The sequence below is a fragment of the Cavia porcellus genome, unplaced genomic scaffold (genome assembly GCF_034190915.1).
Source record: "Cavia porcellus strain 051 isolate PalLab524CR breed Dunkin Hartley unplaced genomic scaffold, mCavPor4.1 scaffold_17, whole genome shotgun sequence".
Classification (NCBI taxonomy): Eukaryota; Metazoa; Chordata; class Mammalia; order Rodentia; family Caviidae; genus Cavia; species Cavia porcellus.
In genome coordinates this window covers 49778969-49851057 of record NW_026947500.1, presented here as the reverse complement: position 1 = coordinate 49851057, position 72089 = coordinate 49778969, and the positions used below count along the sequence as shown (strand labels likewise).

The following is a 72089-nucleotide window of genomic DNA, read 5'->3' as shown; positions in this document are numbered from 1 at the left end:
CAATCATCCTGCTTGGAGTAATGTAAATATCTATTCTGGATGTTATACTATCATCTCATGTATTTGCTCATCTTTCCTAGATACAGATTTTAAAATATCAGACAGACTACTTTGCTCAAAGTAATTTTTTTAGTTAAAATGAATTTATTATTTGACTCTTTTAAAATTATTTTATGCTTATTTCTTTTATTCTTCTAAAAATAAAATATCAAGATCATAAAAAAGAAATACGGACAATCAGCAAAAAAGAAAAAAAAATTAAAAGTCTATAATCTTAGTTTTCTTCCTTGAGACAAATTTTGTTAATAAGGCCCAGATGTTTCTCTATTTAAATTTTAAATTTTGTCACTATTTATTACTTCACATTTAGCTTTTTTCCTATTTTTTTTCATAAAGGCAGTAGAAGTAGTTTTAACGAAAATTAAAAATGAAAAACTAAAATAATGAAAAACAACACAAAACACTTGCAAATTCAGAAATCATTGTTGAAAAAAATAGGAGAAAATTAAAATGCAAATAATTTACAGCCCATTTTCTGTTTAGCTGTTTTTGTTTAAAAATGTGAGCAACAACAATACAATGAGTAAAGTTTAATGATGTTTTTACCACTTTTCTGTCCTGTTGAAAGTGATAAATTCAAGAGCCATTACAAGTTTCAAAGTTGGGAAGTGCCTGTAATTCATGTTTGAGAAGTGCCTCCCTGGTACAATCCAGAATCTAGAGATATTTATAACGCTGCTGGTTGAGTGTGTTCAACATACCCACCATTCAGATTTGGGGAAGGAAATACTGCTGGGTGAGAAATGAGCCAGACAGTCCTCTGTGAGCTGAGGCACCTGGAGGAGAAAGTACAGGAGGGCGTGGAATTGCTGAGGCAGCCCACACCAAGTGCAGTAAGAGGTCCTGAGAGGACCAGCGCTGTCTTGGGTAAGGCTGATGGAAGTCAGTGTCACAGTCCTTTTCCCTTCTGTGGAGGAGCTGAACCTTCCCAAAACACTTACCCAGGATGCAAGGATAGGTGATGGGGTGCCAGGGGCTCAAAGGGGCTGCTTGAGTCATGTAGAGTGCTGAAGACCAAGACCTGGGTGGTGATGGACAGACAAAGAACAGTTGTGGCTTCCTGTTTGTTTCTTCCAAGGAGCCGAACTCAGTTGTGATCCAGGTACAGAGAGAATGAAACAGAGACAAGCAGATGCTATTCAATGGGTTTCTAGTTCAGCCCAGAAGTCTCTGCCTTTGATTTATTGGATTTAATTATCTTTGAAACATTTAGTGAAAATATGGAAAGCACAATCTCAGATATGAATATGTTCCATGCTCCTAGTAAAATAAGATTTCTTTTTACAACTTCATTGATGGTTCTCCTCAAAGGAAGATCATGAAGGTTTTCTGCTGTGGCTTACAAAGGAACATCCTGTCATATGTGGTACATACACATCAGCTGGTATCCAGAGCTCTGTGTCCCTGTCATACCACCAAAAGGCTGTGCCACCACTGGGAGCCATAGCTGGGCTGTAGTTTCACAAACACCGCTTCAAATTCATGACATTATGGATTTCCAATACTTCTCCATCACAGAGTTTGAGGATTCTCCCTATTATTCATCTCCTTCAACATATTTTTATTTGAGTTGGTGTGCCTTAAATTACTTTTAATTCTATAAAATAAGAAAAGAACATAATGCACCCTATGTCCTGTACACCCAGGTTGGTGTTTACTTTTTTTTAAATTGTGAGTTTAGTTTGGAATTGCCTAAGTAGCCTAAATACTCTGGATATTGATTATTCATTATTTAGATTTCATTGTCATTGTGAGGATTATTTCTCCTGTTGGTGAGCACAGAATTGTCATGCTTTTATGAAGCATGACAGCATCAATGGTTTTGCATGTGTTAATTATATGCACGAGATTTTCCTGGATCTCTCTAAATCAGAGTCAGTGTTCTCTGCTGGGACTGCTTCATAGTGAGTCCCAGTGTCTACAGAATCATATTTTAAAAAGGGGTGCAACCCATGTTTATAGCAGCACAATTTGTAATAGCCAGATCTTGGAAACAACCTAAGTGTCCATCAACTAAGGAATGGATAAAAATTTTGTGATATTTTTATACAATGGAGTACTACTCAGCTATAAAGAATGATCACATTGAATCATGTATAAATAAATGGATGCAGTTTGAGACCATACTCATAAGCAAAATAAATCAAACTCACATATATAAATATTGAATAGTTTCACTTGCGCAAGAAATGGTAAGAATACATAAAAGTATGGGGTAATCATTATTCCCCATTACATTGCTTTGAAGCCTTATAATGTTTTCATTCATTCACTGGAATGTTTTTATTCTGGGATGTTTGATATTATTGTTTGTGATGGTATCAAAAGCTCTTTTGAAGAAAACAAGACATCGTAATAGCTAGTGCTGATTTAATATCACCTTGTTGGAAGTTCCACCAAGCTTTTGTTCTTCTGTCTCCGTCGGTTTTATCATGTTGTATCTTATTAGTATAAACAAAAATTTTTATAGACAAAAAGATTATGTAGAAACCATTGTTTGGTTTCTGCTAGGTGGTTCTAAATACCCTGTAATACCTTTATTCTCTTGAATGGTTTTACACTGTCTTGTTATGTTTGATACTGTAGTATATGAAAGTATACTCAAATATTTCAAGGAAAGAGACACTGTGGTAACTACTATTATGTTGGGTCATCTTGTTGTGAAACACTATGTTGCTTAAATTGTTCTGTTCTGACCTGTGCTGTTGTGTTGTTATGTCTTCTTTTATCTCAATCTATGTATTTATTTATTTATTTATTTTTAATTAAGGGAAAATTATATTACAAAATAGCAAGATATATTATAGTAATCTTATCTATTCCTCTAACTCTTTACACAATAACAAGAAAAATTCATTTTGCTTTCCTATTAACTTGATTTGAAGCCCTGTATTGCTTCCCCTACCTTATTTTGACTGATTTTACTCTATTCTGTTTAGTTTGATAGTATCAATTTTGAGGGTATAGGCAACTACTTTGAAGACAATAAGATTCACTATGATGCCCATTCTGGTATGACTGTAATCTTTTGAAGTTCTGTTATGTCTCCAATGTTTCTGTTTTATTGGTTTTGTTCTGTACTGTTTTCTTCAGTTTTATTATAACTGATGATATAGGCAATTCTTTGTAAGATAGGAAGAGGCATTCTGGTAACCATTGTTTTCACTTTGTATTCTATTTTTACATTGTGTACTATGTTCATCCTTTTGATTTGACTGACTCTGTTTTGTTTTATAACATTTGATTTTATTCTCTTCAAAAAAAGTAGTAATTAGTGTGGGAGTAATAAAACCCAAAATGTGTAATTATTATTGTAAGGAAGAAGAGGAAAAGAAAGTGCTCTAAAGAATGTAACAACATGGATGTTTAAGTGTGTAAGACAGATCAACATATTACTAAGTTTTTGTTGGATCATTGAACAGAACTGTTTGCAATCTCAGTGTTTGAATGTCTAATTTGTATGCGTTAATTTTGTAACCTGAACAACTATTTCTAAGACGATAATATATAATCTATGTATGTATTAACTAGTGATTTCTTACTGTTTTTTTTTTGAGATTCTGTATTACTTGGACCCTTTTTCTGTTTTGTTTTTTCACTTTAAATAAAATTAAAAAAAGAAAATCTTATATAGAGAAAATGTTAGGCAAAGATATAGGTGTATAAAAACAAAAACAAATGATTTAAATTATGCATGTGTGTATGTGTGTGTGTGTGTGTGTGTGTGTGTGTGTGTGTGTGTGTGTGTATGCGTCTGCATGACTAACAAGCTTATTAAAATACAAGGGGGCCCTGAATGTGTGATGGAATTACAGGTCACTTGAATTTTTTTCTTGTTATTGTGTAAAAAGTTAGAGGAATAGATAAGGATGATAAAAAGGTTTTTTCTTGAAGAAGAGTTAGCTCAGCAGTGGGGTACAATTTACACCATGAAAGTTTCTTGCCCAAGTATAAATTACTGTACAACTATGGCGGTGGTCTAACATGGCAGAAGGCCAAATTGGGAATGCTTATCACTTCCTGCTTCTTCTTCAGCCCTCATTGCTACTCCCCTCCCTGTTTAAGTGCAAAGAAAATTCCAGTCAGTTCTTCATACATCATCAGTATCTGCCCCATGCACCACATCTGATCAAAGGTCACATAACCCTCTTCTGCCTCTCTGTATCGAGTCAAAGGAGACAGCCCAACCACTGTGGGTTGTGTGCTCCTTTCCATGTCCTCAATAAACCTGTTCTTTTCTTATTTTTACAGTTTGCTTCTCTATTGTGCCAGAAAATTCTAACATACCAGATACAAAACTATTAGAGTGTCAGCACTAGACCTTTGCTGCACCCTTCTCCATTTCCATACATTACCTTCCAGGAATCTTTCCTCTCTGATCTCAAGGATGTAACTCTCGGGCTCTGTTCATGTTGGAGGTTCCTGATTTAGGTCTTCTCACCCTGTATTTCTCTGCTGGGCAACAGAAGGAGAGTGAATTTGAGTTTCTGTTTTGCACTCCTGAGACAGCATCACGTGGTGTGAGGGTTTTTTTTTTTTTTTTTTTTTTTTTTTTTGGTCTTTTCCGTTTTTATTGGTACCAGGGATCGAACTCAAGACTGCCTGCTTGCAAGGCAGGTGCTTATGCCGCTGAGCTAAATCCCCAGCCCCCCGTGGTGTGAGTTTTAAAACTCAAGCTTGCAGTGTTCCCAGAGGAAGTAATAAGCTAAGGAAAAAATGAGCATGGAGAATAATGGAGGCGTAAGCTCTGATAGATGAGGACCAAAGGCTGGAAAAGTATTTGTGTCTCAGGGACCCAGCCATACTAGAGGACAAGCATACTCTTAAGCTTTTCTATTTGGTCAGCTGATAAATCCTCTTTTTAAACTTAAATTTGTAAGGCAATAAATTTCATTTTTTTTTCAACTGTTCTGATTGTGTGTCACCTTCCCATCCATGGAGTCATTCCTGATAGCATACAGTAGATTTCAAAGACAAATTAAATCAAGAAGGACAGAGTTCGCTTCCAGCTCAGTGCTGTATCCCAGTTGGAAATATCATAGGCAGTCAGACAGGGTTGGGCCTTGGAGGGAACCAGTACAGAGGAGCAGATATCTTGCAACTTTGGAGGAGACAGACACCTCTGCTGAGGGCTAGATCTCAGGACAAAAGGCAAGACAAATGCAATCACACCCTGAGTGTAAACATCAGGGATTGAAATTCTAAATAGGTATGGGTCATGATAGAGTATTCAGATACAATAGAGAAGTAAAAGTACAAAACAAACAGGTTTATTGAAGTGAGGACATGGAAAGGGACCCACAATCCATGGCAGCTGGGCTGTCTCTTTCTACCAGAATAAGGGGTATTATATGGGGTATATGCAACCTTTGAGCAGGGGTGGTGCTTAGGCAAGGCACTGATGATGCGCAAGAAGCTGATTGGAATTTTCTTCCTGTGCATTGGGAAAGAAAACAGGAAGTTATAATAGAGGAAGGAGGAAGTGACCTCAGGGTAAACATCCCAGATTTGGCCTTTCACCACCATAATGTTTTGTAGTTTATTCTAGGGAAAAACTCTTTCAGGTCACCCTGAGCAAGCCAGGAGTCACCATCCCTACATGGCTCATTTTCCCATTTGTCCCCAGTTTGGTCAATTTTACCTGAGCAATGAATCTTATTGGTTATTCATAGTTCTGTCCCAACTCATGCCCAACCTGCCTTTTGTACCCATGTTTTTCTCCTGCTGGCCCCATCTCATCTTGTGGTTTTGCTCTGTGAAAGTCCCTAGAAACCCATTCAGGACACCTTCTGTCTCTCTCTCAGAGAGAAGCTTTCTTTTTCTCAATAGATATATTCTTCTCTTAAACTCTGTTGCTCCTAAAATTCATTCTTCAGTTTCAGAGAACACAGACTTCTACCAGGTAGCTAGTAGGTTGGGAGTTTCATTCCCCTGTATCAGGAGCTGAGCCTCAGAGCTCTGAGAAACAGGAGTAAGCCCCGGAGTAGGAAAGGGGACTATTTTGGTTTTGAAGCAAGACCTGCTGCAGTGAGCTGAAAGTTTTATTACCAAGTTAATGGGTTATAAATTATCCCATATGTAGCAAAAGATCTCTTAAAGTCTTTAATAAAATGTGCACCACTGAAAATCATCCTGCCAGGAAAATAAATGAGTATGAACGTCATATCTGATGAAGTTTCCTCTTCGATACCCTTTTGTATATTTCTCTTCCTCTTGCAATTTCTTCTAGGGAAATTCCCTGGCAAATACCCTGCCCTGCAGTTTTCTATACTGAGTTACCTTCCACACGTGTTTTATTAGGTTGTAAATTTTAAAAAATATATTTCACTGCAACATGCAAGGACAGGCTGTTTCTTTATGTTCACATTGCAACACTGGTGAATCTCAAAACAAATATGAAGACAGAAAGACATTAGATCAAAAAAGTCTAGTTCCACATACATAAGATTGTAGAATATAACCAAAAACACATCAGCAGTTGCCCAGGGAATGGGACAGGACCACTGTGGAGTTCCATTAGAATGTAGACATAAAGGACATTGAAGGCAACAGGACATTCACTGTCTGATTGGGGCCCATGGCTTCCGGGGTGTATTCAGATATCAAAACCCAGCGAACTGCACATTTACACTCTGCCATTGCACTGTACAATACATTGCTATACAGATATAACCCAAAAATAATGAGGGTTTTTTTCCAAGGGAAAGAAAGCATAAATAAGCATATGACTCAGCCTTAAAGCATAAACAAATAAACAAAGGACTGTACAATTAACAATTGTCAACATAGCTTGTTTGTTTTGTTTTAGTTTGGGTTTTTTTAGTTATTTGAAGTCAACAGCAATAATTGTTTCCTTGAGCATGGAATTGAACCCAGAGCCTTCACACTGAACCTCATTGCCAACATTTTTCAAAAAATATTGAGACAGTGTCTCCCTAAATCCCTAAATTGCCAAGGCTAGACTTAAGTTTATGATTCCCTGCCTCAGCCTTGCAGGGCACTGGATCAAAGCTCTTTAAAACACCTCTGTGCTTTCTTAGCCCAGCCCCTTCCAGCTCCCTTCACTGCCCCCACTCCCCTTGCTTCTAAATTCTGCAACAACTCTGCTTCGCCCTGGGGCCTCACTGTAAACCCTCTATTTTCTAGTGCTGTGAGATCCAGAACCAGACCCCAAACATTGGTGAGAATGCCACAAAACAGGCATTTCTCACCCATCCCTGGCCCTTTTGTGGGTTCAGAAGCCCAGGTCTCTGGGAGGAAAGACAGAAAGTGCTTTGTCTTTGTTCTGTGCAGGACACCTGATTCCTGTGGGTCACTGTGCAGTATAAAACCATTATTAGTAGTTTGTGTTCATTGTTTATTTAGTGGTTCAGCCATTTGACTAAATTCATGCTTTTTTCTCCTTATAGGAAGGTTCTGAATATCCCTATTTCCCACTCATCTGCCATGTGACATAGGATACTCTCTCACCTTTGTTGTCATCAGCTTTCTTTTGTGAGACAAGGTGGCTCTTCCTACTCCTGTATTTGTCTCTTTTCTCTACCTCATGTAAAAATGCCAAACATGGAGCTATAAACAAGAAAAAAAAAAAAAAAAAGACTCACATCCTAGAAACTGGGCCCATTGTTATGGCCCAGCTCTCAGACCAGCCGGAAGTAGGTTGGTCTTTTACACAGTGTGCTCAGAACAGACTGGGAATGGAAGAAACTGTCTGTAGCCAGAGAAGCCTCCAAAGTCCCTACGGACATCCTGGAGGAGACCCAGTTCGCTGCATGTGCCAGGCACTCACTCTGTCAAGACATAAGGTGGCCCAGGCAAGGGCGCAGCTGGGGCTGAACACTGGGTGCTGTCACCCTGGGGGAAGGATGGTTTATGGCACAGGCCTGGGCAACATTAGGCTTAGGCAACAGACTTCAGCCAAGGAGTTGAAGGCCTCACCCTCTTGCACCCTGACTGCTGACTCCGTAACCTTCCCCAATGCTCAGCATCAGCCCCAGAGCCCAACCAGTGCACCTCAGTCCACAGTGATAGCGCTGAGTCCTCCCTCACAGGATGCTTTTCACCAGTGTTCACTGTGTCGTCTGCACTTTCTGTGACTGGGAAAGGATTTTGATATGATTAAGTATACAGTGCCCACAGTTTGTATCTTAATCCTGCTGAAAATGAGGTTATAAAAGTGCTAAATTTCCAAACAGCCCATAAGTAGACTTTAATATGTATTTTGAAAAAGATATAAATATCTCCCTACTCTCAAGCCATATGAATCAACACAGTGGGTTCCTCTAATCACAATGAATATCTGCCTAGATTTCATCAAAGCAGCAGCTCACCGCTCCAGTTTCATGGTCTTTGGTCTCCTAGGATATGCATTCATTTTTCTGCACTATAAAGGGACTTTGGGCAGAAAGGCTTGCAAAGCTTTCCCACATTCATGGCTTTTCAGCTACCTGACCCCTGGTACCATATCTTTGAATCTGTTCTCTCCTCTAGAACAAATAGTACTAACACTTCTCACAACATGCTCCTGAAAAGTAAAATAACATATGTAAACAGGAGAGATGAAAGGCAAATCTTTGACTAATGTCTCTTTATTCTTTCTTTCAATAAATGGTATGTCTGAGACAAAAGCTAACATTTTGTCCTGAACCTGAAATTAGGTCCCTTCTCCCTGATAATGGATTCCTACATCATTCACTTAATAAACATTTGTCAAAGCCTGAATCTGCAGGTCAGACTTGACAAATGAGGGAACAACACAGGCAAAGGCTCCTGGCCTGATGATGTCTGGATTCAGCCTCTTCTGGCCCTTTTGACTCTTTTTGGAGTGATTCAGCCCAGTCTTGGTATCTGGGGGAGTAGACCTCCATCCCTCCATCCTTCTGGCAAGTTCAGGGGAGCCTGCAAGAGGAAAGGGTAGTGTTGAGTGTGTCAGAAAACCAGGCCTCAATGCCTTATTCTAATCCTGCCCATCACAGGCCAGCAGGGCACCAGCTAAAGCAGAGGCTCTTTCAATCTCAGAAACTAGTAGCTACCAATTGTAGTGCTTTTCAAACAAATTTAAATAGTGCTTCAGAGCAATTGCCCTGGAGGATATGGGTGTGCAGTTTGTACAGTGGCTCACACACACAGAGCCAGGGTGTGCCCTGTGTTAGAGGAAGACCTCTGGAAAGCAGATTGGCCAGTTGCACAGCTACCCTTGCATACACACATAGATGATGGCAGATCTTAGGAGCTCCCAGCACTTTATAAACAGGCAGGTAGGTGGGCAGTGAGTCAGCATCAAATTTGAATTCCCTCTATACTTGGGCCTATTTTCTGCATGGTGCTGTAGATTAGAAGAATGGTGACAATTCTCTCTCTGTGACACAGGCTAAGCAGTTAAAATAGCTCCTGTGGGGAACCTGGGGAATCTTGCACTCATGATAAAATCAGAATCATCATCATAAGAACAGATTTCTATATTAAAACCATATTTCCACCACATTCCCTCACAATAACCCTTTAGGGGTAGCAGAAATAGGTTCCCAGACCACTGACAGAAAAGCAAATGAAGATTTAGGAACATGCATGCCATAGGAAGGCAGCATGCTTTTCAGAATAGAGGCTGGAAGAGTCCTGCAGACACCATGGCCAGAGCATTCTTACTCCTAAAGATCTTTCTTCACTGGTTAGAGTTTGACTTTGAAGACCTAAAAGCAGCAATGTCTAGCGTCTGAGCTTGCTTTAGTACATGATTTCAAATAATGACTTTGATTTTAACCCAAAGGAGCAATGCACTGGTTTGAGTGCATAAGATGAGACTTGGATTAAGTCTGACCTTCAGTGTTGGTTCGTGACATTGCAGAGCTGGAAACCATCCCTTAGCAGACAGGGATCCTGGAAAAGAGAGAGCAAAAGTGATTCCACGGAGGTGCCGAAAACCAAGGCTTGTTTAATGGGAGGAAAAAACAATCTGCTTCTACTGTCTATGGTTCCTACCGGATAATTTTTCTCTGCTTCATTCATTGAGACATGTTTGCCCCACTTTCCTGTCACTCGACCTGTCTATCTTGCTACTTGCTGTAGGAAAACCCTATTTAAAAGGTCTGTACCTGAGACCTGGTACTGCTTGGTCCATAGTTGGTGGCACTGAACACTGCACTGGCTCAGAGGTACACTCTGGTGAAGTGGTGGAGGAGGAGGTTTGGCCTACACTGCTGGTAGCCACTGTGAAAAACAGAGATCTGATCACTGTGTACACATGGAAGGAAATGAAATCTGTGTCCAAAGGACATCTGTACTCCTGCAATTGTTGCAGCAACACTGCCCAAGACCAGAAATGGAGCCAATCCAGGTGTGGACAAAGGCAATCTATATAAATACACAGCAACCCTGTGATTCAGCCATTGAAAGAACCAATGGTGTTATATGTGCTGTTTGAGGCTGCACAGATGAGCCCAAAGGACACCTTGCTAGTCAAACACGCACGACAGAGAAAGGCAAACACTGCAAGTTCTCACTGAGAAACAGAAGCCAAAAGAGCGGATCTCACAGAGATCAAGAGTTGAATGGTGGAAAGGGAGGGTAAGGTAAGGATGGTGCCAGAATGCAGTTGGAATGGAAGAATAGTTTCTAATGTTCTGTCGCACAGTAGGAAAAAACACAGTTGCCAACAATTCATTGTATATTTTAACCCAGCCAGCAGAAAGAATATTGAATGCTCTCAAGACAAAAGAAGAAGCAGAGGACATGTATTAAAATAACCTTCTACTTCCCATAAATATGTGTGATTACCATGTCAGTTAAAAGGAGGTTTAAATGAATAGTGCCAACACATAACACATACAGAGAACTTGAAGGTAGTACCTTAAGCACTGTAAATAAGGTAACATATTTGTCTGTGTTGAGAGAAAATCTTTAGAGTGTTAGTGTTTCTAGCTAAACCCATATTTTTAAAATGAGACACAGGAGGATTAAGTCACTTTTGCAAGTTTATGGCAGCAGAAATGCCAGTTCTTGATTCTGAATTCCCCATCTAGCTCTCTGCTAAGATACTGAATACACAACGATGAGGGATGTGTTTCCTTTAAATTGTTTCCCACATAGAGAAAAAAAAATTCTATGTATCTTTCATCTCGAGGTCATCCAGCACTGCAATCAGAAGATAAGCTCTTGGCAATCCTTCAGTCCAGCATGTAAAGTAGGAGCAAGAAGATCCTGGGTGGCAGACCTGCCGGGGTCTGGCTGGTCCCCAGCTGACAGTTGTGCTATCAACAGTCGGAGAGTCACTCTCGTCTGGCCCCGGAATATAGCCTAGCTTCTCCTGTGTAAATGACAGAGAAGTGAGCCCTCCTCAGATGGCCTGGTTTGTGATGAAGCCGTAAGACTGAGTTGTTTATAAAAATGGGGAGCAGAGCCAGAGACACAGCTGCCAATGACTGAGTAACGCTTCCTTTACCTAGCTTTTCTGAAAGCTCCTCGTGGGGTTAAAAAGCTCAGAATTTTATCCTTTAAAGAAACTCTGGGTGAAATACATCTTTTCATGATCCTTGTAATCCTAAGGATTGCATCTGAGGTGAGGCATGGACTGAATTTTCCCCAAGAAGGAGTTGAAATATTGTGAGGAAGCCAGAAGGAATCGGCATTCTGAGTCTGAGACCGATCCTCTGTGTTTCAGGAAGATCTGCACACAGCCAACTCACCGCCTGTGCGCCTGTGCCCACTCTGAAAAGGGGCACTGATGGGGCACACTGGGTCAAGGACTTTTTCTAAGAAAACCCTGTTATCAGTGCTTGTGAGTCTTCCATATACCCTGCCCATCAACAGGAACAAAGACCTGAGGGAAGTGAAGGTCTCTGCCTATCCCTGCCCCACCGCACACCCCACACCCTTCCCACCAGTGGATGGGATCAGATGGGTGTAATGTGACACAAGGACCTCTCAAACTCACCAGAAGAGCCAGACCCTTCCCCTAAACAGCCCCTTCCCTGGGTGAACCCCTTACCTTCCCTCAGCAATCTCTGTAGGGCCATTATCAAACCTCTCAGCTAGTGGAAGCCTGGAGAGGTCCCAATCTGATACCTGAGGGTAGCAAATGAATGTGAAAATTATGAAATCACAATTCAGAAATCATCAAAAGTACAGAGAGTTCTTGTACATACTATTGCGCTTACGTTGAGTGACCTTTCTGCTTAATTATTCTTTGTGAAGGTGGCAAAATAAGCCAGATGAAGTAATATAGCTAACAAATTATTGAGCTGAGAGATATAGACCATGGACTTGTCACACTTTATCTTTCCTTTGTTAGTTCCCTTCAAAAAACAAAAACTTCGCTAAGCTGTATAAATAGCATATATTAATTTATAGAAGACATGAGAAATGTACAAAACATTTTTTAAAAGATATAATTTTAAATAATATAATCCAGTAAGAACAAATGCCAACAATTTGGCACTAAACAAATATCACTGAACAAATATAATTTATTGACTAATTCTTCCTTTGTTATACTGAAATCATGAGTTTATGCCATCAAAAATTCTAGAACTTATTTTTATTGTCTATATCTTACTCGACCTATTTATAATTAATGTAATGCTGCCTTCTTATCACTGAACATTTAAGTCACATCTGATTTTTAACATTTATAAGTGGTACAGGAATGCATCCCTTTTGTATCAATCTGTGGTTCAATTATTAAAAATTTATTTCAGATACATTCTGCAAGAAATGTGCTTTTATTATTATTCAATGTTACATTTTTTTAAAAAAAAATTAAATTAAGACCTTTGCTCGCCATCTCCACCACCACGCTGCAACCTCTTCTGCCTCATCTTTAGACCACCATATCCATTACTGTCAATCAACTTCTGCACCCCAGGTCTGGGAGAGGATGGGAAGACCTTGGCATCAGGGTGCCAGCAAAAGCTTTCTTCAGTGCCAGCTGACTCGAGGGCAGTTACCTGAGGTTTCCACCCTGTTTTCATACCTGGAAAATGGGGCACTAACAGTACCTCCCTCAAAAGATTGATGGGATGATTAAAGAGATAAGCATGTGGCATGAGAGCCCTCATATGTTGAGTAAATGTCAGCTACTCTCACCTTCAGGTGTCCTGATGGATTTAGAAAGCTCTCAGAAGGACAAACAAATGAAAAGAAAGTCTGAGTGCTTTATGTTGATTATTTTTTATTTTGGTTTCATTTTTGCTTATTTTTTTTCTTCCTTGGTTTCTAGCTTTTTTGTAAAATGAATCTTTATTTCTAAACAAAGTTTGAAATTATTTAAATATCTTAGTGAGGACAGCTGCCAACATGACATTTGCCAATCCAGCAAGCATACCTTTCACCATGGAGGTTTTGAAAGCTTTTGCTCATCCATGGAATTGACAAATCTGAAGGTTTCCACTCCCAGCCATATCCCAGGGCAAGCAAGCCTGAGCCACCTGCACAGGGCGGGTCCCTCCTACCTTGGGGCAGGCCCTGACACCCAGCCCCAGCATGATTGGCCCCAGCTCCTTACTCAGGGACATTTAACCATGAAGGAGGATGCTGCTCAGAGGCAGAGAGGGAAGAAGGGAAGGGACAGACGTGGTCTAGCCTCTCCGAGGGTGGCAGAGACCCATGAAGGACAAGGGTAGCAGGTTCCAGGAGGGGTAGCTGGGACTCAGAAGTTTCCCACTGCATGTGTACTGCTGTGGTGGAAAGCAAGGGAACTGAGGCCTTCTTTTCAGGGTCTAGTCAGAAGATTAGACAGCTCAGAAACCAACACAGCTCACCCCAAGGACCCAGTGACCATGACGCTTGAGGAGAAGCCTGGGGTAAATGGGTGTGTTGGAGGAAGGAGGGAGTCCTGCCCCAGTGAGATGTCCCAGGCCAACGAAAAGCCGAGAGCAAATGGGAATACCAAAGGCTCCCCAAAGCAGGAGGCCAATGGCAAAAGCAATGCACCCAGGGGATGTCTCAACACCTACACCTGGCAGGAGATCCAGAAACACAACCAGGACGGCGACCAGTGGCTGGTGATCAGCCGCAAGGTCTATGATGTCACCGAGTGGGCCCACAGGCATCCAGGAGGGCCTCGAGTTCTCAACCACTACGCTGGGGAAGATGCCACGGTAAGGATCCTCTCTCCCCCTCCCCCACCTACTCTCTCTCTTCTCTGGTGCAGGGTGACCAAGATCTTGGCTATCTTTCCAAAAGCTCTTAAGTACATTTTCAGGTTCCACGATCACTCATCTCCTCCCAAACCAAGTTTTCAGGATTCCTATCTAGCAAGACTCGGGAAGCAACAGAGGCTTCCAGATCTAGCTCTGACTTGCACCCAGTTTTGGATGCACCCACATGCTGACTGTGACCCTGTTTTTGTATCTTCTGGGATTTGTTTTGGTTTGGCGTGCAGTGGGGTCTCTATCTGATAAGAGGAAAGTTGACAGCAGCTGAATAAAATCCAGAGGGGAAAACTCTGCAACCCAAGCAAAAAATTCCAAGACTTTTATCATCAGAGTGTCTCAGAGAAAGAAAGCAGTTCACCAGGGGCCATCCACGTGTTGTTAAAGATGATGGAAACTGACAATGACCATGACTTTTCCGTTTGGCCGAGAGCTTCTGATCTCTCCTTCAGTGACAGGCATGATGTAGCCACTTTTAGGGAGGCGTTTAAATGCACCAACTCACTTAACTCTTCCCACGAAGAAGTAAAAGTTACTCCTGCAACACAGATGGGAATGCTGATTGCAGAGATGATAGATAGTGTGTCACCTAGCTGGCTATCGCTAGTGCCAAAATTGAGAATCAGGTTGGTTTTGTCACAAACCCCTGTACCTACGGATTCCTCAAAAACACAGTTTCCATTTACTATTAATAAGGTGGACTTTCACACACTTAAGTGCATTTTAGAGCCCTTTTAAAATATTCCATCAGGGTATTCTAAATATTCTAAAGTATTCGTTGTCTCCTACCTGGGAATTTTGTTTTCCATATTCTAGGGATGAAAATACAGAAGGTTAGGGGATTAAATGACTAACTCAAAGGCAGGAAACTGCTATACCACACCCCAGAAATTTAAGCCTGGGCTTTAAAAAATATTTCTTGCATTTGTTGATTTTATAAATTGACATAGAGCTCTAGCCACTGGTTTTGAGGCGTAAGAGCAGAGAGGTCCTTTTGCTAAACACCAGTCTGCAAATGGTACGTGCTAGTAATTAAAGAATTCACAGATAATAGACAAGTTTTTAAAATACAGATTTTTTGACCCTATCACCATCTTCTCCCCTGATTCTCATCTCTCCCCTGATTCTCAGTTTTTCCCCAATTTGTTATGCTTCTCCTCTGCCTCAGTTCTGTTTTCATGCCATCTTCTGGTCTTGATTCTACACTCCAATGAAGTCTTTCTGAAAATGTCTTGTCACACTCTCACTCCTTCTATCAAATCTGAGTTAAAAATAGCAAAGCCAAACATTTCCTTAGGAAAATGAGCCTGAGCCAGAAGCCAAGGGAGAGAGCATCGTGTGTGTCAGGAAGATACACACTGTGCAGGAGCCCAGGCTCCACAGGGAAGAAAGAGCAAGGTGTGGAATATTTCTGTAGGAAACACAGGAAAGTAAGTGACAAATACAAAACGGAGAAAAAGACTACAGACTCCCATTCAGTCTTTCTGCTAATTCCCACAACTCAGACAATACATGGACAAGGGTTCTCTAAGTCAAAGAGAGCATTGGAAGGGATGTGGGCCTTATGCCATGATGAGGATAAGTGACAGCCTCACTCCCTTTGAAGCAGCCTACATGGTAAATATTTAAATTTCCAATAACTTTTATTCCCAAGAAGTCAAGGAAAGACTATGTATATGTGTCCAGCTGTAGCCAAGGGGGAAGAATTGGTTAATACCAATGAAACTGTTATAGTCAGCAGTTTCAAGGAGAACAATTACATAAAGAACACAAAATTTGTATCATTTTATGATGGTCACCAAGAGTAAATTACAAGACAATGCAGGAAATCTGTGTATAACCCTAAAGACCTAGAAAATCCAGCCAAGGTCCTGGATCCCACAGTAATATTCTGCATGATTCTAGCTGAAGACCTACAGCCCATGACAATGCTCCCATGAATCCAGCTGGAGGCCTGGACCCCAGGACAATGACTCATGCAGGTCTGTTTCATGGATGTGCACTGGGAAGGCCCAAAGGTCAGTGGTGGAAGCTAGAAAGTCTACGCCAGTGGTGTGAAGGAGCTGTGCCCTTAGGGTTGGGGGTTCTGCAGTGGAGCCAAGAAGCAATGCTCAAAACAAGGACCAGTGCTGCCCTATAAAGTATCAGAGCCACCCTCAGTGACAATGAGGTCCACAGCTCCTGTGACAATAAGAACAATCAAGTACATATCAGGAAGCCAGCATGACAAGCTTTTCCTGGAGATTGAAAGGCACACATCTTCCCCTCCAGAGCCAGGAAGTGATGCTCAAAGTAAGGACCAGAGCTCCCCCAAAGTGAACCACATCCATTCTCAGCAACAAGGTCCCAGGGTCCTCCAAAAAGAATGGCCAAATTTATACTAGGGAAACCAGCATGACAGGCTCCTCCAGGAGAACCAATGGCTCCAAATAACAACACTTAGGAGAAGAACCCACAATGCCACGCTCTCTTCCTCTCTGTGTCTCCTTCTATGCTGGCAACTTTCCTCAGGTGGACCATCTACACTCAGCACCATGCTATTTTTAATTGCTATTTTAATTCACTATTTTTAATTCAGCTGGTGTTAAATTGACAACAAGTATTTAATCCATAACAGAAACTATCAGAACCTTAGGATATATAGCCATTCTATCTAGGATTCGTGTATATCCAGTAGGAAAATCATAACCATGGTAAGTCAAGTATGAAAATAAGACTAAAAAAGTTCATTGAAAAGATTTGCTAAGAAGAGATAAGTTAACACCAGTACTTGGGAGGCTGAGGCAGGAGAATTATTGCATGTTTGAGGCTAGTCTGGGTTACAAAGTGAGCTCAAGCCCAGCCTGAACCACATAGTGAGACCCTGTCTCAAAAAAATAAGGAAAAAAAAAAAAAAAGAAAGAGATGAGTCAAGAGGAGCAGGATGAGCACCAGGAGAGTCCTGACCGCTAGTGCACTCCAGGAATAGTTGGAGAAAGAGGAGCCTGAGCTTGGGCTCACTTATGTAAATTGCGACAGGTTACAGGCACGTTCTCAGCCTCAGTGCCCTGGTCTGCAGAGTAGAAAGCGCACCCATGTGTGCCTGTAGATGGTAACTGGACAGAATGCCTGGACAGTCCAGACATCACAGCAGGTGTGGACAAAGTTCCTTAGATGGTAGCTGGCTCTGACTCACATCACCAGAAGCACCATCACTCCCTGTTTGCTCACCATCAGCTTTCTGTCTCCATGATATGTGGTGTCATTCACTTGGGAAAAGGTCTGTGATGCAGATGCCGGATTCTCTGGGGTGGCTGAAGGCAGAACATCAAGTCAGAGGACCTGAGGTCAAGTGCTTACTCTTGGTTTCAAGAGATGTTTCCAGGTTGTGCACGGACTAGAATGTGGGGACCAAAGTACAGTCTCGGGGCCAGCACTGGGCCACGGCTGCAGTGGACCTCATACAAGGTGAATGATGACCACGTGGTCTCCCTTGCGTCCTTAGTCCACTCCTTCATGCAGTCAGTTGTTCCAAAGCCTTTGTTAGGTAGGGGCCCAACCTGTGCAAGATGCATGGGTTCCAGGGGCTGGGAACAGGGGCTGGGCACAGACAGTTATCATTTGTGTCTGGGTTCTACATGTACTGGGAAGGTCCTATAGAATCTTGCTCTTGGATTCTCAGAGGAGTTTTACTCTAGAAAATGAGTGCAACAATACCTTCACCTTAGTTCCGTTCTCAAAGTTATTGGGAATAAAATAATGCACTCATTACAGTGCGTGGTACTGATTAAATCCTCGGGCAGTGGTAGTTCTTATTTTTCATTATTATTCCATTTTTCTGGGATACAGTTTAGTGCTCTTCAGGGAACTTACTAAGAAAAATATATCTAAACTGTGCATACTGGTACATGCTTGTAATTCACCCTCTGGGTGACTGAACCAGAAGGATCACAAGTTCAAGCCCAGCCTGAGAAGTTTAATAACTTTGGTGAAAGTCTGTCTCAAAAAATAAAAAATGAAGAGAGAGAGAAAGAGCTGGGTATATAGTTCAGTGGAACGTTCCTGAGTTCAAAAATAAAATATAACAATGAAATTAAAAGGGTGGTAGTTTAGTGCAAAGGCCCTGAGTTCATTTCAAGGAAGGAAGGAAAAAAAGAAGGAAGGATGGAAGAGAGGAAGGAAGGAAGGAAGGATGGAAAAAGGGAGAGGGGTGGGAGAAAAAAGAATCTATAAAACAAAATCAGCATACGTAATTCTTTTTGTTATGTGTTGTCATATTCCTGGATATCTGAGTTTCCTGGTCTTTTAAAGCTGCATACTTATAAACTAATGTTGTACTGCTAATAACTAGTCTGGCGCCAGGTCTCTTCACTGGTATGAGCTCACCAATGAAAAGTCAGAAAGCCTGCATGGTCCAACAAGAAGAATGCATTTTAAAGATTAACACACCTACTTTGCAATCATGAAAATAAAGATGACAGAGCATTTTAAATTTTTTTTTTTTACTTTAAAGATAGTAAAATCTAACAAAACAGACAAAACCAATCAAAACAATGCAGCAAAATTGGTACAGAATTTCAAAGCAGGATACTAGAAAAACAACAGTAGCTACCATGGTACGTCTTATTATCTTTACAATAGCTGTCCATTCAAACAGGTGTAGCAACATCCAACCAAAAATAAAACCAATCAAAACAGAATATCAAATAAAGTCAAACAGTGAGAACAGTATTGGCCTTCAAAGACAAGATAGAAGGAAATCCCCATATTTGCCATATACATACTGTTATCCTCCCAAGAGATGCTCAGACTGCTGGCCCCAGGCCTGAAAAATCAAGCAAACATTACAAGCATTTAGTTGCTTTATGAACCTTAGTTGCTATCAACTCAGCCTGTGCTCTGAAGCAGCTGGATACTGGGGCAAGGGCATGGAACCTGATTCTCAGCCCATGGGGGCTGCTATCTGACTTCTCTCTCCCTGGAACCCATGCATCTTGCACAGCTTACCAGAAAAGCTGGCTAGTTGATGTCTTGGTGGCTTCTCCCAGCCTCAGCATGGGACAGAGCACTTTGTGACTGCACAGTGTGTCTGTGTACACAGAGCTCATCATAGGCTCCTTAAGGTAAGAGTGAGCTCCAGGTTTCCCGAGAAACGTAAGCACGGCTGCAGGATGGATGCGCAAAGGCATGTGCTCAGGAGGAAGGGGGAGGTTTGCTGTCCCTCGTGCCTGTGGGCTGCTCTTTGCCTCTGCTCTTTACTCCTGGGGGGACACAGAGAAGCATGAGCGCTTTCTCATGACTGTCCAGGGTGACAGAAGCTTAGGAAAAATGAGACAGAGAGTGTTTCAGCTGTCTGGGAAAGACCTGCACAGCAGAGACAGAGCTGGGTGCAAGTCCCAAAGAGGAGGAAACAGGGGAGGCTGAGACAGGAGACCTGAGAGGAGGCTAGAGAGGGTGTTAGATGAGACTCAAGTCATCAGCCAGCGTCCAAACAGCGCAGGCATCTAGGCCTGGCTACTTCCTTAGCTTTGCACAGTATGGTTCAGAAATACGTGCTCTGTGAATGGGGGCTAAGGTCGCATGATGAGAAGGTGAATGGAGACGGCAGGGAAAGAAGAAGCTAGGAAGGAGGAGAAAAGACCTGCGGTGCTGAGCTGAGGAGTGTGCCTTTTACCCCTGGGACATGGCAGCCTCCCATCCCCGATACAGAAGAGAGAGCAGGATTTTGAGTTCCAACAGACAGCAATGGGTCATGAAGAGGACTGCTTCTTTAAAGGGAAGCTTGGGAACCCAGTGAAGAATGACATCAGGACAAGCAGGTGGTCATGAAGAAGGAAGCCCAGTGCGGGGTCCAGGGAGCAACCAGGTGGTGAAATCCATGATAAGGTAAGACTAGGAGGGTGAGTGGGGGAGGCCTGGAGGAAGCAGGAAGGGAGGGACTGGGGCTCAGCTAACAGATCATGGTGTTTCATCCAAGGGAAACTTCACAGTAATGAAAGATCTCAGAACGCCCTGCAGCACAAAGCAAGCATGTGCTATTCCTGCAGAAGAAAGGAGATCTAAATCTTAGACAATCTAAATATTAAAACAGAAACACTAAATCTCTTGGAAGAGAGGACAGATAGAATTCTTCAAGACATAGGCAAAGACTACAAACAAACCTACAGCTGCACAGGGATATCACAAGGAATCAACAACAGGGATCCCATCCTGTTGAAAAGCTTTTGCACAGCAGAAGAAATCATCAATAGAGTGAAAAGTCATCCCATGGAGTGGGAATAGTGTTTTTCTAGCTGTTCCTCTGACAAAATACTAATATCCAGAAAGTATATAAATCAGACCCTCCAAACTGAAAGACCCAACCCAAACATGGCATCTAAAATGACACTTCTTGGAGAAAGAAGTAGAAATGGCCTTGCTGTGAATTTGAACTGGTCCATTCTGGGGTGCTTGTGGCCCTGAAGGCACAGGGTTTCCCCACAGAATGTCTGCCAGAAGCCCAGCCACTCTTGTCCTCCTGGCTGTCTCTGCAGTGCTCGACCTGTCTACAGCACTTAAGTTACAAAAGCGGGACCTTTCCCAGGCCCTCTGGCTTCTCATGCTTACCTCTCAGTGAGGATTCTACCATCCAGCAGTGAGGCCCATCACTTTATCTCCCACTAAATAACCACAAAAAGAGCAACATTTCCAAGGCATTGGGGAAATCAACATAATCATAACTTCTTTCCCGTGTTGATTGCTATTGTGGAAAAAATCAGCTTCTAGATGAACTCTAAGACACCTTTATGGATAAATTAAGGCATGAGCAGGATGATTTCAAAGGGAGTCCAGGGCTGATACGTGAACATGGGAGCTGCCAAAGTAGCGAAGAGCACAGAGATGCTGGAGATGGAAAAAGACAACGGCACTTATGCACACACCTTCTGATTGAGCGCTGGGATCACCCAGCTCCTGTCGCAAACTTTCTGGCTCTGCATGCTCCCTGCCACTTGTCCTCACTTCCCAGGCAGGCCATAGTCCAAACACTGTGACAGCCATACACAGTCTGAGCCTTCACTAGCTCTCAGCCCTCTAAAGAGACAAGGTCATGACAGCATGATTTTTAAAACTCTGGCAATGAAGTGTCCTGGGGACCAGGTGCCATCATGAACAGCTTTCCTCAGTGAGTTAGGAGGAGGCTGCACTCAGCATGGTCTTGAGGATCAGGGCAGACTTTTATGTGCAGAAAGTGGAAAAACACAGTCAAGGCAAACGGAGCTGCCCATGGAGAGGCTTGGATCCGTAAAGAGGCAGCAAATGTGTACTGAATGATGAAGTTCCCATGCAGGAGGCTGGGGGAAAAGATGTTGAGAGATCAGAACCAGAGGTGAAGCACTTCCCATGATTTAAACCTAAGGTGGGAGACATTGTAACCATCTCCCCAGAACATACTGGTTTTAGCTTCATCTCCAAACAACCTACCATCATGCCTTTCAGAACAAGAAAACATGTCAAAGCTACAGTGGACTTCCAGTTTCCTTCACGTGACTTTAGAATCACATAGCCCTGAGTTCAAATCCTGGCTGCACTACTGACTGTGGCATTTTGAAGCAAAATGTGTCTTCCCTCTAAGACTTGATAGCGGTACAACGAAGAGATGGAACCTTGCAGAATTCAGGCAATAGCTAGGGGTTGGCCCACAGAGAGCCTGGCATGTAGGATCTGCTCTGTAAATGCTGGCTCTTTCCTCTTCTCTTCGTTTTTACCACCCCTTTCTCCCAAGAAGAACGTACTTGCTCAAGAATGTTGGTAACAGAACCTGTTTTGTGGACTTTCAAAAAGGGATTTCACAACTCGCTTTCTGGGTTCTACTAGAAAATCTTGACTATATAAGGCTCACTAAACTCCCTTATTATTATGTCCTATTAATGCAATGACGAATTTCCACACTGTTTTGGGAGACTCTATAGCTCTTCAGCATCTTTGGTCCCAGCGCTGACCTGTGAATGTTCCTGGGGTGGAACAAAAGCCATGATCTTGGAAGGCTGTTATTACCAGCACACTTGGAGGTGAAATTCCACTAGAGCACAGTGCTCTACACCCTGTCCTTGATGCATCAGGATATCTTCTACCCTAAACTGCTCTGAAAAAGCAAGCACAGCATGACACTTCTAGTACAGGTCATCGTGAGACACAGTGATCTCTTTCCTAGTCACTGAATCATTCTTTTCCTGTTAAGGTGAACTAAGATTTAAGATCTATGTATAGAAAACATCTTTGGCACTTCTGTGGCCTTAACTTCCCACAGGTGTGCGAAGCAGTGTGAAGAAACAGAATGGTCAGTAAATCCAGACAGTTTCTAGCAGATTAAAGCTCTTTTTATACCATGGCATCTCCAAACCCTCAGGTGAAGTAAGTCCAGGGTTGAGACAGAGCCCTCTGGCTCCCTTGTTCACTAAATAAGCACCTTCCACCAAGACTCATATAGAGTTCTTGGATATATCCAAAGTTGCTCAGGATGCGACAGTGTAGATTTCACTATATTCCCTTGCATAATCCAGTGGTCACCCTGCATCAGACATTAGAAAGTAGGAAGAAAATCTCTGAATTGCTGTGTGAAAGAGTAAATAGATAGGCAGCCCTCATCATGAGAGGTATGCAGATAAATAAGAAACACAGAAAATAAGTATTTTTTAAAATTTTATATTACAACAAATATGACGATCATCACTGTAATTAATTCATTTAATCCTCACAATAGCTTTATAAATAGACTAGTAATCCTGAGCCCCGTTTAATCTTCTCGTGACAGGAACACTGGCTTCCAGGTCTGCTTTCTGAATCTGGGCTGTGTGGTGTTACAGCTCCAAAACACTTTGGAAGCTTCCATGTACTCAGATTGCAACTGCATCTCTTCATTTTTAACCCCTCCCACCCCAAGGTCATAATAACAGGAAGCCCAGAATGTCTCTCTTGTAGAGACATCTTCCCAAAACCTGTGTAAATACTGAAGAGGGAAGTAACCATAACCAGATACATGAAGCCCACCATGTCTCATAGCTGTGTGACACAGCTGCTTGACAGTGGCATCTTGATGGCGTGATGAGAATTCTTTAGGGACAAGCTTAGCCAAGGGTGTAGTACAAAACCCAGGCCTCTGATACTGCCTTCCCATGATTCCTCATGTATTTTCTTCAGCCATTGTCACCAAAGTTATCCAGCCTTCTCTGGAAATAACTAATTCATGAGGTCTAATTCTTCTGAACTTTGGCCAAAAACTCAAAGGAAAATGTGATTTGCGTAGCCAGTCTTGGTGGCTGCATACTTTAGGGGATGTAAGCAGCTGCCAAACAAAACCATGCTGGCCACTAAACCAAAACAAATACCTCTTTCGATGCTCAGTAAGTTAAACAGTGATGTCACTGTCTCACGTAGCCTGGTTGCATTGGTCAAGTCTAGAGAGACAGAACATTGGGAATTAGAAGCATCCACCTGCACTCAGCAAGTCCTCTGTAGGAGAGGCTGTGCTGGCTCCCCGGGTGAGTGCAGGAAGAGGTATGAAAGCCCATCTGTGCGTAATCTGTCTCCCCTGAACTTCTAACAGAGTGCTCTCATCAACAGGATGTATTCAGAGCCATGCACCTGAATCTGAACGTTGTGAAGCTGTACCTGAAGCTGCTGCTCATTGGAGAGCTCGCCCCAGGAGAGCCCAGCCAGGAGAGAAACAAAAATGTAAGTGAGGTCTCAGGCCCCAGCGTGTGGAAGCCTGGACACAAGGCACAGTGAGGGACAAGCTTATCACTTTTTATGGACACAACCACCGTCTTACTTGGGTGAGCTCACAGAAGAGTACAGGACTTCCCTCCTCCTTGCAAGCAGTGTATTCCAAGACTCCCGGTAGACAGGTGGAATTGTGGGTAGTATTGAAGTCTACATGCGAACAATGTGATGCTGCGCTGTGGTAGAGTCCAGTCACTTAGTATAGTTCTCATTTATCCACAGTTTTGTTTCCATAGTTTCAGTTCTGGAATAACAGCAGAGCAGTGTGCACAGCAGGGATGCATGGACACAAGGATGATTCCTGCCCTGGGCAGGGCAAAATGAGATGGTGGGGGGAGAAATCGTTACCTTACCCAGCACGGTGCCCAATTCCCAGATGATCCGATGATTATTTCTGAAAATTTTCTATTTAGTATTTTTGGACCACAATTAACTGAGGGTAACTGAAACTGTGGCAAGTGAAACCCTGGGCCCAGGGACCTACGTCTCTGTAAATGAGTGGATTCTGCACCTTTGAGTGCCATTTTTAGATCTTCAGGAGTCTCTGTGAAACAAAGGCCTGGAATTTCTGGTACCAGGTCCTACAGGAAATCTACATCTCTGAACTCCCACTCCATGCCGGGCAGCATGCAGACAATTTTATTCAGTGATTTCCAGCAATTACATGTTTGTCACCAATCCCTACGTTCCCCATAACTAAGCTTCATGAGAGCAGGGGACACGTCTGTCTTGCTTTCCCTGCAGGCCAGTATGAGATGCACAAAAGGAAACCCATGAATCTTTGCAGAGTGAAAAATGTAATTATATCCTAACTAGGATTCTTCTTAAACTTGGAGATCCTGTTATTCCTGAAAAATAAATTACTCTTTGAAGCTTTGGTAAACCAGAGCTTGTTTCCAAAGGAATGCATTTCTCCATTACCTCTCTCCACCCTAAGTTCTTCAGTATTCCCAAGGATGGGTGACAATCTTCCTTCACTATGTTGCTGCATGAAATACTTCTTCCCCAGGACAGGGTCTCAATTAGACAGAAAATTCCCTTGGTTTGTTTTATATAAACCTTAAAGTGCTTTTATTGCATGGTGAACAATCCCATTTTTATGGTTTACTGTTATAACAACTTGTCTTTGCTTCTTAGCTTCTCTGAAGCAATTTGTACAAAGTGCTATCTCACATATCACTGTGAAATAGAACAAGGACTTTCTTCACCCTGTAGAAATGAGGAGTCAGACTCCCAGAGGCGGTGTAAGGAACAGGACTAACCGGGAGACACAGAGCAGCTCTGTCCAGGTCTGAGGCTAACACACTTGCTTGCTCTGTAGCCCTGGGGTCACCCAAGCAGCTGTGGATGGGCACATTGCTCTGTCCAGGAACCTGAATCCCAGAAGTGGATGACCGGAAATCATCCTACAGAGCTGAAGCACTAAAATTGTACAGTTTTGATCAGTTCCTTCACTTCTCTGTGCCTCAGTTTCTCTCCATGGAAAGAGCAACACTAGCACCAATCTGTAAGAGTTACTGAGAGGGTGATAAGAAAGAAAGAAGCAATAAAATCACTTTGAGTATTTAAACATACTAAAAACTCAATAAAATTTATACATTATCATGAAATTGTTGGTTGTGTTAGTGATTTAAAGCCTATAGCTATGTCCCCGTCATTTTGGGGAAGGTTGCCCTAGGCTAAAAAAAATGCTGCAAAGGTAAATCAATTTTTTTAAAAGCATTCTTCAGGAAACTCCTACTAAAGCTGGAGCACTGTGTGAACACTGTTACTTAACACAGTGTCAGTCTCCAAGGATAAACATCTACAGCTAGTTTTCTTTCATGCCTACAACATTCAGGGTGTTGTCCAGGGAAACCTGGGTGTGAGTGTGAAGCGGTGTGAGGAGGCCTGGGCGTCAGTCTGGCATCAGTCACTGTGCTGCCGATTATTCAAGCCAGTCTCTCTGCTGGACCCCAGTGATCTTCCACTCCTATGTATTCAGTGGGTTGGAAAAAACAGCCAGGCTGGCAGCAACCCTAGAGACGACTGATTAACATCAAATAGTCATTCAAATCATATGCCACCAGAATTCCCAGGTCCACCAGGATTGGAGAGAAAAGCCAATCCAAACTCTTGGTGACCAGTGGCTTCTTTTGAAATTGCATCAGCAAAATCTTAAATGTGAAATTTGGCTCCTAGCATTTTTTCATAACATTTTTATCCCCAGTTTTTCTCTTTTCTTCCAACTGTACAACCCTGGGGTTTCGTTTTGTTTGGGTTGTTTTGTTTTGTTTTTTTTACAGCCTGACCAGCATTAATGCCAGCTGTGCTCATTGTTTTTTGCAGTCCACTGGGAAACTCTCAATGAAGCAGATTCTTAGAGCTACTTGAAGGGGACTATGTTGCTTTGTGCTCTTCAGTCTCTGAAACGGTCCCCTGGACATGTTCAACAATGAAGGGCTAGCAACACACTGTGCACCGGTGACTATGTGACCCAGATCCATTTAGGCCACCAAGTCCCCTGCCCTACATAACTGGAGCTCATCCTGCACCAGGATCATACTGACATTCTGAAAGGTAGTTCTGTTAGGCATCTCCCAAATCATCCTTCTGCCCCCAAAACCACTGCTCCTCTGAGAGCTCCTGAGCAGTTCGAGAAGAGTTCACAACTCTCTACTAATCTTTCTCAATAAAACAAAACAAAACAAAACAAAACAAAACAAAACAAAACAAAGCAAAACCAAACAATCACCACCTTTTTTCACAGACTTCATTTGATTTTTTAGTTGTTTTTTGTTTTAAATTCTGGACAGTTAAATCTGCTTGTGCTCATGAAATGATATTGATTAAATTTTCTTACTGGCTTCACCATGTCCCCTGTCTCCTACCTGCCGGCACTGTTCGCTTTGCAGCCACAGCTGGTGGAAGACTTTCAAGAACTTCGCAGGACACTGGAGGCTATGAACATGTTTGAAGCCCGCCTGCAGTTCTTCTTCCTCCACCTCGCGCAGATCTTGATTTTAGAAGTCCTGGCCTGCCTCCTCCAGTGTCACTTTGGCAATGGCTGGACTGTTACGGTCTTGGTTTCCTTTTTTCTCTCAGTTTCACAGGTAAACAACTACTTTAAACCAGGTTATGGCCCCAGGGAAAGGCTGGGTGATGTTTCTTCTCTCTTTAGATAGGAGTTAGCAGCAGCAAGATGCCTGGGAATAGACACCAGGTTACTAACCTTATCTGAGCTTTAGGTCTTTCATCTCTGAACTAAAGATACCCATGAATATGGCATTATTCTGAAGAAGACTACACATACTATACCTAGCACTGTGCCTGACATGGCTGCAGGGTTTCACTAATGGCAGTTGCTTCCCTTTACCCTGGTTTACTCCTGCAATTTCATGTAGTAACATTCTGTCCTCTGCTGCATACTATCCATTTTGTTAACCCTCCAAGATTTATCGGGGAATTAAAATATAAGTTCTTCAAGGACACAGAAGGCTGCACCTCAGTACACGAGAATAGAAGCACACGTGTCCCTTTGTAAATGACAGATGGTAACTGACACTTAGCAGGGCACTGTATGAATCCTTACTGGATCAAGTAGGGCTCTCACCGCGCCTGCCTACAAGCACGAGGCTGCAGGGTGGTCGGAGGGAGCCTCACATGCACCCGGGGAATGAGAATGGAGCCTCCCAGGAAGAGAGACCATCACTCAGCTGAGCACCCTGTGAGGCAGAAGAGGGCAACTGGGACAGGCTGGAAAAGCATATGCTGTTGTTGGAACAGAAAGGGACATTTCATTCTCATCACAACAATTGGGGAAGGTTTTGTAGAGAATCCAAACAAATGTTTCTACATTCCAGAATTTTTATGTTTTTTTTTTTTTTTTCTTTTTCTTGACAAACCAATTTGCTTTATTCTTTGGGAAGCAACTTTTATAAATTGGAAAGGGGGAAAAAAAACCCATGCGTTTGATGCTCAGCATGGTTTGCGCACCTTGCACTGTAAACTGCATGAGAGCCTGAGGAATCAGTGCTATTCCCCTCTTCAGAATTGTGCAGTTAGAATTGGTGGACATGCTAAAGCTGCCTGACTCCAAAATCTTTGGATTTTGCAGTTCACACTGGAAGAAATAGCTAGAGGCCAGGAGCACATTCTGGGTTGGGAGAGCCACCTGACCAAAGTGAGGGAGGCAAGAGGGATGGGACAGGCCTTGTGGAGCTGTCCTTCTGGCTCAGAACCATCGCAGAGCTAGGGGGTGTTTCCTTGACTTCCTGCATCTCAGCACCTTTGTCTCTCCTAGGCTCAGTCCCTATTTTTGCAGCATGACTTAGGACACCTTTCCATGTTTAAGAAGTCCAAGTGGAACCATCTGATGCAGAACTTTGTCATGTGCCACATGAAGGTAAGGGATATCGGGGAGTGGGGAAGTGCTCACCGTCACTTCCTGAGACAGGGGTGTCTAATTAGTAAACTGTGTTTACAATACCCCATAGATAAATGCAAAGGCAGTAAGGATGGCAAGTGTGTGTACCAATATGTCAAAGGACATCACAAAGTACGCAGTGAATCAGAATTTTAAATTTTAATGAGGAAAATGTTTATTCTTATTTAAAAGCTCTTCCATTTTTCATTGCTCTGATAGACTTTGTGGTACAGTTCCTGGAACCCCTAGTTCCCTACGGAACCACCTCATGGAAAAAAAACGTGCAGCTTATTTTAAGCGTGAAGAGGTGCACTGTAAAATCGTAAGCGGGAACATTGGCGAAGTGATGTGCTTTCTGGCGGGGAAGTCCAGTCAGCAAGATTAGGTTTGGAAGAATTAAAGAATCAGATGCAGGAAAACAGGTAAAAATCAGGAGAAGTGACAGTTAGGGGAGGCCAGAGGCATCTAAGTAACAGAAAGCCACAAGCCCCAGACTTCTGGATGGTGGCAGCTGGTCTGAATCTCTTCTTCAGCACTCCAAGTGGCATGTGACTATCTGTGTAGCTCCGGGGAGGGCTCCTGGCATGTGCTAGGCCCTCTCCACAGCGTGTGCTGACTGCATGTCTGGGTGGAGGAAGGAATGAGCCAGGCGAGGTACAAGATGTCAGGAACAGCTTTGAGGCCTGGCTCTGACATGGCTCCCTGTGTAGTCTCGGGCAAACTGTGCTTTACTGTTGCCTGTAAGTGTTACCATCAGTGACAGTGGGAATCCAGCAAAGTGTCTACCTTTCTATGGTTTTCTAGGATACATGATTGGGCACTTAAGCAAATCTTTCTGTTCAAGGTTCACAGATGGCACTGTACTATCTCAGAGTTCCTTCCTTGTTCCTTAATGCAGAGGGGCTGTCTATTACTAAGAACAGACAGAGAATAACTGGTTATTTGGTTCCCAAGTCTACAGCAGCTTGGAAGTGGCTCCCAAATGAGAGCACGAGGAGAAGGCAGGAGCCTGGATAGCAGCTAGGTCAGCCAAAACCATAGGTGACAAATGACAGACAGGGAAGATGGCTGGATCTGCCATTAGCCCAGAGCCTGCTAAGTGCCACTTTGGGAACCATCCCTTCAGGCTCATGTGATTTTGTAGGGAGGGCGGCACAGCATGCCTCTGTTTCAGCAGCAATGGATCTTTAAAGGGGTTAACTACTGAGACTGCTGCCTGCAAACTGCTGACAGACAGCTCACAACTCCATGTTAATCAGTACAGGCTCCATTGTGGCTACAACTTGGAGGCACTCAGACAAACACCAGTCTCCAAATCCATCATTGATGCTTTGATTCAGTCCCTTTCTCATGGAATCTGGGTATCAGATTGTGAAAAAGAAACCTGGAGGGCAAAGCTAATGGCAGGCCGGGCTGAGCCCTTCCATAGGATCCCAGCCACTCACCAGCTGGGCCACTTTGAGCAAGCTCCGCAGGGTGTTTGAACCCCAGCTTCTTCAGCTGTGGGTGAAGGCTGATGAGTGGCTGCCACCTGTGGGGTTGGTGCTAAGGGTACCTGTAAGCAACCTTATGTGCCGTGTGTCACACGATGCCTGGAACAGTTAGCAGTTGTCAGCCACGTTGGGTGAATATTGTGCACAGCCTTTCCCTCATTAAAAGGAGGGTCAAGAATCATTAGGAAAACTGTGCTGGTGTTAAGGAGATGGAAGCAGAGCATAAATCACAACATTGCTGACTTGCAAGACATAATCAGTCACTTACTCTTGCTGTCATCTTTTCCATTGAGCATACAGAGCTGAAATTATATTAAATGGCACAGCAGTGGTTCTAGATTCCTGTTGGAGATAGTTCTGCCCCTCAAAAGGGTTGAATGAATAATAAACTGGAACTTCATGTGACAATTTCCTATCAGACCTTCCACGTGGACACATTCGCCCACCTCTCTGCCCGCCCATGCTGGACAGATGAGAGGGTTCTGGGCTCTGGAGTATTCCACAGGGAAAGCAGAGGCAGTCTCCTGTGCTGAGGAGTAGCAGGGAAGGTGTCATCTGCCCTACACGTCCCTGGCTGTCCATCTGTCACCAGTGTGTGGCATATTTCCAGTGAGCCCCACCTCAGCGCTTTCTTTCCCCTGAGCCTAAATCTCAACAAGACTCATCTCTCTAGAGTGCCCAGAAACAGTTTTGCTCTAGCTGAAATCAATCTACTCTGCATGACTTCTGAATAAAACTAGAAAGTGTGCGATGGCTCTTAAAGCAAAGCCAGGGTCCTCTGACCTTTAGCAGTTGGAGTCCATGACTCAAGAGCCAAAGGAATATGCAGAGGAGAAAATCACCTGTGGCAGGGAGGGAGCAGGCAGGAGGGGCTGACCAAGTCAGAAGCAGCAACACAGAGACTTTCACAGGCAACACTACTTAAAATTTCAAACCCTGACTTAGTACTTCCCCTCCCCCATCAAAGGCACAGATACTAGTGAGTGAGCATCTTTGAGATTTTCGGTTGCTAGCTATTAAAAGATCAGTAGACCCTAGTCTAAAAGATCAGTAGACTCTAGTTGCAATGTAGGTATGATGAAAAAGCCTGGCTGAAACAAAACATTTTGGAATTTTGAAAATCCAAAATCGTACTTGTTCCAAAATCCTCCAGGTTTTGAGAATCAATACAAATCCACAAGTGGAAAATTCCACACTGTGAGACTTTGTTTCATTCAAAAGAATTATTTAACATAAGTAAAATTAACCTCTGCTGTGTGGATAGATTGCACATGAAACATAAATCAATTACATATTTAGACTTTTTAACCCCATGACAACTTACTTTGTTATGCAAATATTATAAAATTCAAAGATGCTTGAAATTCAAAACTATTTTAGCCCAAGCCTCAGCTAAGACACCCTTGAACTAAACTAAACTCAAAATAAATTTCCTATGGCATATTTTTCAACTCCCATCCCTGTCCTCCAGTTTTGAAATTTTGAAAACAACATAAATTAAATGGTGCTATCAGGATAATGGAGCAGATTATCTGAGACTAAGGCCTCTTTGAAACATTTGGTGGCAGAGGACAGGCAGAGGGGAGTCTGTGGCTTCCTGCCATCTCAGTAGCCTCACAGGTGAGGAACCACACACATCACACTCCTGCTGTGTGGGTGGCCTGACCCAGAGGGATAAAGTTCAGCTTGACTTTGGTCTAAAGTCTGTGCTCTTGTTTCTGCACCAAGAAGGGAGCTGACTGGCCTGAAAACAGCTGATGTTCATTGCTGTAAAGAGCATGAGTTGTCAGACAGTCCGCAGATGATGACCCTTGCTTGACTATGAAGTATCCTCTCCCTCCTCCTTACCTTAGAGAAGAGTTTTCTAGCTACAGGAGCCCAGCTGAAGCCGGGTCCAATTGTTTAGAGCACGCCTGTGCTTACTTTGAGAATTGACTATGGTATCTCCAATTATTGTCAATACAGATTTGCTAAAAGTATGGTCATCTGGTAGAAGAGACCAAAATGTCAGTTCTTAATTTAAAAGTATACTCACTTATTACACAGTTCTTGTTTAATTCTCCACTGTTCCCATTAGATTGTATATTCCCAAGTGTGGGAACCCCACTTCATCATGTCTGTCTTGATAGCACAAATGCTTAGCTCAGTATTTGACACAGGGATGTACTTCAAATGTGTAAACAAGTAAGTTAATGTACAGTGCTAAGGGAGAAGAGTCAGATGCAATGTGGTGGGAGAGGTACAGGGACAATGGGCGCCAAGGGAGGAACGGAAATTGATGAGTCCAATTTGAGGACTGAGATATTTTGAGGCATCCAAGAGGGAGTTATTTGGAAAGTGGCTTCCCATTCAAGCATGTGACTGTGAGACAGATTAGAGCTGATGGAAGAGATTCTACTGTAAGAATGTTTAGTCATCTTAGAGGTGAGAGGAGAATTCTGCCCTATGTGATCAGGGAGGGGTGGAGGATGGATGACTTCAATATTCATTGAAGTAGGATATCTGGGGCTATGAAAAGGCAGTGCTAACATGTCAACCTTAGAACATACTTATTCCCTCCCACCACAGATACATGGCACCCAGAGCAGCATCCTTCGGCAGAAGTAAAACACTAGCCATGTTAGTATGATGGGTCATTTTGTTTTCTACCAATTATATTTAAAAGCTAACACTATTATCCTCCACACATTCAAAGTATTATTATTTCAAAATGCATTTGATTTAAAATTAATAACAGCATGTTTTAATTTCCCTTTTCATTCTGAATTTTCAACATCTAGGATGCAGTTCACACTTACAGCCTATTTCACTAGTTACCTGCAGCTAGTGGCTACTGCCTTAGCCAGTGCAGGTCTAGGACATGCATAGACAGTTATTAAAGGGTGACAAATATGCAATAAGGAAATGACTGGGTCTGCTTACTTTTCTGTAAATGATTAACATATGTGAGGGTAAAGCAGACATCTTAGCCGACTGACATCTTACATACAGCTTTTCACATCTCCCTGAGCCACTGTGAAGATAAATGTTGTAACAGTGCACTTCCTAGAGATGGCACTGAGCTTCAAGGAAGTGGGTGAGTTGCTCAAACCACACCGCAGCAATGCTACATGTAACCTGTGAAGCAAGTTGATACACTCCACACCACTTCCTCCATTGAAACCTTCAGACTTTCAGTGAGAGAGACAAAAACAAACAAACAAACAAAAAAACATCACAAACTACTCAGAGTTGATCCAAGCTTAACATCAGCTAAAATAGTATAAATAGTCACTTATTTTATATGAGAACACTGATGCTGAGAGTTACAATGATCTTAGCTAAGCTCTCCCCCACCAGGAGATCACTCCACATTCAGATTTGTGATTCTTTGAAATATTCATTGAAGTAGGACACGTGGGGCTATTTTCCCCAGAACTAATTAAAATCTTGGAGCTGAAGTGTCTTTATATGTAAAACAGAAATAATATTATCTGATCCCCCTACCTCCAAAATGCTTTAAAATGATGATGAAATAAGAGAAGAGTGGAAAAACAGTTCTTTCCAGCCAGTTTTCGTATTTTCATTATCAGAAGTTGCTTTAGCCTGAAGGTCTGTTGCTATATCCAAGGATTATTTCTACATAAACTATGAGAACTCCTGTCCAATGAGACACTGACAGGGCCAGCAAAGGGACAGGGTCAAGAAACTCAAATATCTTGACTTTTGAGGAGGCATACAGAAAGCTCTGACAGCAATGAGTATTTTGGGTGTGAATTCATTTAGCTAATTATCCTTTCTTTGATTTAGGGTCTGTCTGCATACTGGTGGAATCACCATCACTTCCAACATCATGTAAAAACAAACATCTACCCCAAAGACCCAGATATCGACGTAGGTCCACTGTTTGTGATTGGAGAATCCCAACCTGTCAAGGTACACTTAACCACCTGACACCTGATGCAAGTTGCTGGGGGTGATGCCTGGAACGGCTTCCTTCGTGCCTGGAAAGATAACGATGAGAGTTCTGGCTTCACACAGTGTGAGAGCACTGCCTTTTCTCTTTGTGTTCAGGATACAGACTCTGAATCATGACTCTATGACCCCAAAGATCTAGTCAACCCCCTGGAGCAAGTGTAGCTCTCGTTGAGCAGCCCCAATGACAGCTGGATCCCTGCTCAATGCTTACAACCATCCCTGAAGCAACATAAGTAAATGTTAGAAAACAGAACCAGGTTACCAAAGGTGGCGTGATTCTCCAAAACATAGCAAGATTATGATGGATAGATGCTCACAAAGACAAGGTAATCAGTACATTGAGTAACCACAAGGCCCTAAACACTAAACATGTAGCTATCTCAACTAATGCTAAGCCCATTAGGGAAGACAGTACATTATTTTTAGTTTATATTCATATAACATGAAGGGGAGAAAAGTGGAAAGATGGGACAGCTCTAATATCTTTCCTCCAGGGAACATACTCAAGGGTCCGATATGTAGGGAAATGATGGTGTCTTCTAGAAAAATTTGATTGTTAAGAAATAGTTTTGTCAGTTCAACAACCTAAATCTATTTTGTACATCAGCAAAAATCTGTGTGACTGTGAGGAAATAAGTTTTCCCAACGTTGGGAGACATCCTCTGCCTCCTGTGAAATAGGTAACCATGTCTTCTGCTTACATAGAGTGTTCAAGTTGTTGGCTGTGATTCCAAATCAGTTGCTTTTGACAAGGGCTGCATAAACATGTTGGCCTATCCTGATGTCTGTGGACTTGTGTGTCCACCCCAGAATTGTAAGATGTGGATGTCACTATCCTCCAGCTTCTGCAGCTGCCCTGGGGACACATCGCTAAGACCTTGGAGTCTTACCTGCCACAGTTCTAAACCATGCTTCAAGATATCACTGAAACTTTTTCAAGCTCTAAAAATCAGTGTGTTCACTTCAAAAGCATTTTTGATGAGTCCTGCACTTTTCTCTTCTGCCCTCTTTCCTGACAACCTTACTAGTACTTTCCTCAAACACCGATTTCTTAACAAGCATTGATGAAATCTTCTACATTCTAGGCTCCTACCCAGCACGATTTCATATGCTCCTTTCGGGTCACACTCAATCAGCCCATCCAGGTTTGTTAATTCCCAGGAATTTTCCAGTAGTCCATTTTCCTGGTTTCTTAACTATTGATGTACTTGGAGTTTGAGGAGCAGCTGAAAATGGCTACTGTTACTTCATCACCATGTGGCTTTCTATTTGTGACAATAAGGGAAAGAATAGCCACCTGTATGGTTCACATAGAGGAAAAGCATCTGCACATAGGAAGGAACATACTGAACAGGGGAAACAGGACCGCAACACTCCCGATAGTGTAAAACAGAGTAAATACAGGAAAATATAATTTGGGTATGAATGAGCATGTATTCCTGTGTTGCATAAGCACTCACCATCACTATGAGGTAGAAATGTAGTCATCATTTCTATGTCCTCCCTCAAAGAATTTACCGTCTGTGTGCCCTGAGCACTGGCCATATTAAAGAAGTGAAATCCTAGGAAATGAGCCCTCCTCAGTAGTAAGGAGAACATGATTACATTACCATGCAATCAAAGCCTCTATGTAATATGTGTAAGTGTTCTGTGATGCTAACACTACGTGTTAGTCATTGTGTTAGAGCTGTGAAGGGAGAAAAGAGGAAAGATGGGACAGGTTGGAGAGGCCCTGTCATTATTGTACTCCCATGACCACTCCTAAGTGATTACATTCCTGTAGCTGGAAACCCATGGTGGGAAATACAAGGCGGAAAAGTTGTTCAGTTCAGAGCAGTGAGGAAGCAGAGAAAGAAGGAAGAAGCGGGGATGACACACCATCTGCGTCACTTCCGTGACCACCACAACCCGTCCTCACCTCTTAACAGCACACCAACTACAGACTGGTCAATGGATCAGTCTACTCATGGGCAGAGTGCCCCAGGACCCATGAACCCCCAGGAGTTCTCCAAACATGAGACTTTGGGGGCACATTTTAAATCCAAACCAGAGCAGCAGGAAGTGGATGAAACAGAGGTGGCTGTGCTTCGTGTGGAATCCTGCTCCTACCACTGACGCAGAGCTGGGAAACCTGCCACAGTTTTTCCTGCTCAGTTTCCTTCCACTGCAGATAAGGAGGACAGAATGCAAAGTGATTCCCATAGGAGCTTTTTAAAACTGCTGTAAATCCTCATAGTAAATTGTAAAACCCATCTGTACCAGCATGGCGTATACTTAATTATAGCGAGAGATGTCAAAATATTTGTTCCCATTTCAGTTCTGGTTCTTCTGGTTCCTCAGGTTTGACAGCCAAGGGACACTAATCAGATGGTTGTATCTATAGAGATCACACACACACACACACACACACACACACACACACACACACAGAGTGATGACCAGGGGTATTATTGTCTCTTACTTTATTTTTTATTCTTGTTCCATTTAGTATGGCAAGAAGAAAATCAAATACATTGACTATGACAAACAGCACCTGTACTTCTACCTAGGTGAGTCTCCCAGGTCACTTTCCCTATTGTTTAATTCCCTAATGCATGCACTTGTCAAGCCAGGAGGCATAGTTAGACTTCTGCAGAGAATAGCTCATTTTTGTTGTCACTGAGAAAACCACTCAGACCCAACTGTATGAAAATCTGAATGGGAGAAGTGGAAAAGAACGACATTTTTAACAGGTATCTCCTCCCTCTGGGTTTCAGATGGAGAAGGAAAGAAGGAAGATGGGAAGGAGGACGGGAGGCAGGGAGGAGGTACCCATGGGGTTGGGAAGACACAATGCCATATGAGAGGACCTATATCTGGTACTCGCATTTTGTAAAGGCTAAACAGGATGAAGAGAAAAGAATACTGGCATTGTGCAGAAAGGAAAAAGAGGTGGGAAATAACACTGAAGCATTTAGAGCATGCTGCAGTAGCAGACCTATAGCACTGTAGTGCTGTATAGCAGTGTAGCAGCACTCTTTAAGCTTCTGTGTGGAAGTAACCTTGCTGTTCCCACAACCTGCATACAGATCTACAGTACATGAGATCTGCACGTAAATATGTACCACTACATGTGCATGTGTCGGGCCAGATTAGAAGCAAAGAAACTTCACTGAGCAACTCTGTTACCAGTGAAAGAATATCATAGTTAAAGAAGTTTGGCCCTCCTGCACCAAAATCACAAAGAAATGTTCAAGAGACTCTTAAATCTGCTCATCTAAAGCACCCTTGCCCACCTGGGAAATGAACAAAAATGAGCGAAGGAACCAAACCGTGTGTGTAGGCCAGTGATTCTCAGCTGGGAACAGTTTTCTCCACCGAGGACATTTGACAATGTCTAGCGATGCACTGACAACGGGTGGTCCTCGCATCCTTTGGGTAGAATGGGGAGATGCTGCTGTGTGCTGTAGGTTGTACAGGAGATTCCATGCAGAGGAACTGTCTGCCTCAAGTCCCAGCAGGGCCGAGGCTGGGATCCCTGCAGGTGATATGAATTGCCCACGTGTGGGCCACTGGCAACCACCTGTGACATACCGAGGAGCATGGCCACTGTGTGATTTGAGATGCACCACCACTGGCTCTGCCTCTTCCACAGCTGGATTCTTTTTTCCCATCTTACACACGGATCTTCTGATCCTTCTCTTGCAAAACCCAACAGAGGAATGGGAACATGCTTTGTTTTGAAACCTACCTAGATATGCAGTTGCACAACAAAACATTTATTGTTCTGAACTTTTGTGAAAAAATGTGTCTTTGCCTCCTCTCTCCGTTGTGACACAGTCTGTCTGTAGCGTGTGAGCAATGAGCAGGGGGGTGGATTTCCTGAAGAATGGCCACCTCATAGGCCCACTGCTCCAAGAGCTGTTTCACCATGTCCTTTCAGTGTAAGTGCCAGTGTAGCACCTTGGGGACAAATAAGGTATAATTCACACAGCCCAGAGAATCAAAGCTGGCAAACTGTTAAGGGCATGCAGCGAGGGGAGAGATACTTCAGTATGAATTGAGATTAGCTGTCTGAAACAAAAGTGAGAGACAGGCTTTGAAATGCTTGGGCATGCTAAAAAATAAAGCTGAAAGACACTGAAATATTGGGTGGGGCATTGGCCAATATGATTAGTCTGGGCCAGTATCTGCTGATTTTTCCATATGGACGGTAGGCTCAGATGGGGCTTATCCTTCTTAAGGATAGCATTTCAAAGGAAGGACTCCTAGGACCTTGGCTGGTGGAAGATAAATCTCAAAGGGAGACAGAAAGACTTTACAACTGTGTATTATTCAAACGAATGAGCTAAGTAAATGGGCATCAGCCACCTATACTCAAGTTACGGCTGGAACAAATGATAAATTCTTTGAGAAGCATAGACCATGAAAGGTAACTTGAAAGGGGTTCGTGTCATCCCAGAGACATGACCTTGAACACGGAATCTGTGCTAGTGTTGGTTCAAGTTTCTAAATGATGTGTTGGGAGTCTGCAGTTTTCATAGGCCAAGGTCAAGGCCTAGTTAAGAAGAGAGCTCAGAAGACCCCAGCTAGAGCTAAGTTAAAGTGATGGCCGCAGTCCAAAGCCAAAGGACCTTCGTGTTCTCTTTGTGTGCCTGATGACATTAAAAATGACACAGATCTTCAGTGTTTCCTAGCTGCTGTGAAGGAACTTGAACCAGGAGCTGCTGATCAAGTGCCTCTTCAGCCTTTTGGATGTGGAAAACCTGGTGGAATCAGGGTGTAGTCAGTGATCTTCACTCCCCTCTTTGCTCAGGGTGTGTGTGTGTGTGTGTGTGTGTGTGTGTGTGTGTGAAAGAAACAGTTGTTGGAAAGACAGGCAAGCATTTGATCCTCTTCTGCTCATTTCTTTGCCTTGCTGTTGTTATTCTTTTTCAGTTGGGCTTCCCTTGTTCGTGCCTGTGTATTTCAATTGGAAGTCCCTGCAAGCAATGTACCTTCAAAAGGTCTGGGTGGTGAGTACTGACTCATGGTAGAAACTAGACTGGATGGAAGAGGGGATGTAAACACCTTGGTGCTCACCAGAGGTGGCTTCCTGGACTAACAGGATCTAAGACTGAGACCACACATGAAGGGATTCCAGTCCAGTGAAGAGGAAATGAAATGTTCAGGGCATCTAACTTTCACTTGCTTTTTCTTGAAGGACATTGCACTCGTCAGCAGCTTTTACATTCGACATTTCATCACTTTTGGACCTTTCTATGGAATTTTTGGAACCATGTTGCTCATATACATGGTCAAGTAAGAATATGATTTTACTTTCATTACCCAGATGGTCCTCTTAGCTTCCTTATCAGGGCTGTGTGTGTGATGAGCCAAGGATTATGACACCATGGCCAGTGCCTGGAGCTGAGGTAGTTAAGGAATACAAATACAAATAATAACAATAATAGCTGAAGTAGTTGAACAAGACAAGCTAATTGCAAAGAGAACTTACCCAACCTAATTTTTTAACTTGTTTTATTCCCAAAAGCGGCATTACATTTTGGCTCTAACTCTACGTTTTTATTTTGGGTAGACACTGTCACCCACACCAATAGTCATGATAGGAAAGATTTGAAAGGTTACTTTAGAACTATAGAGTTTTTTTGCCCCCAAATCAAAATGACTTTAAGCCATCATTTTGCCTAAATGGCCCTCTTCGCCTTTCCAAATTTTTATTCCTTGTTTTGTTGATCAGTGTTATAAACGCCCAGTAATTATAAAGATAATGACAACTTCTCTACATCAGACTCTGTTAAAGCCTTTTACAGGTATGATCTCACTTGATATAATCCAGTCTAGCAGTCCAACAATAGAGAGAGTATCATCTTGAGGTTGCTTCTAAGGGAAGCTTAGACACATGCAATCACCCAGCTAGCATGATAGAACAATAAGGACTAAGGCAGGTGCTAAGATAGAACTTGAACCCAGCTCTACCTGATGGCATGACACAGACTGTCAACCATTTTGCATGTGTCCTTGGAGTACCCAATGTTTTCATTTTTTTCTGGCATTAGAGCTACAGAAATCTTCACAGGTACTGCTCCCATGAGTTAGGAAACAAGACTGAGTCAGTGCTAACTGAGTGTCAATTCTAGACCGAAAGGCATTCGAAGAAGTAGTACAGGAAAGGCCTCCTAGTCACTGAAATCGTGGAACTTCTTTTGTTACCTTCAATTTTTGGCCAGTTCTACCTGAGGTTATGCAAGCACAGCAAATGAAGCTGTAACTCCCTCCAGAATCAATGTTTCTGGCTTTTTTGTTCCCCAAAAGGTTTCTCGAAAGTCCATGGATTGCATATGTTACCCAGATGAGCCATGTCCCAATGAAGATAAGCAGAGAGGAGAACCGAGACTGGCTGAGCACTCAGGTAAGGGTAGAAATCCTCAGGGGGAGCCCTTCACTCTAGGCTGACTTAGCAACTGGTCACCTCACACAAGAATAGCTCAGCTTTGTAGAACGCTCCCCAGAGCCTGTAAATACTGTTCGGTATGAACACTTTGGCTGTATGAACTGTGCATTTTCTCATTTTACAAGATGATACAATTGAGATGTGGAAAGGTCCAGTAACGTATACAAGGTCACACAACTAACCAGTGACATAAGCAGGCTTATACCCAGGTGGTTTGGTTATAGAGACTTTCTTCTAAACTAAGAACAGTTGTCTACAATTCAGGAGCCAAATCTGGCCCACTGCTTGTTTGTGTAAATAAAGTTTTATTGGGACACAGCCATGTTCATTCATTTGCATATTATCTGTGTGCTTACATACTACAGTAGGAAAACAGAATGCTTCTAAGTTAAAATATTGAAATATTTACTATCTGGCACATCACAGAAAAGAGTTGATCCCTCCTCTGATCTCTCATGCTACAGAGCCTTTTGAGGGAATCTGAGATCTTAAACTACAGAATGAATTTTATGCCTATAAGGATCTCCATTCATTACATAGGCAGTGCATTGCAGTGAGGGACCACGCTCACCAACCACGCCATGATTGCTTAACAAAGCTATGATCTATGCACACACCCCTCTTCCTAAGGCCAAGTTTTCATCCTGCTCCTTCTCCAAGCTGGTACCAAAGCCCAAGAACTCCCTGTAGGACACAGAGGGATGCTTCACTCACAATTTCACTACAAATTGCTTCTTTTATCATTTAGTTTTCACTTATCATTAACTTAATCTGTGTTAGGATTTTTTTTTATTTAAACAAAGAGAGATAAGAAAATTAAAGAAAAAAACAAAATAGAAAAAATAGAGTGATACAGAATTAAAAAATTAACTTCATAAAATCTAATTGATACATTACATATTGTCTTCTTAATAATAGGTGTTAAAAGTACAAAATCAATGCATATAAAGTGGCTAGGCACTCAGACATTGACAGTGCAAACTCTTCTGTTTAATGATCTAACATAAATTTAGTAATATGTTCATCTATCTTATACAATATATATATACTGTTATACACTTTAAGCACTTTTTTTTCCTTTCACTTTTACAATAGCTATGATACTTTTTGGATCCCATTATTCTGTCAGTTCTTATTGTTTACTACACTAGAGAAATAAGGTGATATTTATTAATGTGAGTTTTGTAATGAGGGTATTCTCAAGTTGCCTCCATTTACCTGTAAAAGCCTCAAGATCATCCTTTTTATAGTTTAATAGTATTCAACTGTATTAAAAATATCACCTTTTTTTTTTCATCCACTCTGCAGTTGATGGGCATTTTCATTATTTCCAAGATTTAGCTATTATAAATTGCGCTGCTATGAACATGGGTGCACATATATCATTTACAAGCTGGATTGTATGGAACTTCCAATCCAAGGTTTTTGAGAAATCTCCATATTCATTTCCACAGTGGTTGCACCAGCCTGCACCCCTACCAAGAGTGGAGAAGCATTGCTTTTTCCCCCTGCATCCTTGCCAACATTTGTTGTCAGTTATTTTCTTGAAAGCAGCCATTCTTTCTGGGGTGAAGTGAAATGTCACTGTCATTTTAATTTGTGTTTTTCAAATGACCAGTGATGGTGAACATTTCTTCATATATTTATTTGCCATTTGTATATTTTTATCTGATAACTGTGTGTTCATCTATGATGCCCATTTTTGGAGAGGGTCTTTGAATTTGGGGGGCTTGATGCTTTTTAATTCTCTATATGTTCTGCATATAAGTCCTCTGTCAGGGGGATTGTTAGCTAAAATTCTTTCTCATTCTGTGGATCTTCTTTTCACTTTGTTGGTGATTTCTTTTGAACTGCAAAAAAATTTTAGTAATATGAATTGTTGATTTCATGAAGTATTTCTTGTGCAGTTTGCTTTTTTATGAATTCTCTCCCCACTTCTATGTCTCCAAGATTTTTAGCTACTTTGTCGTCCACTAGATTTAGTGTTTCTGATTTAATATTTAGATCCCTGAATCATTTTGACTTTAATTTAGTGTATTGTGATAGGAATGGATCCAATCTCAGTCTTTGTCATGTGGAGAGCCAGTTTTTCCCACACCATTTATTAAAAAGGCTATCTTTTTGCCAGTGAACATGTTTAGCCTCTTTGTCAAATATAAAGTGCCTGAGTATCTTTGTAGTATTGTTTGCATCTTCTAATGTGTTCCACTGATCCTCAGGTCTATTTCTTTGACAGTAGCATGCTGATTTATTACTGTAGTAGTAATAAATATTAGGCTATGTAGTATAGTTTCAAGTCAGGAATTGAGATGCCTCCTGCCTTGCCTTTGTTGCCCAGAATTGCCTTTGTCTTTGCTAGTCTAGGTTTCTTCTGTTTCTAGATGAATTTTAGGAATATTTCTCTAGATCTGTAAGGTATATTAATGGTATTTTGACTGGAATTGCATTGAGTCTGTATAACAGTTTGGGGAGTACAGCATTTTCACAATGTTGGTTCTTCCTATCCAGGAGCAAGGAATAGCCTTCCATTTTCTAATATCCTCTTTAATACCATTTTTTAGAGTAGTATAATTTTCAGCATATAGGTCTTTTACATTGTTGGTTAGGATGATTCTTAAGTATTTCATTTTTCAGATGCTATTGTAAAAGGCAATATTTCTACAATTTCTCTCTCATAGAGGTTTTTGTTTGTGTACAACAATGCTAGTGATTTTTGAGTGTTGATTTGTATCCAGCCAAGCTGCTGAATTTATTACCTCTAGTAGTTGTAAATGGAGTTTTTGGGGTCTTCTATGTAGAGTATCACTCGTCGGCAAATGATGATAATTTAATGTCTTTTTTTCCTATGTTTATTCTTTTTATTTCTCCCTCTTGTCTGATTGCTCTGGTTGATATTTCCAGAACTATATTGAATAGGAGTGATGATAGTGGACATCCTTGTCTTGTTCCTGATTTTAGAGTGAAGGCTTTCAGTTTTTGTCCATTTGGTATAATGTTATTATTGGTTTGTCATAGATGGTCTTTATGAGATTGAGGTATGTACCATCTACTCCAAGTTTCTGTAGGGTTTTCATCATGAAACGGTGTTGGACTTTATCAAAAGCTTTTTCTGCATCTATTGAGATGACCATGTGATTTTTATTTTTGACTCAGTTGATGTGGTGTATTACATTTATTGATTTGCATAATTTAAACCATCCCTGCATTCGTGGAATAAATCCCACTTGGTTGTGTTGAATAATCTTCTTGATTTGCTGCATTCTATTTGCCAATATTTTATTGAGAATCTTTGCATCAATGTTCATTAGTGAGCTTGGTCTATAGTTCTTCTTTTTGGTTGGGTCTTTCTCAGGTTTTGTTATCAGAGTGATATTTGCCTTCAAGAATGATCTAGGGAGGACTGTTACTCTTTCAATTTCACTGAAGAGTTTAAGGAGTATTGGTGCTAAATATTCTCTAAATTTCTTATCGAATTCAGCCATGAATCCATCAGGATCTTGGCTTTTCACTGTTGGTAAGTTTTAAATCATATTTTCTAATTTAGTAGCTGATATTGGGTTATTTAAAATTGTTATATCTTCTTTATTGAGCTTTGGTAGTTCATATGTTCCTAGAAATTTGTCCATTTCCTCTGTATTTTCTACCTTATGTGAGCAGAGATTTTCCAAGTAGGTGCTCATGATCTTTTCATTTTTCATGGGATCTGTAGTAATTTTCCTCTTTTCAGTTCTTATTGTGTGAATTTTGGTTTTTTTCTTTCTTTTTCTTGATAAGTTGGCCAAGAGTTTATCAATTTTCTTTATTCTCTCAAAAAACCATCTCTTTGATTCACTAATTCTTTGCATTGTTTTTTTTTTCTTTCAACTACATTAACTTCTGCTCTAATCTTTACAATTTCCTCTCGTCTATGAGCTTTGAGTTTAACTTGCTCTTCCTTTTCTTGAAGCTGAGATGTAACATCAGGTTATTTATTTGTGTTCATTCCATTTTCTTGATGGGACTATTGCAAATATTTCCCTCTTGGGACCACTTTCATTGCATCCCATAGGTTACAGTATGTTGTTTCTGCATTTTCATTATACTGTAGTTATTTTTTTATTTCTTCTTTAATTTTATCTATAACTCCCTGGTTATTCAGAGGGCTGTTATTAAATTTCTATATATTTAGGCCAGTTTTGCAGGTGTTTTTTGCCATTGATTTCCAATTTTAGTGCGCTATGATCAGATATTGTGCATGGGATAATTTCACTCCCTTTGCATTTAGTTGATAATGCTTTATGGTTTAATATATGGTCTATTTTGAAGAATGTCCCATATACATCTGAGAAGAATTTATATTCTGATGTGGTTGGGTGGAACACTCTGAAAACATCTACTAAGTCCATTCACTTGCAGGTATGATTCAGTTCTGTTATTTCTTTGCTCTTTGTCTAATTGATCTATCGCTTTGTGACAGTGGGGTGTTAAAGTCTCTTATTACAGTTGTGTTCTTGTGTATGTGGTTTTTCATATCCAATAGTATTTGTCTTATATAGTTAGGTGCTTCTGTATTTGGCAGAGGGGCAAGCCCACATTGGAAGTGTAGGATGTTTTTTTTTTTTTCTTCAAATATTTGTTGCCTTTTTCTTTTTCTTTTTCTGTGATTTGCTTGTTAGTGCCCCTATTGTTCTGAATACTTACACATTTTTTCTTGTTTCATTCTATGCAGACTAAAGACATGAGCACATTGTATGCAATTTATGATATAAATACTTTCCTACTTGTGTTTCTGCCTTGTAATTTTATTATAGAAGGGACTTATTAATATTTCACCTTGTCTTGTTGCAAAATTCCTGAAAGGTCTGTGATAGTGAATCACTTAGTGTTCTTTTTCCGTTTTCCTTACATTGTAATGATGCTGGCATGAAGTTATATTAAGAAATTTAATTAAAATAATATAATGCCATATTGTGTTTGTAGCTAGTCTAAGAAATTAGAAAAATCCCTCCATCTACCTGCCAGAGTCCTGGTCATTCAAATAACCTTCATGTTATTTACAATAAATAAAGGCAATAAAAATACTTTAGATTTTTAAAAGTTATAGAAAACTCAAAGAACTTTTGTTTGTATAAACTATATAGATTTTAAATCTATATATGAAATTTAAGATGATGAATTTTTAAATATTTATATATTAATTTTTAAATAAAAAGAACAGAGCTAATACATATTAACTTCAGAGAGACAAAACCATCTTATGTTTAGTCTCTTGAAAACTCCACCTTTTAAGCATGAAAACATGAGACTGAAGAAGGAAAATAATGTGTTAGAAATCTAATGAAATTATTTTGACCTTGAATATCCCATTAAATATCTTTGGGCTATTTCAAAATTTCCTGAACTATACATTAAGTAGCACTATGATAGAACAATCATGGATTGACATTCAAAATGGCAGCCACCCCAGCAAAAATTAAATCATAAAAAGACAATAAATGAAATGTCATTTGTATGGATTCTTAGTCTTTGGGTCTAGAGAAACCTATGTACCTCCTCTCCAGGTAATGTTTTCTAAATGCAAAAAATGTAAGATGAGATTACAGAGGACACTATTTGTACTGTAATGTGCTTCTCCACACAGAACCCTTGGTTAGGACCCTTGAATACCTTATTCCACATTCTGAAGTTCTTCAGACCACCCTGGAGATGGTACTTAACCTCTACAACCTCCACCATGGCTTTCTGATCCCATAATCCTCCACCAATGTCTTCATTCAGAACGCCGCAGTCATCTGTATTAAAGAGTCAACAGTGAATTTCTCCCTCAAGTTTTGCACCCTCTATTGTAGCTATTGTTTTGTATATAACTCTTAGTAAAATACCTTGCCACATATTTAAGTGTTAAACTTACTGAGACCTGAGACTGTTCACAATATTCCTAGTAGGTTCTTCACACAAAATGGGTACTCAATAAACATGCTGATGATTGACACAGTGAAAAGATAAATAATCATTTCCTTTGTCTGACACTGGGATTCACTGATATCTGATGAAAACTTTTCCATTGCAGGTCTTGGCCACCTGTAATATTGAGCAGTCTTTTTTCAATGACTGGTTTACTGGGCACCTGAACTTCCAAATTGAGCACCAGTGAGTCACACAAATGGGCTGTAATGGGGAGGGACTCTCATGGTTGACAGCTCCAAATACAGTCCACAGTATAGTACTTTGGCTCAGAATCTCAGAGGGAAAAAGCAATGAGGGATCTTTAACAGCTACTACTTTTCTATTAGCACAAGTTACAAAGGAAGGAACAGGGAAAAGAAGGAAATATAACAATTGTTAGGAAATGAAGTAAAATTCTAGAAAAAGTACCAGATACAAAAAACCTTAGAATTTTCTGACTTCTTTTCCTGTGCATTTCAGATACAAAAAACCTTAGAATTTTCTGACTTCTTTTCCTGTGCATTTCAGATACAAAAAACCTTAGAATTTGCTGACTTCTTTTCCTGTGCATTTGGTTTGTTGGTAAAACCCAAGAAAAGTCACATTATTGATTAACCAAGTTGTGTTAAAATTTAATGATAGTTTAGATTAAATCTCTACCACTGTTACAAAATAATCCACAGTGAGATCTGTCCTCTTATATAATTTGCCAATGGAATCTGGCAGTGCATTAACCAATGAGTCAGTTAGGTACACAGGCCATAAAAGAGAGAAACAATATTACTCAAAGAACACTCAGGGGAAGCTTTTCTTAATTTAAGCCGTACCTGGGAGACTTACGAAAAGAAAATGGTCTCAAATTTGTTCATAGGATTTTGTTATCTCTTCTCTTAAATTAGTCTTTAAACTCTCAGTACTTTTTGTCAAAGAATTGGTTACAATACTGGGAAGTCAAGTGGCTGATTAGCGGAAAATTTCAGCTAAGACTGATGTCTTTTCACTTTTTATTGCTCACTTAGAACTTTAGCCCACATACACTAGGCCTAGTCCTTAGTGCACACTCAGCTATTCATGAGACAGGAGCTAGACTGCTAAAAAGAAAGAAAAACAGAGGCAGAGGGAAGCAGAAAATTATCTCCAGCTCAGCTGGGTAATTCAAAATTATAGATAATTCATACTTTCTTTAGAAGTTGGTAAAAATACAACAAAACAAAAATATATGATGCAGCTAATATTTATCCTATTAGCATTTCTTAAGTTTTCCCCTCCCATGTGAATTCCAGAGGTGATATGATGTGACTTGAGAGGGTTTTGAGGAGAGTTTGAGCTTCCCAGAAGGACTGGGCAGGTGAAGGTTGGATAAGCATTGCTAATAGCATGGTAGTTGGTAATTCAGGGAAGAAATCCCCTTTGGCTTTCCTCTAAGTGTAACCCGTCATCCCCCCTCTTTTTCCTTAGTCTTTTCCCCACAATGCCACGCCATAATTACCACAAAGTGGCTCCACTGGTCAGGTCCCTGTGTGACAAGCACGGGCTGCAGTATGTGAACAAGCCCATGCTGACGGCGTTTGGAGATATCGTCAGGTAAGGGCCCAGCTTCTCCTGGCTCACAGCTCCTGCATCCTCTCACAGTGAGGCCTTGGACTGCCACTGGTCAGCCAATCATTCTTCAAACACTTATTTAATAAAATGTCCCCTTCAAGCCCAGCATACAGGGCAAATACTATTCACCTCCTGCATTCCAGGCACTCTCATTGAAAATGTCCACTGTCCTGTGTATGTGAAGCTTCTTGATTCAAATGTTATGTTCCCTTTGGCTTTGTACATCCCGTCCTATATAGCTTCCCCCACACTTGAGAACAAACATGGTGAGAGAGCTTCGTGAATTTTCCGGCACATTGCTACAGACGCAGACACCCCCAAGGCTCCAGGAGTGCAGCTGTGCACAGAGTTAGTTCCTGGCCACGCAGGTGAGGGTATGCCCAGTCATTCCACAAGGCTCGCCTCTAACTCTTGCCCTTCACTGGTGTCCAAGACTAAATCCATCCCTAAATCTTGCTGTATGCTTGATTCAAGCCTACTGGGTGATGACTTACCTAAAACATGGCTACCAAGCCAGTTCAGGAATTCCACATGGATGGAACCACATCTGTCCTCTTCGCTGCTGAGTCTACAAAACTGTCTTCCTAATTTGAAAGGCGGATAAGTAGAAGATATAAGATGGGCTGGCACAGAGGTACACAGGCTTAGAACAGACTAAAATGAGGGTAAAATTAAATGTTACTCATCAAGGAAAAGTCAACCCACTTCCTAAAAACAATTCAGTGTGTTTATATTCTGCACTGGTCAGCGCATAAGGGTATGTATTATGTATGTCCAGAGATGGCATGCCCTGAACCAGGAAGGGGAGCAATGGGCCATAGAGAAGCAACTTCTTCAGACAGGCTCACCTCTTGATTCTTGTTCTTACTTCTCCCCCAGGACATTGAAGAAATCTGCAGCTCTTTGGATGAACTCTTACTATGAGTGAGGTAGTACCGTGCGTGCCATTGTCTCTGAAGGGGGTTGGTGAAGGTTCAAGAGCTCTTTGCCGTTTAGCTGGGAATTAAGTAGCACCCCTGGCATACCTGCTTGTCCTGGGATTGAGGACCTGAGGATGCATGACAAGGCCTTCCCTGAAGGTCTTTGAAAAGGAGAAGCAGTGGAAGCACAAGAGGATTTTGGCCAGGTTGGCAAAAGGGAAATGGGACCTCTTTGCTTTAATTGTTCCACTCTGATCTTGAACTTAGTCTACCAATGGACCTTATATCACCTAATCCAAAGACCATGAGTGCAGGAAGCAGGGAAACCTTCCCAGGAAGAATGGGCATAATCAGAAGTAAACATGGCGAATCATCTGATGGAGGATTCTGGAAAACAGTGCAATTGGTCTTAGAAGAGAATAATTTATTTAAATGATTCCTATTGAAACACAAATTTTCAGCTGTTTCTCTTAAATTTGTAAACTTCTTTTTCTCTGAAAGTTGGTTGACATTAAAATATATTCATATATTTTCATTACTGTGTCTACGTCTATATGAATAGCATACATACATTGTTTTTCCACATGGAGAAATTAAAATGTCTATAAAACCTCTTAAAAGAATGTCCTCTAACCAGTCCCACCAGCAACTGATCAAGAAGTGTTATATGTAAATGTCTTACATTTTGCTAACGGCTATCCCCTAGCCACTGAAACAAAACCCCCAAAATCCTACTGGGTCACCTCTACGAAGCCAAGAGCTACTTTTGCACAATGGAAATGGCAGGCCATGTAAAGCATTTCCTAGCAGGCACCATTAGGGATGTTTAAAAGGAGAGCTCAGACTCTCACCAAGGAGTTTCAGTAGAGGACAAATTGGGGAAAAGGGGCTCTCAGAACCATGCTGATTTCTATGCTTTTGATTTAGCACAGAGAGCATGCTATTGCTGACCTCAGCTACTGGGGACAGATACAAAGCACAAGCTTCCTTCCCCAGCCCCAAGCGAATCAGCATTACTGATTTATCTGTTGCCTGTGGTTCTACAAGTGAACCTTCATGCCCTCCAATCTCAGCAAAGTACCCTTTTCATTTGATTTTCTTAATCAAATCCTAAGTGAAGGGCAGCACATTAATCCACTCGCCACAGCTGGGGAATGAAGTGTGCATGCTAAAGCTAAGGAAACAAGAACAGATTGTCTAGGGCTGGAGAATTAAAAATGGGAACAGCGACAAGTAGGAAAGTTGGGCAGGTGGTAAAAAGGGTGAAAGGCTTGTGGACTTATGATTCTTCTTAGTGGTTGTATCAGGGTCAGGAGCACTTATTCCCCCTGCTAGCAGACCTGGAGATGATTCCTCCTGCCCAAATCGAGGGTGGTAGGCGGGGCTGGGTTGAGTCCTTGACTTCCTTGGACACCAGCTCCAACTCAAGTGCTGTTTGTTCAGCTGGGCCCTAGAAATAGCAACAGATTTCTCTCTGGTCAAATCTAATTGCCTTAAAGGAATTCCTCACTAAGTGTTGAAACTAGCCTGTTTTTTAGTTGCCCAAACAAAGGTGATTACAGTGTAATTTTGAAGAAATGTGGGAAATGTTGATAATGTTGAGAAATTGTTCAATTAAAAAAAAGGTGCTAAGCCATCTGTCGTGAGTTTTTCCTTTTGTAAATATTTCTATTTATTTGCTTCTATGTTCATATTCTTCACTGGTCTGTTCAGATTCTCTATTTCTTCCAAATTTGGTAGATTGCATGTCACTAACAATTTATCCGTATCTTACAGGTTACTCAACACATTGGTGTATAATAGTTTGTAGTGTCTTTTTATCATCCTTTGCATTACTGTGGTTTACAAAAAAATGCAAACTGGGCCAGGGATATAGCTTTTCAGTATGCACCTGCTTGGCAAGCATAAGGTCATGAGTTCGATTCCCAGTACCCACCCCAAAAGGCAAACTAAGCTGTGTGCTATCTAGGGATTTATGAACATGTGGTAATAAGCACAGGGTGGGGGTGCTAGGCTGCAGGTGAAATGCACCGAAGCAGAATGTCGGGGAGTAGCAGGGTGAGTAAGGTGGAGGCCAGGAGCCAATATCTCGTGGCAGAAGGAAGCATGAGGACTTGAAAGAAGCCAGGAGCTGAAGCAAAAGAAGAAGGAAATCAAGCAGCATAAGGTAGGGCATAGTGGGTGACTCAGGGTTTGATCCTCATTCCAAGAGCCTGGGGAAACACTGAAGAATTTCAAGAGGAGCTACAATATGATCTTCAGGAATCATTTAGTTCAAAGTGTCAGGAGCTTGGATGGTGAAGTTACCCCTATTTATATCCGAAGATCAGATCCATACAGTAGGGGAAGTGGAAATACAATGACCTTTAGAACCAGCCACCTACACTCTAATTTGCGACTTTGTGGTCTGGGAAGTTCTGAAAGCAACAGGTTTTGGTAATTTACTTTTGTGGAGCATATTGAACAAGCAGTGAACACCCACTAAGTGAAAATTCCAAGCACTACAGGATGAAAGAGAAAAATTAGTCAAGATTGTGAATGTGGGAGAATGGTGAATTTTAATGATTAGAAATTTACTAAACAAATTAAAACTTTACTCCATAGTTATATCACCTCTTGAGGATGTCTTTTTGCAAGATTTTTCTGATTACAAAAATATCTTAATGAAATTATCTTCCAACCAGTTAGAAATAAATCATATCAACATTATTAGAACTACTTCCATGTTTTTATTTCATTTAGCATAATGTCTTTAAGGGTGAGTCAAGTTGTTGCTTGTTGGGGTATTTCCTGCTTTCCTGAGGCTGACTGCGATTCCATCTTGCATACATACCACATTCTTTAACCACTTGCCTCCTGATGAATACTTAGGCTGCTTCTACATCTTACCTACTGTGAATACTGCTGAAATAAGGATAGGAGGCTCCTATTTCTTTGAGGTCCTAATAATTTCAATGGGATGAATACCAAGAAATGAATTTTTTGCATAAAATTCTTTGCAATACTTAGGAACACATACAAAGCAACAAGATTGACCCACACCCTCAATGGACTTGGTTTCATGTGATCTTTATAATAGGTCCATGGAGCTGGTGCTATTGCAGTGTATAGATGAGAAAACAGAGCCTCACAGACACTGAGAAACATACTTGATTTTGTAAGTGGGAATTGAGGAGTAGACTCTCAGATCTAGATACCTGACTCTGTAGTCGCTGCTCATTAAGTCACATACCAGGAAATTCAAAGCAAAAGGAATTTAAGCAGCATAAAAAGACATAGGCAGATGGCATTCGGGAAATATCTCTAAGAGCTTCAGGGAGAGAGGACAATGGCAGTTGTGTTCAACCTGAATAGGGGACCAGAGAGGGGAACCCAGCAGGCACACAAGACAGGCACCAGTGTGTTTAACCTGAATAGGGGACCAGAAAGGGGAACCCAGCAGGCGCACAAGACAGGCACAAAAGCCACCTCGAAAGTGTCCTCCCTGAGCAACTTGCACTCTTCAAAATCTTCAAAGATTTCTCAGCTCAGGACAATCCCAATGGAGAGTCTCAAACTGGGGTTTAACCTTTCCAAAAGGACAGATGCTACATTAAACATGGCGGGAAAAGATGCAGAAATTGATTTAAGAATCTGCAGTAACATGGTGTGAACACCACCCAGGAAAATCTCATATTCCCTGTGGTTATATTTGTATGCTTTTCCTTCACTTCCTATTTCCTCTAAAGTTTCATCCTTCCTGGAAAAATTAACTAATGATAACACCCATGAGTCACCCTGCACTTCAACTGGTCTAAATCCCCATGGACCAGTGACTAGATCTTAGGCTAAACAGGGAGTAGGAAACCAAGGTTCTGCCCATCAAACTTATGGTTAACCAGATAAGCACACAAGTATTTTACTTCAGAACATTTCTTCTAGTTTAGATGTACCAGCTTTCCTGTTGCTGACACTACACCAGACACCCATAATAAAGAAGAAAGCTTTAATTTGACTCATTTTTCTGGGAGACTCAGTCTATCCTCAGATGGCTCCAAAGCAAGAATAGCATGGCAGAAGGGTTTCAGGGAGCAAAGCTACTTAGTTTGTGGCAGTCAGGGAACAGTGTAGAACAGTCTTAAAAGGGAAAGGGCCCAAACCCAGGCACAGACCCCAAGGCCATGCCTCCCTGGCCCAGCTCAACACATCTACAAGAATGCTCCTTCCATCAGTGTGGTGGGTTCCAAAGCCAACCACATGGAAACGCCAACCTCCATACCAGATGTTTAGCAATCACCTACTGTCTTACACAATCCACAAGGCCAGAACGTATAGGAGTTTGAACATAAACTCTGAGAACAGGAAAGCATTTCAGTACTTTCTTTATTACAACAGTATTTAGGAAAAGTTTTAATCAGCAACACTGAAAGAATATTATAGTGAACACCTGTGTGGCCATCACTCCATTTCAACATCAACTTTGTGGTAAACTTTTTCCCATATGCATTCATCTATGCGCCTCTCAGTATGCCCATTAATCAATTTTATTTTTTAAGTACCTGTTGGTAAATTTTCAGCAGTTTGTTTTTTAGTTAAGCTCAGGTTGTACAGACAAAAGAATGTTAAAACATGTATATCTACTTTTAATAAAGAACTGGTGAAAACTGCACATTAGATTTATCTCTAGGGAAATACATCTTACTGAACTTTTCTGCAGAATTGACTGGTGCTGAGTAAACCTTCGTGCACACACCTATGTCTGTCTTCCTTTTTTGTGTTTAGTCATATTCATTTCCATTCGTTGTTCCTTCACTTAGCAATACATGTCCAGCACCTAACATGATTCAGGTATTGGGCCAGCTGATGTGAGCAAGAGAGGCAGAAAGGGTCTAGGACTTTCATTGTAGAAGAGAAGCTATAGAACTGAAGAAAGTTGTGGATGGTTGCATATAAAGTAAGTGAACAGAGTACGGTGGGAGTTCTGGGTAGCAGGGGACTGGATTAATGTAAGAGCTTAGTGAAAAGCCGATTCTGAGAAAAACACTGAAGGGATCCTTCCATCAGATCCAGAAAAGCAGGGTCACCAAGAACAAATAGAAAGGCCTAGAGGCAGGACAAGCATTTGTTCAAAGAGCAGAGTGGGAGATCTGTGAGACTAGAGTAGTAGCCTGCTATATTCTTTCCTCAACTATGAATTAAACTGCATTTATTCATCAGTACAGTTTCAACAGCAAATTCAAGACCATCTTATATAACTTGTTCAATCATAGTTTTCTCTGAAACTTCTCCCCACAGTTAGCTGATGCGTTAATTATGTCTTTCTGGGCTTTTGTGCCCCTTGCTCCTCAGTGATCTCTGGCTAGCTCAACACTAGGCTCAAAACTCCAGGACAGGCACCCAATATATTGCTCACCATTGCAACGCCAGTTCATTGTTAGGCATGCAGAGGGTATTCCATCAGTGTTCTGATGAATAAGCAGATAGGTAGGGAAATGGCAGACAAGCCTGGAAATCAACGTGAGCTGGCACCGAGGAATATTAGGCAAGAAATATTACATAGTACACAAGAGATGTTAGGCAGAAAATTATACACTGGATGTAGTAGATGACATGAATCCACAGGGAGGAATGGGAAAGATTTCACTAGGAGATTCATTCGGGCAGAATCAGCAGCAGGGAGTGCAAATTGCCTTGGAGCTGAGGAGCTGGAATTAGGCTCTAGAATGCCATGTCCTGCAGCAGGGAGACTGTGATGCAAGTATGAAATTCAAAGGGATGAAGAGGGACCCATGGGCACCAATACAAGGAGCATGGTAAGAATTGAACACTAGAGGAAATTGCAAAAGAATCTGATGTTGGTGTTGTCTGTGGTTCTCTTCAACAAAGGGAAAAGTAGGAGATGGAGCACGAGTAAATGGTTGCTTCTAAGCAGGTTAAGTTATAGCAGAAAAAAGAAAAACCTGAGTGAAGATGTCTAGCAAGTAACTTGAGAAAATATCCTCCAGAAACTGGAAGGTAAGTAAGAACAAAGGTCACCTTGAGGCACACCCTCCAAATAAATCACTAAGAAAAAAGGTAGAGGAAGAGATTTGATTTGAAACAGAAGCTTGAGGATGTTTTCACTGCAGAGGAGCAGGGAGAAAAGAGGTGGATACATGGATAAAGAAGACTTGTGAGATCTAGAATGAGAGGTAAATATATGATTCCAAAGCTGAAGGAGGAGAAAGGTTAGAAGTGTGGCTAAAAAACAACAAACCGAAAAATACAGAATGAAGGCATCACAGGTCTATGTAGTTTCATGTCTGACTTTGGCTTGGAAAAGTTCAGCTGAGAAGCAAATATCCAGTCTACAGACTGTGGGCTGAACTCGCTGCCATGATAACCTAGAAGAATTGTCTGTCTCGGGTTTCTAAGTTTTCCATCATCTTTAAAATCACAGAAGAGAATATTACATTTGCATAACTCCAAACTGTTTTTCTGAAATGGCACAAAGATTAAAAAAAAAACTGTAAATTAAATGTAAGACAGGTGGCATGTTCTCCTCACTCTGCATGATGACTGAGCTGGGAACGTGCCCTGCCTCAGTTATCCTAACTGAACTGAAAGAGAAGAGGATGGGTGTCTCAGTATGCTGGAAGTTCCCGCACACCGGAAGTCCCTACACAAGAAGTCTCAGCACAATGTTGGGAAGCTTCTACTTTACACACCATCGAGAATATCACTGTCTGAATTTCTTTGACGGCTCTGCAAGCACTCAGGACTCCATCTGTATTGGTTGTTAGAAATACTTCTACCCTCTGAGTTGGTAAACAGCCACTATCTTAAGTCTCACAAGCCCCTCTCCCAGAAAAACTTTCTCTCTTTTAGGGTACACTCTTTCCCTCCAGAAGCACACCCTAGCTAGGGTGAGTGGTAACTTCTCATTCCTTTAAGGTTCTGTTCAAAGCACAGCTTATTTACAAAGGCAAACGTTCTGTCCATAATCAAAAGTACTCTCTAGGTCTTAGGAGATTTGAGGTTTGCCTTTTCAAAATGACTAACAAAACTTCCTAATTAAGAGCAATAACCAAACCTGCAAAATGTCTAAACATAGTGAGAAAAACAATAAATAAGTTTTTTACTCATCCAGAAACACTTTGAAATCTCCTGGTATTTGCTGACCAGAGCTCAGCCTTGTGTTTGCAAAAATAAACAAATGAACAGGAAAGCCTAAGTGAGTGGAGTTCTTCAAGTCTATATTGAATTCCTCTTCTCAGCTGATTAAGAAGTGTTTTACAAGAATGATCTGGGCCTCCTCTTCGGGACAAACCTACACACTGACTCACACCAGGAGAATCAGGGTCCCAACACATGCTTTATGGAGAAAATCCTGCAAGAGACTAGAAAATGTGGCTCCACTTGAGCCTCTGGGGAAGTTATAGACATGTGATGAGGGGACCAAAGCCCAGCCCTTGAGTCTCTTAGCAGCTACAATGGTCAATGCTCTCAGCTCACTGTGTAACTGTGAGTGTGCCCCTCAGAGGACACCTCTTCTGTTCATACATGGTGAATGAAATAAATATGCACACTATTTTGAGTCTCAAAACTACAGTATATGTGAAAGATCAGACTACTGCCTTGCTCCTGAATCTCCTTCCTTATAAGCTCTGTGTTTGTGGTCATCCTCTTCCCTCGTTGGCATCACCGAACCTGAGATTGTATCTGCCTGCATCACCCTAGGTACTTGCACAAGGAGCTCCTTTTCTCCATCCTGATGGCACTAAAGTCTCAGAGAAATTACCCAACCTAGGTGTCATTGTTTATCCTCTATTACACACAGTAGAATGAAAATTCATAAGACTATGATCTACATGTTCTTGTTTTCTATTTATACTCCATGCTTACAGTAATATACTTCACCTACTTGCTAATCATATCTGTTGCATAAAAAAAGACCATTGAATTAGCATGGAATATTCTGACCCATGTGTGATGCTGCCCTGCTCCACACTACTTCAAAAAGTGGGAAAAAATGATTAATTGAGCTAAGGGGTTTGAGACAAATGTGAGATAAACCTGAGCAACATAGTAAGTAAATGCCACTTGAAATATGTATATGAGCTTTTAATGTAGAATCACTGATAACTTGTTTTTCTTAAAGAATATTTAAAAATTTCTACATTTGGGGTCTTATCAAATTGAAACACTGCCTAGCACTGGTACTAAATGCTGAAACTCTGAATGAAAGCTGATGTATTTGAATTCCCGCTTGAACACTTTGTGTGACCATGGACAAGCTACTTAGCACCTCCAAGCCTCGGATTCCTTATCTGTAAAGGGCAGGCACCAGTATAATTGTGCAGCAGGGTTCTGTGCGAATTGATCAGGTTGTCACATATGAATCTGTTCCGCCTAGTGTCTCAGAAAGATGAGCCCTTTAGGAACACTACTGACATGATAGCTATTGGTTTTGTAGTCTCAGTAGCTGTCATCAGAAAGCAAAAGAGGTGGATTTTTCCATCAGAAACTTTGTAGTTCTTGCCCATCCATTCCATGTAGAGATGGAAAATAGGGAGCAAATGAAAGACAGAAGGAAGAACTGGGTTTCAAAGAAGAATTTGGGGACCGTTTCAAGAGTGTCCAGTGGGAGGGAGTTGTAACTGTGAGACAGAGAATTTTCATTTCCTTTTATGCATGCTCTAAAACTCAGTGAAATAGTGATTGTGAGCACACATATTTTAACACACTCATACCATGACATACGCTGCAGCCTTAGAAAAGGGGAAATTCTGTGATGACAGAAGCTGGGAGGTTTGTTTTTGGGAGATGGGGGAGATGGAGGAAATGGGGAAGGGAACCGAGGAAGGAGAAGGAAGGTGGAAGATAAAAATTATGTTTAAACTGCAATCTGTAAATCTGCAACAGTATTGTGTGTAAATATGCAATTCCTTGATTAAAAATACTTCATTCCTAAAAATAAAGAAAAGAAAGAGAACTCTGTCATTTGTACCAGCATGAATGAATATAAAGAATATTAGGCTAGGTGAAAGAAACCAGACACAAAAAAATGTAAACCATATAATCTCACTTCTAAGTGAAATCCAAAAAAAAAAAGTACTGAGTAGAACAATGGTTACCTGAAGATGGTGACAAATGAGGGAAAGGGTGGGGCTGGTCAAAAGCACAAAGTTTAACAAGAGGAATAAATTCTAGTCATCTGTAACACCCCATGGTGACCAGAGTCAATAACAATTAATTGTATATTCCAAAACCTTAAAAGAATAGATTCAAATAGTTTATCATAAACGGTATAAGTATACCAGGCAACTAGATGTTAAAAACTCTAGTTTAATTATTCCACAATGTAGGCATGCAGCGAATACTTCATTGTACTCTCAAAAAATATATTCAATCAGTATTTGTCAATTTCAGAAATAAATGGGTGGCTCATGATTCGTCGAAATAAATTGAAGATAAAGATGCATGAAGGGAAAGGAGGGAGAAAAGAGGAAAAAAGAAAGGAGGGGGAGGGAAGGATTGAGGAGAGGGAGAGGAGGGGGGAAGGTTCCAGGAAGGGAGGGAGGGGGAGGGAAGGGGAAAGGAGGGAAGAGGTTGTCTATAGCGGGATAACTGTCACAAGTGGAGCAAGCAGTGCCTAAGGGCAGTAAACACATGAATAAATTTTTCTCCATCGGGAAAGTTAGAATTTTCCAGCAGAGATTAGCACATGACCACTGCTTTCCCATCTCAGGGCTGAAGCCTCAGATTCTCAGGGAAAGTGGGCACGGATCCCTCAGGCCCAGCCACAGGCCCCTGAGGGGAGGGACCTGGACCAGATCCTGGAGGCAGTCAGCCTGCAGCCTTGGTGGGGACAGAGTCCGGGGTGCTTCAGTGCGAGGGGGAGCACAGGGAACCCCACTGCCAGCCTCAGCCGCCTGCCCTGGCTGCAGCGCAGGGAGAGGGGGTGAGGGACAGGGCCGGCGCGGCTCCCCCTGGTCTGCTAGGACTCAGCTGGCTGCTGGAGACTGGATGTACACGCAGGGAGCGGGGAGGGCTGCTGAGAAAAGACACAAGCAAATGACCACCAGCTCACTGACCTGCCAGGGCTGCATGCATTTTTTAAGTGGATGCAAATTTCCTTGCCCTCCTCTAATTTTTGTATTTATTTTTATTTATTTTTTTTTTTTTTGCGGGGAGGAGTGTGTTTATGGGTATTTTTGCCTTTTACTTTTTATTTTGACGTAGTTCACGTTCATGGTAGATTCCAAAGGCGGAGCAGAGAAGTCCTGCGAACCCTTCCCTCGGTCCTTCCTCAGGGGTTCCATCTGGGACAACCACACTGGGACCCCAATCCCAGGAACCTTAACGGGGGCCGGGCGTGTGCGCAGCTGCCTGCCGTTCTCCCCTGGTGTATCACCAGGTAGAATATTCCGTGTCACATCACACACTCTGCGGGCGCTTCCCTCCCAGGATCCCCTGTGGACAGACAGACCGACTTCCCCCACCGACCGCCTCCCTCCCGAGCCCGCAGTCCCTACACCGCGCCCTGCTCTGCAGTTTCGCCGCTTTGAATGTTACCCAAATGATCACACCCCACAGGATCTTTAATTTGTAATTATTTATTTCTTAGCGACACCGCACGGCGTACACCTGTCATTGTTTAGCCAAAACCTGTTCCTGAGGATTTACTTTGTTTAGAGTTTGGGGCTGTCACGAGTGGAGCTAGTATAAAAACACGTTTTGTTTGAGCATAAAGCTAATGCAAACATAATTGCTCAAGAGTTACTGGACCAGATGGGACTGGACAGTAATGGAATGTTGACATTTTTAAGAAACTATAAGCTGTTTCCGGAGTGACTGTACCGTGTTACACTCATTAAAACCTAAGACCTGAAAGTCTCGTTTTGCATTACCTTTTAAATTTGCAAAGTTGTGTATTTTGCACTTTTTAGAATATGGGCTGTTTATAGTTAATTTTATGTAAGATACACGCCTAGCTGAGTCCTTTTTTCCTGTGGTCACCAGCTCCCACACCATTAGTTAGAATGTTTTGCACCCCTATAAAACCAATTGTCCTTGCCTATGTATGCTCACTTCTGGGTCTTCTGCTGTGTTTCAGTTCGGGTCTCCCTCTCCTGTGGCACTGTGGATTGCTACACCTGCATGGTAAACTGCTGTCAGCAGTGGCATGGAAGTTTTGGTATAAAATGTAGTGGAATTCTTTTTCAGTATTTGCTTAAATTTCTCACAATATTTAACTTATATATAAACTTTAGAATGACCTTGTCTGTGTCTAAAATAGTCTTGCAACTATTGATAGGAACTATTTCATACCTGTATTTCTTTTTGTGGACATTGAAATTTAATTATATTCAGCCTTAATATCCATAAATCCAATATGCTTATTTACTTAGAAATTTGATTTCTTTCATCAGTGATTTCTAATTCTTTTTTTTTTTTTTTTTTTTTTTGTACCAGGTATGAACTCACTACTGTGCTCTTTCAAGGCAGGAGCTTATGCTCCTGAGCTAAATTCCCTGTGGTCACTTATAATCATAACACGGCAATTCAGTACAGATTTTGTAAGATTTACATCTGAATATGTCATTACTTTTTCATTGATAGGAAATGCTGCATTTTAAATTTTGCTCTTGAATTCAGTTGCTAGATTAAAAATAAAGCTATGATTAAAAATTGAATGGTTAAAATATTTATTGCAGTAAAAGATGGATTTCCCTGAGTCTCAAAATATTCCTCTCATTTTGAACTGGTTTGTCCCTGAAGCAGTTCTAGATGTCCTCTGTGATGAGTGCCTTCACTTTTATTACCTGGCTATGCAGATGTCCTAAATCCCTTCAAGACACACAGCTTTCTGACTTTGCGGAAAGCTTGGAAGTGACATCACATCAGATCCAGTGACCAAGGTGTCTGAGAACACACAGGCGTGTTTTCACAGTCCTGCCTTTCTGTTGGACGGCACCAGCCAGCAACATTCACCATGATTTTTATCATATCTCACAAAGACACTCAAGAAAAAGGACTTCTGGACATGCTTCAGGAAGGGGGTGTGGTGGAATAACTAGTTGCTCAAACTAAAGGACGTATGTTAAAGGAAGACTAATGTCAGTGTGTCTTTTTACCATAATAAATGTTTTATTTAAAAATTCATGTTTAAAAGGCATGCTCATAATATTGGTATCTTTATGCTCATCTTGAGTTGTCAATGTCACTGAAGCCACTCATTGCTTTTAGATTTTGATAGCTCCCCCTGGATCTGCTGGATAGTCCATCATGTCTTCTACAAAGACCATTCCATTTCTTCACTTATCCTACTGTCTTGCCTAGTTTTTTCTCTTTGCTGAGACAAAATACCTAACACTCAAAGTTAAAGAGGAAAGGTTTAGTTAGCTCACAGTTTGTAGAAGTTTCAGTCCATAATCTGCTGGCTCCAAGGCAGGGTGGCAGGGCTGAGGGGTAAGGACTGAGATGAACAAAATTGTGAAGATATATTTGTCTTTTTCCTTAAGAAGCAAGCATTCAGTAGCTAATCATTAAACATTTTTATAGATGTTATTGAATTGAAAATGTTATTTCTATGGCAAGATTTCTAATAAATTTCTTTCAATCATGACTAGATGTTGCATTTTATCAAATATTTTTCTTCAAAAACTTGTTGTTGTGTTATTTTTATTCTTTAGATCATATGTAGTGTGTTACAGTGTTTGACTTTTACATACTGAACCAGACTTTTACCACTGCAGTAAACCCTTATTGATCATGGCATAGAATTATGTGTTTGTGTATCCAAGTTGTATATGTTAGTATATTAATATTTTGTAAAATAATCTTTTCTTCTATATTCAGCAGATTATAAGTAGTGATTTTCTTTTCTGGAGTATCATTATCTGGTACTGATATCAGAATAATACTGGTTTCACAAAGACTCAAGGTAAATTATATCCAATGTGTTTAATTCTTCGTAAATTTTGATGTATTTGCTAATGATTGTCTAATGTGAAATATATTGATATTTAAAAATTCAATTTTTTCATTATTATATGGCTACTCAAATTATCCATTTCATAATAAGTTAGTGATGGTAATTCACACTTTTCAATGGATTTATGCTTTTCTCCTTGGTGGTCAAAACTGTGTACTAAGACTTGTTCTTCTCTAACTAGACTTTCACTTTACTGGGTGTGAAGTGACACAGCCCCTTTTGCTGCCAGTTTCATAATTTGCACATTTTTCCTTTTTTTATTTGTCATGGCCGCTAAAACATTGTCAATTGTTTTGATTTCAAAAGCAACTATTTCTTTCAATGAGATTTTCAAAGCTTTTCTCTGCTAAATGTCACTGATTTCTGCTTTTAGTTTTATTTCCTTTCCATCTCCTTGTGTTAGGTTTATTTTTTCCCTAGTTTTATAAATTAGGAGCTTAGATCATTGATTTTAGGCTTTTTCTGTTTTCCAGTATAAGCAATCAGTGCTCTGATACTTTAGTTGCATCCAATAAATGCCCAATAAAGCAGTTTGATTTTCGTACAGTTAAATTTTTTATTTCCTTTGACACTTGTCCTTCTGCCCCTGTATTATTTAGAAATGATTTGCTTCTTTGCTGTTCTTTTTATAGTAGCACATATGATTGATAGTTTGTAATTACATTCATCTTGAGGAATGGTGCATACAGCATCTTGATCATTTGTGCTCTCCGTTCCCTCCACACTCTCTCATCTCCCTCCTTCCCCAGGTCCCCTCCCATCTCTGAGAGCCACCTCTCTGTTTCCTACAACCTCTTTTCCATTTTCTTTTTTATTTATGCTTGGGTTTCTCTTGTGAGAGAAACCATGTGATATTTAACCTTCACTTATTTCACTTAACACTGTGGTCTCATGGTGTGTTCATTTCCCTATAAGGGACTCAGATTTATCCTTCTTTATGGCAGAGTTACATTCCTTTGAGTATAGATATCACATTTTCCTTATCCATAGGCCATTTCCGAGATGCACCTACTGTGATTGTGCTGCTATAAACATAGGTGTGCACGAGTCACTGTGATGTGGCATCATTAGCTTTTGGGGGGCCATACCTAGAAGGGAAATAACTGGGTCAAATGGAATTTCTATTTTCAGTGTTTTGTAGCATCTCCACACTGACTTCCACAGTGCTTGTACCTGTCTAGCCTACCCCAACAAGGTAGAAGTGTTCTTCCCTCCCACCAGCACCCTTGCCAGCATTTGTTTTGAGTCTTTTATCTACAGTTTCATTTCAGTGTGTTTAGGGAAAATTCACTGTATGATTTCAATTAATGTAAACTCATACAGGGTATATGTCAAAATATACCTCTTCATTCTTGAAAAATGTGTGTTCTGCTCAGGCTGTATGGCCCACAGGTGTCCAGTGGATCCTGAGGGTTAATGACGCTGAGTTTCATGTTCTTTCCCATCACCCTTCTAGATGTTCTGCCATCAACTAAGAGAGCACTGAACCCTCTGCCCTGGATCTTGCCCAAAAGCATGAGAAGTGGTAAAGAAAGCTGAATTCTCTGACCAAAACTGCTCTTCATTTTTCCTGTCTTGAGTTATATCAAGTTTCTCTTCATTCACACTGCAGTTGCCTAGTTCAGTTCCCACACACTGAGGGGTGGATGCTATCTATTTCTTTGTGGAGCATTAAGCATTTTATCATCAGGCAGTGCTGCCTTTTGTTCCTGGTAGTTTTCTTTAACATGAAGTCTGCTTTTTCTGGACACTACACAGCCATCTTCTGACCTTTGGATTCATATTTGCCCAGCATGTCTTTTTATTCCTGTTACTTTTGCACTACAAGTGGCAATAGATTCAAAGTGAATTTCTTGTTTACAGCATGTAAGACCATAATACTGTTTAAACTGCTCTTCCAAGTTCTTTAATTAGCATTAAATGAAGGTGCGTTGAGGAAAGATGAAACAACAAGGAAACAGCAAAAACACAGAAAAATTCAATACACTTTTATCCTCCTCTTGAGTTTGCTGCATTCAAAAAATTGTACTACTCTAATGTGACTCAGTTTATGTGGAAAGAATATTTAAGACAAATATGGAATCCTTAAGACAATGTGAGATAGTAAAGAGGAAAAAAGAAAGATTTCTGTACCATTCAGTCCATGACATGCATCACCAACACTAATGAGTATGACATAAACTATATGGCTGCCACAAAAAAATCCCTACAAATGTGTGTATACACTACAAGCACTGTAGATAAATAATTATGGAATTCTAAAGAATTTCAAGTGACCCCCAAAAAGTAGGAACAAAAAAAGGGACAGAAAAACAAGCAAACAAACAAACAAAAAAGACAAAACTTAATCTTTAGTATATTAGGATAACACAAAAGGTACATAGTCTTCATTTTACATTGATACAACCCAGAATTCCTAGAATAAACCTGAAAATCAAAGAATAAAATCTAGAAGTTTAAATAGTAAGATTCCTTCCCATCCCACACCATACACACCTATTGATAGCTGTAACTAAAGCACTGAGTGTGCATCCTTTCTGAATTTGTTTCATGAATAAATAGAAATAAAAATGAGATAGACTGAAAGAAAATTTAGTTGTTAAAAGGGCTCATCCTCTAAATAAACATTATTCTACAACTTGGTTTCTCGTTTGACATTGCCACGTAACACCTTCCCATGAAGGCATATCTCACTTTTTTGGACAGTGCATTGACCCATGATATGAAGATGCTATGGCTTATTTAATCACACTTCTAAACCTTTGTTTCTAGAAATATGGTTGCACCGCATGCAATGAGCTTACCAAGTCCTGTGACCCCACAGAGGCAAAGCAGGAGTCACATCTTTTGTTTTTATGAGCTCATAGGGGAAGAATTCTGACCCCGGGGTAGCTGACTTCTTTTCACTACCCAAAGATGAGTAATATGAAGCTTCAGATGTGCTGGGACTCCATATACAGTAAGTATGTCTCAAATATTCTGGTAGTGGGCCGTTTCCTTTGTAATGTTTCTTTAGTTAGGAAATATCCCTGTCAAACCTGACACCAAACAATCCATGCTGGACCGCCCCTCGCTTGGTGTACAGATTGTGTCTGTGAGGTGGGAGACACTTGGTCTCACTTTGTGCTATCAGTGTTTGATTGTTTGATTATTTTTATGCCTAGATCTTGTAACCTGAACAACTACTTCTAAGATAACAATATGCAATGTATTAACTAGTGTTGATTTCTTACTTTTTAAAAAAATTCTGTATAATTTTTATCCTTTTTTCCATTTTGCCTTTTAAAATAAATTTAAAAAAGAAAAGAAGGAAAATTTTTCCTTTATTTTACAGAGAATACAATCGAGCAAAATGAAACAGAATAAATTCACTTAGAAACAAACAATGTAAGTGATGTAGGACCTTAAGACAAGATAATAGGGAATCAACAGTGATTACCATAATGCCTCTTACTGTCTTCAAAATAGCTGCCCATTTATTCAGGTATAGAAAAAATCAAAGAAAACAGAACAGAATATAACCAATAAAAACAAAACAATGGACACAATAAAGGACTTCAAAACAAGATCATTGTAAACTCAAAATGGCTACCATAACATATCTTGTTATCTTTGAAATAGCTGCCATGTGATTGGATATAATAAAATCAAACAAGAGAAAACAGAATAAAACTCAACCAAAAAACAAGGAAATACTCAGCTATAAAAAAGAATGATCTTGAGGTTTTCACAAGTAAATGGAGACAACTTGACACTATCTTTTCTTTTTTTTTTTTTTTTTTTTTTTTTTTCTCTTTTTCCTTTTTATCAGTACCTGGGATCAAACTGATGACTGCCTGCTTGCAAGACAGGCGCTTTTGCCATTGAGCTAAATCCCCAGGCCCTAACACTATCTTCATAGGTGAAATAAGAATCATATTTTTATAAATATCACACTATGTCTCTAGTGTAAAAAGTAATAAGAAATGTAGGAGTAATAAAACTCAAACTGTGTAATTGGTATTGTAGAAAGAGAAGAAAAGAAAGTGCTCTAAAGGATATAAGTGCATGGATGTTTAAGTGTGTAGGATTGATAACCATCTTACCAACTTTTTGTTGGATCATTGAACAGAACTATTTGCAGTCTTATTGTTTGAATGTCCACTTCGTATTCTTTAATTTTGTAACTTGAACAACTATTTCTAAGAGGATAATGTGTGATTTATCAACAAGTGATTTCTTAATATTTTTTTGGAATTCTATGTTATTTCTACCCTTTTTTCTGTTTTGCTTTTTTTAAAGTAAAATTTAAAAAACAATAAAAAATAACAACAGACTTCAAAACAAGACAATAGGAAATTAACAATGGCTACCACCTTCAGAAGGAGATCCCCCATAGATGCTATATTGCATATTGTTATTCTCTGAATAGATGATCAGATTAATGGCTATGGACCTGCAAAGTCAGTGAATCACTAAACATTACAGGGATTAAATTGTATTTCACCTCAGTAGCTATCATTGCAGTCTGTGTTCTGCAGATTAGCTGGTCACTTATGGGAAGCCGAGGACTCTTCCTGTCTCCCAGCCCATGCTCCAGAAGGTGCTGGTATCTGGTTCTCCCCTCACCGGCCTGCACATGGTTCTGATTGCAGGGGGGGCTTGCTTCTTGTTGACCAACATGGGCAAATTTTTAAATCCTTATATAGCTTTCAATAATTACATTTTCATTTAAATCCCATAAATGTAATAATTATATGTACATATAAATATATGCATAAAGATATATATATATATATATATATATATATATATATATTTTTTTTTTTTACTGGGGGTTGTTTATGAATTTCAAGGATGATTTGTCTCCCTGACAGTTGCTCTTCCTCCAAAGGGGTTCTTTTCTCTCATTCTTCTGGTTACAGCCAGACTTTTCTCTGTGCTCATATCACTTACCTAAGGAAGTGCTGATGACCTCGTAAGTCGATGGCTTACATATGATAGCATATTTTTGAGAGTCAATAACATCATTTCGTAGAAGACTTTCAATAAATTCTCATTTTTTTAGTACATTCTTTACACTCTCACTGTCCATGAATTGGTATCAATTCCTGAGCCTCTTTAGATTCTGCAGGATAAATACAATTAATTTGAACTTTGCCTATTGGTGGCTCAGCGTTTGGTCATCTTGTGTCTGGCAAAGCAGTAATCAATCATCAGTCTATTTTTTGGGAGAAACATATAATTGTTATATCTTTATTCATTTAAGCCTTTTAATAAGAATATCTTTATAGGATAGCATGAATAAAATAACAGTTTTTTAAAATAAGAGTTAGGATGGTAAATAAAAATCATCCCTAACACTCAGTGATGTGTAACAACTGAAATTGTCAATCACATGAACTCCACTGAAGTAAGGAGGTTTCTGGCAGGAGGACTGCTCCGGGTGAGTGTGTCCTCCAAATTCACCGCTGTAAATGTTCCCCAGGCAGCAGTGTTAGGAGCTGAGGTCTAACCAGAGATGTTTAGGTCACGGAGCTCTGATGTCATGGCTGAACAAGTGTCATTAGTGTAGAGGGTGATTCATCTCAACTCCATGCCTGTCAAGTAAGGTGGTGTGGTCCTTCAAGCCTCTGGCCGCCGTCCTTCCCCTCTCCCTGTGGGAGACCCCACATCCTGAAAGCTCACACATCCAAGCCCCACACCATAAGCCACATACATATCTTTTCTTTGTCAGCCACACATCTCCTGGTAATCAGCAGTAGCAACACAAAGAACACCCAGACAGACTTTGCTCCAGGAAATCATTCAGGAACCCAGACTAAAGCAGACAGCAATAAGCAACATGAGCAGGGGAAAACAGAATGCCCAGCTAACTTTGATTTTCAGACAAATAGTTAGTGTTACATTTCGTATTTACTATGCAATATTTAGGCCACATTTCCAATAAACATAATGTTATCTGAAATACAAACTTTAAGTTGGTGTCCTGCCTTACATCTGGGAACCATATGCAGGATGGTCAGAACCTCCATGAATGTCAACATCCAGCAAACTGATAAGGAAGAAATAGAAAATTACAAGGTTCCAGTTTTACATGGTACAGGGGACAGAAGGCTGGAAAGTCTCAGAGGAGCACACATTACCTTAGCCTGTCCCCAGTGAGTGGATTATGGTACCATGGCCACACATACATGGCATGTATGGTTGGAAGCACGTCTCACTCTATCTCCAGAAAAAAAGACGCATAGATTGATGGACATCAAATTATTTTCTGACAGAATCAGGGCCCATGGTACCTACTCTACAATAACCATGTTTAGCAGTAACAGGGAAATACAGTTAAGTATAAAGACACTTAATCAGAGAGCTTGAGAGCTGATGCTATATGCAAACATTATGCACAAATCATGGCAGATGTATTTGTGACTGGCTGTAAAGGAAATCAAATCAGAAAGAGAAAAATAAAAGGTGTCTATGATATACAATAAGGTATCATATATAAATCAAAGTGTTGTCACATGAATTTCATAAAGGTAGACAACGATTAAAAGGAATAACTGCAAACTTCTCTTTCATTCCATCTACAGTGGTACCCTGGTTCAGGAACTTAACTTGCTCCATGATTCTGGGAAAAATGGTTACATTTGCATTTGTGGGGGAAAGATTGCCCAGGTTGTGCTCCTTACCTGTTACCTGAGGAGTTCACTTCTCATTCCAGGTACCTACACTCTCAAGAAATCTTTCTTGCTTTTAATAATTGTCTACTTTCAAGAGGTGAAGTTAGGGGAATCATTAAAATGATAAACGGCTGCGGAAAGTATATCATGTGTATAGGATGTTGTAAAGGAGGAAAATCACTTGAGAACAGTGTCTCATGCAACTTAGATTATTCTATGCTATTAAGGGAAAGTACATGGTCTCTGCATTTCGGAAGCAAGAATTAAAGTTAGTTTTCTTCTGTGAAGTGGTCTTCATTTCATAAAGCACCCATATGTCTAAAACACTCTTTTTATGGTGGGTTCTTGCCTAGAAACACTATATAAAAAGCAATGCACCCATTTGGTCATAAGCATCAAATGCAAAACAGGGACACTAAAAATAATAACAATGTATAGTTTCAAGAAGCCACAAAGATTTCTTTATGTCTTGACCATTATGTTTTTAGTTTCTCTCCAGACTCTTGGTAGCCATGAGATAGAAATGGCACTGACGTGACGGAATTCTATCTTCTGGGATTAGAAATCCAACACAATTCAGTGTGGGTTTTTTTTTTTTTTTGCTGTATTTCTTATGATTGATTTGACATCTGGGCTGGATAATACTGGATGATCCTACTTGTGAAACACCCATGTACTTCTTCCTGAAGCCTCTGGCTTTTGTTGACATCTGCTACTCATCTGTTATCACTCCCAAGAGGCTATAGAAATTTTAATAGAAAAAAAATTAATAACATTTGTGGGCTGTTTACTGCAATTATTGGTGTATGAAATATTTGCAACTAGGAATGTTTCCTCCCTTTGATCAAGCTATGGCAATGAATTATTTTGCAGCCAACCATAAGTCACTTTGCTATCCTGTCATCACATCCTGAATGGTCTTCATCCAATTAGTAGCTGTTTCAGATCTCGTAGGATCAATAAGTGGTTCTGCACACACAGGATTTACAGTTTCCCTGTCCTTCCCTAAGTCCAGTATCAATCATCTTTCCCATGATGTTCCTCCAGTTGTCAGCCTTTCATGCTTCAACACTGACATTAATACCATGGTAATTTTGGGTTTTGGAGGCTTTAATTACATTCACTGTGCTGATCATTTTTTTTCCTCCTTCATGTACAAATTGCTGGACAATCTTCTGCTGGGGGGAGGAAGAATACCTTCTCCACCTGTGTCTCCCACCTCACATTTGTCACCATCTTCTACAGGACCTTCTCCTACATGTACTGTCAGCCTCCTTCTGAGCACTCCCAGGAGGACATGAAAGTGACCTCTCTGTATTTTGTGCCATCATCATTCCCATGTTGAACCCTCTGATCTCCAGCTTGAGAAACAAGGAGGTCAAAGAAACCATAAAGGTGACAGGGAGAAAGTTCTTTCAGTTGGACCCACTTCACATCTTAGCATTGTGCAAACAGGGAAACAAAGAATCTGTGGAGATTTCACTCCCTATCACTGCAAGGTGGGTTTTGACCACGAGTCAGTTGTTTTCAGCTGATCTTTGATCAAGATCTCACTCTTCCTGTCTTAGACAGATATGAGAAAGACTTGATTTGAGTCTCTTTTAGGAGATTCATCACTGTATTTCTAGCATCTGTTAATTGTCAGGAGTCATTTGAGAACTTGTTAATACCATTTTTGAATAAATGACCAAAGTAGATTGACACAGAAGCAAGGAATGTGTCTCCTAATTAGGAAAATACACCAACTCTTTCCAGTACAACAAGCTGGTTTTATGACTCTCCATACATTATAAAAACTTCCTGCTTCCAGGATCTATTCTGAACACTACCATGATGATTTTAGACTTCAGTCAGAATTGGAAATCAGCCATAAGCAAAGATGGACAACTTTATAAAAGTATGTGTTTAGCATTACTTTGAGAGGTAAAGCTGATATCATGCATCAGACCGATAGAAACTGGAGAGAACAGAATAGCAACATAGATGAAAAGACAAAGAATTTGCTTCCCTCTCATCTGTGTGTTCACCACTATAGCAAATACAGTGATTTTCTATGCACTGTTCCCACATATTCTTCCCTGAGAGAACTCTGATTTTATGATGAAGGCAAGGTGCTGGAACAAGAACATTGAAATTCCAGATTCTGATAGAGCAAGGTTGGTATATGCCTTAGTTTTGATTGGGAGACATGGTACTGAATAAAGGTTACACACTCATGGGTGTTTAATGAAAGGTCTGGCCTTTGCCTTCACTTGCAAGGAAGTTATCTCTCAGTTGATGGAGTGCATTGCCTAGTGAGTGTCTGTGTTTATCTCGAGGTGTTAACACTAGGCAGTCCAAAAAATGATTTAGGATGTGAGTGTGAGAACATGTCAAATCAGTTTCAAACTCCAGAGGAACTGGAACCTCATGCTATTGTCTGATTTCTCAGGAGTGATTTGTATATAAAGATAAGGAATATTTGGATAATATGTGAACAATTAAATCCTTGACTCTGAAGCCCAACATGCAAATTCTCACCAAAGTATCATTTAAAGACCTTATGAAGTACAGTTTTTTGGTGGGTTGGAGGCTTTATTTCACTGTGACAGGCTGGACCGGGCAACAGGCAGGTGGGAGTGTGAGTGCTGGGGAGTCTTAGGGAGCCACCCCTCAGGTGGAAAGAGGAGAAACTGAGGCCTGACCCTGGGGACAGGGTGGAGGTGAGGAGATGGTCTAGTGGAGTGGCGTCTATGATTTTTTTCTGAAGCAAAATTCCTCTCAAGCTGTGAACATCTGAAACCAAACAAGTAATGTGTTTCCTTTGTGCAGTGGGCAGCAGGGGTGGGGAAGACATTACCACTGCAACGAGGAGAACAGGAGCTTAGAAATGGGTGAGGAGTGTTTAGAATCACCCACAGGTGCTCTCTGTGCAACCCTAAGGTCCAGGAATCATCCATATTACCTCCTTACCTCTGCCTGCCAGCCTCCCTGAGGCAGAAGTCTCACCTTCCAATTGGAGGAGCAATTTTACCATTCGTATTTCCACCAGGATTTTATTCCTAGTGTCTTAAATTAAGTACCAGTATAAAAAATTTTCTTTGTATCTCTTTTTTCCTTAATTTGCATGTGGATCACTTTTCAGTGTCTATTCACAGAAATGCAGTTTTTTTTTTTTTTCCTGACATGCACCTCAAAATTGATCCAGCCTCTCTCTAAACAATATACGGGTCAATAAAGCTTTTATATTTTTAGGTATTTGACACATCAGCACTTTGCTCTTAGTAAAAATGTCTATTTTGTTTAAGGTTGGGCTGCTAAACAAATTACTACAGACTGAGTGACACAAGGGAAATTCATTCATCACAGTCGAGGGCTGGAAGTCTGAGACCCAAGGCGCAGTGTGACTGGGCTCTGGTGACAGAGTCCAGGGCTGGGACGCGGGCTGAGAACTTCTCATCTCACCTTCACACAGGGGACCTAAGCCAGGAAAGCAAGTCTATCATGCAGCTGATGGGGACCCAAACCCTGCTCCTGACAGCTTAACTTTTATCATCTAGTCTAATCCCACAAATGTCTCAATGGCACCTAATGCAGCACAATGGGATTCAGGATTTCTTCAGATAGAGAACAACAGAGATGCAGATCCACTCCATCCTAAACATCAGAGCTCTATAAGATAGCTCAGTAAATAACTGTATCCAAGTGTTCTTAGGGAGAACCCCAAATTAGTAACCAGTCTCCAAGGAGAGCAGCTCTTGGGCCCCTGACATTTATGTGGCACCAGCAATGGCAGCATCTCTGTGGAAACTG

General features: G+C 40.9%; 1 protein-coding gene across 1 annotated transcript; it reads left to right on the top strand.

Annotated features, from left to right (window-relative positions):
• Positions 1-13616: 13616 nt before the first annotated feature.
• On the top strand, positions 13617-49083 carry LOC100723422 (fatty acid desaturase 2-like protein FADS2B). Its single transcript, XM_003464340.2, has 12 exons — positions 13617-14153; positions 23787-23897; positions 26840-27037; positions 28228-28329; positions 33633-33758; positions 36289-36349; positions 38718-38794; positions 38983-39080; positions 40095-40191; positions 46283-46362; positions 47617-47742; positions 48640-49083. Exons 1-12 carry the CDS (start codon positions 13833-13835, stop codon positions 48686-48688), a joined length of 1446 nt encoding a protein of 481 aa, XP_003464388.1. The 5' UTR covers positions 13617-13832; the 3' UTR covers positions 48689-49083.
• Positions 49084-72089: the final 23006 nt, after the last annotated feature.

Excerpts from the sequence above, each read along its gene's own strand:
- LOC100723422 (XM_003464340.2), top strand. The coding sequence starts at position 13,833 with ATGACGCTTGAGGAGAAGCCTGGGGTAAATGGGTGTGTTGGAGGAAGG. Across the intron at positions 14,154-23,786 it reads ACGCTGGGGAAGATGCCACG|GATGTATTCAGAGCCATGCA; the intron begins GTAAGGATCCTC and ends TCTCATCAACAG. Across the intron at positions 28,330-33,632 it reads TTGTCATGTGCCACATGAAG|GGTCTGTCTGCATACTGGTG; the intron begins GTAAGGGATATC and ends TCTTTGATTTAG.